General features: G+C 38.6%; 1 protein-coding gene and 2 long non-coding RNA genes across 7 annotated transcripts; 1 reads left to right on the forward strand and 2 right to left on the reverse strand.

The window, feature by feature from the left end:
- Nucleotides 1–22,832: 22,832 nt before the first annotated feature.
- LOC118491112 lies at nt 22,833–26,079 on the reverse strand. 5 transcript variants are annotated; one of them, XR_004890415.1, is made up of 4 exons: nt 25,801–26,079; nt 25,370–25,411; nt 25,118–25,291; nt 24,102–24,964 (listed from the first exon to the last, which is right to left on the reverse strand). It is a non-coding gene; the product is annotated as an uncharacterized LOC118491112 (long non-coding RNA). The 5 variants fall into 5 exon arrangements; XR_004890412.1 differs by lacking the exon at nt 24,102–24,964 and adding an exon at nt 22,833–22,895 and having other exon boundaries at nt 25,118–25,411; XR_004890414.1 differs by lacking the exon at nt 24,102–24,964 and adding an exon at nt 22,848–22,895 and having other exon boundaries at nt 25,122–25,411.
- Nucleotides 26,080–27,135: 1,056 nt separating this feature from the next.
- Nucleotides 27,136–31,261, reverse strand: LOC110936940 (integrin-linked protein kinase 1). Its single transcript, XM_022179346.2, has 12 exons — nt 30,653–31,261; nt 30,003–30,077; nt 29,645–29,740; nt 29,481–29,566; nt 29,264–29,384; nt 28,613–28,692; nt 28,432–28,494; nt 28,231–28,352; nt 28,061–28,146; nt 27,834–27,955; nt 27,617–27,728; nt 27,136–27,492 (listed from the first exon to the last, which is right to left on the reverse strand). The coding sequence occupies exons 1-12, from the start codon at nt 30,980–30,982 to the stop codon at nt 27,400–27,402; spliced, it is 1,386 nt and encodes a 461-aa protein (XP_022035038.1). The 5' UTR covers nt 30,983–31,261; the 3' UTR covers nt 27,136–27,399.
- A 20,888-nt stretch (nt 31,262–52,149) lies between these two features.
- On the forward strand, nt 52,150–56,814 carry LOC118491113. The gene is made up of 3 exons (XR_004890416.1): nt 52,150–52,588; nt 52,712–52,841; nt 56,267–56,814. It is a non-coding gene; the product is annotated as an uncharacterized LOC118491113 (long non-coding RNA).
- The last annotated feature ends 15,275 nt before the right edge of the window (nt 56,815–72,089 follow it).

The following is a 72,089-nucleotide window of genomic DNA, read 5'->3' on the forward strand; positions in this document are numbered from 1 at the left end:
TGCTTCTGCTATGGCCGCGTTCTCGCGCCTTTCTTCCAGAAGATCCAAATCCAGCCTTCGTTCTTGTTCATTGTTCTGTTTCTCCATAGCCAACATGCGTGGTGAAGGTAGGCCTACTTCAGCTGGAATGACGGCCTCTGACCCATAGACTAGACTGAACGGAGTTTCTCCGGTACTAGTCTTTGGCATTGTTCGATGCGCCCAGAGGATGCTGGGAAGTTCGTCAACCCACCCTCTGCGCGCTGTCCCAAGTCGCGCTTTTATACCGTCAACGATTTGTTTGTTTATGCTTTCTACCTGGCCATTTGCTTGAGGATGCGCGACGGAAGCGAAGCTGTGCTCAATGTTAATTTCTTTGAACCATTTTTTGAAGGTCTTCCGCGGCAAAGTTTGTACCATTGTCAGAAATAATGCGCAATGGTAACCCGAATCTGCAAATGATATGTTCCCATATAAATTTGCGGATTACCATTGCTGTTGTTGAGGCCAAAGCTTTAGCTTCCACCCATTTTGTGAAGTAATCCACCGCAACGATGATGAATTTTACTGCACCTGGCGCATCGGGAAATGGGCCAACGAGATCGATGCCCCACTGTTGGAATGGCCAGGCGGAAGTAACGGGAATTAGCGGATTTTTGGGTCGAAGTGTCTTTGGTGCATGGCGTTGACATGCCTCGCATCTTCGTAATAGATCAACTGCGTCCATGTGCATTCCTGGCCAGTAGTATCCGGCGCTCATTATTTTTGCTACGACCATGCGCGGTCCTGCGTGTATCCCGCATAATCCTTCGTGGATTTCTCTAACCAGATACTGAGCGTCCGTTTTATCAACACAACGTAGTAACAGACCCATGAATGATTTCCGATAAAGGATGCCATCCGCCATCTCGTAGTTTATTGCTTTGTGTTGTATTTTTCGGGCTTCTGCCTTTCCTTCCGGGAGTTTTCCGTGTTGAAGGTACAAAATAATTGGAGACATCCAGGACGGATTTCCCATCTCTATGACACTTACTTGTTTTAGGTGAATGGAAGGATTGGATAGTACCTCTATGCGCACTTCCTTTGCTAAGTGTTTAAAGCTGGTTGCAGCTAACTTGCTTAGCGCGTCAGCATGTTTGTTCTCACTTCTGTTTATGTGATTGACTTTGAATGTCTGAAATTGATTGATTAACATCTGTGCTTGTTCAAGGTACAACGCCATAGCCTCGCCCTTCGCGTCATAACGACCGTTAACTTGTTCAGCTACTAGTTTTGAGTCGACGTTGGCTTCAAGGTTTTTCGCCCCCATCTTGAGTGCTAAACGAAGACCTGCTAAAAATGCTTCGTATTCTGCTTCATTGTTGGTACTTTGGAAATCTAAGCGGATAGCATATGTGAGTTCGTGATTATCCGGGCTGACTAATCGGAGACCTGCTCCTGCTCCGTCGTCATTGGAAGCACCATCGGTGTGTAAGGTCCAGACTTTGTCGTCAAAAACAGGCGTCGGGTTCTGGATTGCCTCACATTCTTGTACTTTATCAACGGGAACTTCAGTGGCGAAGTCTGCTAGAACTTGCCCTTTGATTGCTGGTCTTGGTTTGTAAAAAATGTTGTAGCCTCCTAGCTCGATGGCCCATTTAGCTAATCTCCCCGCTATGTCGGGTTTTGACAAGATTTGGCCCAAATGATAATTTGTCAGTACTGTGATGACATGGCCTGAAAAATACCTGCGCAAACGTCTGGATGCGTGTACTAGCGCTAGAACCAGTTTTTCTATCATTGAGTAACGAGTTTCAGGGCCGGTGAGCATTTTGCTGATGTAGTAGATTGGAGTCTGGATATTTTCCCGCTCTACCATTAATACCGCGCCTACTGCTACCTCCGCGGCTGACAGATATAAGATTAATGGTTCCTTTTCTTTTGGCGCAGTCAGTGTTGGTAACTGGATTAAATATTCTTTCATTTGTTTGGATGCTGCTTCTGCTTCAGGTGTCCATTGAAAAGGAGTTTTCTTTCCGCAGTTTCGCAGCGTACTGATAAATGGATAAGATTTTGCCGCATGATTAGCCAAAAATCTATTCAGAGCTGCTAGTCGCCCGGTGAGCCTTTGCATTTCCTTGACTGTTGCCGGTGATGGCATTAGCTGAATGGTCTGCACTTTCTTTGGATTAACCTTAAAACCGTCTTTTGTAACTATGAAACCCAAAAACTTTCCTTCTTCCATGCCGAAGGAGCATTTTGTCGGGTTCAACTTTAAGTTTACGCTTCGTAAGGAATCGAATGTGCGCTGGATATTGTTGAGTATTGTCTCTTCCTCATGGCTCATGATGAAGAGGTCATCCATGTATACTTCGACAGTTTTGCCAATATCTTCGCTAAAAATTGTGTCCATTAGGCGTTGATACGTTGCGCCTGCGTTGCGCAACCCAAACGGCATTTTTGTGTAGCAGTAGATGCCTTTGTCTGTGCGGAATGCTGTTTTTTCCTCGTCTTCTTCTTTCATCTGGACCTGGTGATAACCCTTATAACAGTTGAGAAAACATTTCCATCTGAATGATGCTAAAGAATCGACTTTCTTGTCTATCTCTGGGAGTGCGTAGGAGTCTCTGAGGCATGCTTTATTGAGGTCTTTGAAGTCGACACACATTCTCCACCCGCCGTTCTGTTTTTGTACCATGACTGGATTGGCAACCCATGTGTGGTATTTTATTTTGCGCAAGATTCCCGCATTGAGTAACTATGTTACTTGCTCATCCATCGCTTTTGCTTTTTCTTCACTGAAGCTGCGCCTCCCCTGAACAACCGGATCAACTGATGGTTTGATGTTTAAACAATGTTGCGCGATATCGCGTGGAACTCCAGTCATGTCTGCTGGGCACCAGGCAAATATATCTTTGTTGTTAGACAACAACCTTTTCAGCTGTATTCGTATTGTTGGTGACATGGCTTGTCCTAGCAGAATGGTTTGCTCTGGGTATTCGCCGTTCAGAACCCATTTCTCTGGTTCGTTTGGTGCTGAAGCTTTGACTGCCTTTGCTGGTGGTTCATCATCTACGGACATGACTTCTTTGCTTGAATAGAGAATTGCAACTCCGGTTTCTGTCGGAAATCCACAAGCTGCGTGTGGAATGGAAGTGATCATGCTGAATTCTCTTTGTGACCTTCCCCCGAGTAAAATGTCATGTCGTGATATTGCTGGTATGACCATGAAATTTACTGTAACTGTTCGTGAATGTTTGCCATCTGATAAGGTCACCGGAAAAGCGATTTGTCCTAACGGGAAAACAGCTTCATTACACAATCCGGTGAGGGGAAAATCGACCGGTTCTAACCGTGCTTTATCCTCCGGATCGAGCTGTTTAAAGCACTGCTCGTATATGATGTCAATCGAGCTACCTGGATCTATGAACATATAGTCCGTTCGGTAATGACCAAAAATACCAGTGATAATCACCGGTCGTTCTTCCTGAGGGCCCCCAGGAACAACAGGGAACACGACTTGCTGTTCTCTCCAGTGTTGATCATAGCTTCGCTTATTTGATCTTCGTGACGGTCCTCCTTGAACCATGTGTATTTGTTTCTGATGACTGCTATCTTTGTACTGGCTGGATTGGACGTTTCCCCAAGGTGAGGCTACTAGGTCCAATTCTGTAGTGTTGATTCTTTCTCCAGATCTGATGTTTGGGGAGTCAGATCTGGTGATTGCGTTTAAAGCAGTTTGGCATCTGCTAACCCCATGTTTTGGGGATCCTGCTATTTGGAAATTGTTTCCAATGTTTGGTCGAGGACCAGGCTGTCGGTGAGTAGATGAATTTTCTGCCATGTGCAAAAACAGAAAAATGAGATGAACTGAATCGAAACGAGATAGAGACTAGAAAAACTGAGAAAACGGTGGGCGCCAATGAAGAAACACTAGATAAATGGTCGGAACCGAGATATCTAGGGGGTTTGAATCCGCATAAAAGGTTAGTTCTCTCTCAATTGATTCAGTTGCAGCCGAGTTCCTTCTCCGGTGATTCTGCAAAACAGAGCACCGTTAGCCTCGTCAAGGGGAGAAGAGGGTTCTCTCCTTGACCCGACTCCGGTGTGAGAATAAGTATTTGTAATGGAGAAGATAAAGTATTTCGGTAGTGAATGTGATCTGGGTTTATACCTGAAGAGTTCTCCTATTTATAACCGGGAGTATGGGAGGGAAAATCTGTTATTGAAAAGATAACGGAAGATGCTAACGTCGTAGCGGTTATATTTCCTTCCGTTAAGTCCTTTTAATCTTCGTTAAGTTGTTTTGATCTTGATGTGAATGCACACGGATCATGACTTGATCAACGGTTGGGGAATTGCCACGTGGAAAGTGATTCAAGTGGAGATCATTCTTCAATTACATGCTATCGTTGTGATTTCAGGAATGTTTGTGATAGTGACACGTGTCCAGACGGTTACAACCGTCTGGGTGGTGCACGATCATATTCTTTCTAGAAGATTACTGCTGTAATCTGGTGTGATACCTTACTGTGTGTACACAGCTGAGTAAATTCCAAGTCTGGGTAAAATGATATCCAAGTTTGGATATTTGGGTGGAAGTATTATTCCTAGGGTTTTTAACCCCTTGCCAATGGAAGGCGGTGTAAGGATTTTATGCTTTCCTTTAGGCGCGCGACTATTGCTTGTTGATCTCTTTCTTCCTTTTGTAAGACCAATGCGCGGCCGCGCATGGTTGAAGGGTTGAAAGGCCAGTTGGTGGTATGGTCTCATATCCTTTTTATGAGGTTTTTGGGACCTTACCCCTTCAGGTAGGGTCGGGTTCGGGTATAAAAAACCTGGGTTTTATAATACCCGGTTCCGGATTTTATAATACCCGGTTCCGGGTTTTATTTTCGGGTTCAGGTTCGAGTTTTTTGTGCACCAGAGACCCCTGCCCGACCCCCTAGCAGCATGCCATTAACTCATTACGGATTTTTTTTTCTTTTAAAAAACTTATTATACTCAAAGAAAATTGGAAAACTGGAAGATTTGAGTAACCCGACCGGGTTTAAAAAAGAGCATGATTCACCAAGAAGCAGAGAGGTAGATTTTAAGGGACGGGGTGCACCAGCCTCGTGAATGTTTCGGTTAGAAGTGTAATATTTTTTATTTTTGTCTGAAAAATTTAAAATTATATAGGTTCGCCCCCGTCAATTTTTTGCCTAAAATCCCCTGCCCCTACCAAGTTTATTGTCCAAAATATATTTATATATATTTTCGTATTGAGTTAAAAAAATATAAAGAACGGGCTATTAGTACTTTTTTATAATTTTTAATAACTTTAAGTAAATTTTGTTACTACTTTATATATAAATCAAAGTTGAGGGTTCTTTTTTATCTTAAAGGTCCTAAAGTTACTTACCATTTATTTTAAAGATCGTCGGGCTGAGTTGTAATTTTTCGTCTAAGTACTTACAATTTATCTCGCATCATTATAAATATTTTGGTCTTTATTTTTGTTAAACAATATTTAGCTTTTTTAGTTTTATGTGTAAGAATGCGTAATTTGAATGAATGAAGATTATGTAGTTTTATTTGGAGTTATTATTGTTTGACCCGAATCGAACATCCGACCCCAACATACAACCCAAAACATGGCAATAGGAAAAAGGATTTCGTCCCATGACTTTCCACCCCCTCGGAACTTTTGGTCAATCTCCGCCAATGCCAAGAAGAATACCATGCGTTGCTAGACCCATTAGTTAATTATATCATCTAGCTAACAACCAATTTAGCGTTACCCATGCGACACAACGTTTCGAATGATGAATATGAGTAGGCATATGGCATTATAACCATCGTTACGTTGTTGCCTTTCAAATCTACATATTTGTGCTTCCCCTAAAGCATCATGAAATCAATTATGACCATCTTCACAACACAGATATCTCAAGAAAACACATTTATAAAAAATCCCCCTAAAAAGATTATAATAAAACGCTTTTTGATATATGTCACAAGCCATACACTTCATTATTTAAAGATAATTTAGATAAAAAAAAACCTAATAATGAGATATCATGAATCATCACGTAACCAATAGAAAAACTGAAATTACTTTGGGTTTGATTAACCTGACTAAAAGATAAATAACACTAAAAATGTCGCAACCCCCGTCCCCTTATTACCCGGGAACGGGCGGATGCGGCCAGTTTCAGTGGTATCAGTGTTTATCAATTTGGCAGCGAAAATTACATCAGGACCGTAGTTAGAAAATATGTTATCAGAGTAAAACACCACATTTTATATTAATAAATATAATGGGATAAAACCCAAGTTTTTATTACAAACATATTTATAGAGATAAACCCTATTTTATTGAAATAAAACATCTTCTTTATTTAGGTAACTTTTATAGCCACTTTTCCAAGACTTCAGTGCTGTCCAGTTGCCTTCTATTTGGATTTCACATTTTGTTACATAAAACGCGTTTAAAAACATTTTGTCAGTGGAAAATACTGGTGAGTGAATCCCAGTTTAATCAAGAAGAGTTTTATCAATTTACAGTATTGAGAGCGATTACAATGTTTACATCTACACAATTACTCATTCAGTACTGTCAATCCTGACTGGTGGGTCATATTACACATTGGCAGGGGCAGATTTACATTCAAACACCGGGTTCCCAGGAACCCATTCGGTTTGTAATTTTTAGTGAAAAACCTATAAGAAAATACGGTAGGAACCCATAAATAAATTGTAGGTGAACCCATAGCATGAAAACGTCTGCTGTTACACTGGTAAAGGGGGTGGTTTCAAACCTTAACACCCGAGTTCGATTCCTGCATTAAGTCGTTTTTTTCATATTTTTCTAGCGCACAGCCACCTTAGTTCAACCACTTCAAATCTAAGTAATCTCCCTCAGTCTCTAAGATTGTCTTGTAATTTGTTGATGTATATCTAAACCCAAGCATCAGACAACTACTGAATATATGAAGCTAAAGCAAAGTCACCATTTTGCCTAATATTGTTTGAAGTTATGATGTCTGTGTCTTCATATTATTATGTATCATTACAAGGTAAAAGATTATCTTATAAAAGAAAACAATATGCTAGAATCGTATTCCCCCCAAAAATCCAAAATCAATTGGTTAGTAACAGAAGAAAAGTTGGTTGATGATGGTAATATTATAAAACCAACTTCGTTGTCACCATTTTCTCTGTTGTCACTTACATAGTTCACTGCAAAAAAAATGTATATAGTACTTTCAGTATACCCACAGATTCGATTACACATGTTGTGTTCACTCTAAGCGATTTCAAGTTCTTGAATTCTTCAAGTTTCCATCTCGGCTATTAGGTTTTAAGGCAATGTTGGCATAAGTGTAGTTTGATTCATTAAGCATGTTTGGCATAAGTTTTTAACTCAAATACTCAATATTTGATTAAATTTATTAACTCGTTAGTTGTGATTTTTTGTTTTTATAGGAAGGTTATTTCATATGAACTAAATCTTAGGAAATTTTAGTTTTATAGGGCTAATGCTAATAGAAATTTAGGTCTTTATTATGTTCTGTGAGTTGCGACCCGACCCGACCCAACCAAAAAATTGTAACCTATGGTTGTGAAAATCTGACCACTCAAAAAAGTGAACCCATAGGAAAAAAATCCTAGATCCGCCACTGCACACTGGCTAACTCTTTGTCCAATGGTAACGTGTTCCACATTTTATATACAAAACCCCAACACACCGGCAGTAATTGAAGAATTACAAAGACTCAATCACTGCTAATCACATTGTAAAATATTTAAGGTTTTGTAAAAACAGTTTATAAAAAGGAGATTACTCACATTGCTAGTTTAGACTTTTTCATGTGGTTTCTGTTTATAATCAAATAAATTAAGCAATGCACATGCGTTAGTATAATAACCCAATATTTACATTAGTAATACCCTACCCGAGACAGAATTCCAACGACTACATCGGGCAGAGCCTCGACAGCCGTTACGGAATCCTAAATCAATCGGGCAGCGTATCTAATACGTAACTGGGGGTTAAAATACTTACAACAAGGCAGAGCTTCGTTAATTAGGGGGGTATTATGCCCAGAAATTATGTTTACTATGCAGAAATTCGAGAGAGAAAGAGAGAATGAACGATTTGGGACTGAAGGTCGATGGCCTCCATTTATAGGGCCTGATTCGGACTCCCTCGCGACCCGCGAAGAACACACAAGGGGCCTTCACGCCCCGCGACCTAGGGTCTGTAGGGCCTAGCTTTGATTTGTCACCGATCTAGCTTCGCCACGTGTTGACACGTGGCGGCTTACGGGTTTGCCGCATTTCTAGGCGCTTGCCGTAAGTCTTCGCGGCCCGCGACAGATCATAAAAATTGATTTTTATTTAATTTTTAATTGTATAAGGTATTTTGGGCTCGGTTTTCGTATACGGGTTGTATTTTAGGACGTATTGAGGTGTTCTAAATACATTAGGGGTATCGAAAAATAATTTTGGAGAGTTATATCCTCCCCACCTTGTTTTAGAACTCGTCCTTGAGGTCTACTGAAATAAGTGTGGATATTTCTTTTGCATTTCTGATTCAAGCTCCCATGTGTATTATGGTCCTCTTTTGGAGTCCCATTTTACTTTGACCAGAACTAATCTCTTGTGTTTGAGATTCTTGACTTTCCTGTCTTCAATCTGTAGCGGCTTCTCTACAAACTTTAGTTTTTCATTTACCTCTATATCCTTAAGAGGACTATTAATGATTCATTGGCTAAACACTTTTTGAGATTACATACATGAAATACATCATGTATTTGTTGGTGCATTCATGTGTCGTCTTCGTCTTATGTCGAGTCTCGGGTTCGTTGCGGTACAGAACAAGAGTGATGTCATCATTCTTGATGATGACATCATCCTTGTGACATCATCTATTACATCAACTTATGAAGACAAAATACAATATGTGTGAAAAGTCAGAATGTATATCTAACTTTGAAGCATGTTCGTTTGAATTGAAGCATGACCGTTTGAAGCTAGTGTTCGTTTGAAATGGGTTCCGTTTGAAAGGTGGCATGTCACTTTCAAACAGAAGGGTCTTTACTATATATAGCTTTCAAACTGTCATCATTTGTAACGAACGGTCAAGAACTTTCCGGCTTGTGCAACGAAGTGCTGCCGAAGTGTTGTCAGGTTGTAAAACGTCTTTATATCAATCATACAACAGTTTATAGTGTGAATCTTGCTGAATTGAACTCTACACGTCTGTTTCCGCCTTTCGTTTAGAGATAAACTCTTCTGATCGACTCATTCGGGTCTGAAAACGATCCTACAAGTGGTATCAGAGCTCAGGAAGAAGAGTTCTAACAATTCAGCTGCGATTTCTGTTTCTACACCTTTCTTTTTCAAAAATTAAAATTTTTCACGGTTAAAGTCGGTTAAAACTCTCAAAATGTGTGCGTAATTGTGTTTTGTCAAACCCTCGAAAATATCAGTTCATAATTCGAAGTAAAAGTGGTAAAAATGGCTTGAAAACTGGTGTCCGTTTGAACGAAGCAGCTGCATTCCGTTTGAAATCTGATCCATCTCGTTTGAAAGAGGCCATTTCTTTTGAACTGTCGTTTGAATCTATCCATTCCGTTTGAAATCTGCACCTTACCGTTTGAAAATGCATGTGTCCGTTTGAAAATGTTGGGTTAACCATTTGAAGCAAGCACCTTTCCGTTTGAAAATATTAAGCTGTTCGTTTGAAGGTGACATGACCGTTTGAAACATGGTTCCCGTTTGAAAAGTGTGAACCATTTGAAAAGTGCATCGAGTTGTGTATAACATTTTACGAGGTTTGTCAGGTCATTTATAGTTGGAAAAGAAATCATGTTTGTGTCAGCTTGTATGTGACTCTCGAAAATTGTCCACGCGTTTTGTCAGTTTGCATGTGAAAGTTGGTAAAGGTGTGTAAGTTGGTCACATGAGTGTTTTGGTCAAAGTTGCATGTGAGTTGGTCAGTTTTGCATGAGAACAAGAAGTGAGGCCCAATCAGATTTTGAGTAATATCAAATTAATCAGCCTAAGATTCATATTGTCAGCTCATTATTTGAAATCAGTGCATGTGATCATAAACTGAATTGTCGGCTCATTAAAGTTGGCATGTGATTCTAGTGAATTGATAGATTCTAGTAAATCGGTCCAATCAACCGATTAGTGGGGTGTGCATATCAACCGATTAGTGGGGTGCATGTGAAATAACATAAGTCCATTAATTCAATCGATCATATTTTGTGTTAAAAAGTAACGGTCCAATCAAGTGTCAGTTTAGTGGGGTGTGCATAATTTGTCGTGATAGTGGATTTGTATCAGCCCATGTGATTGTTGTCAGTTAATTGAGTAAAAGGTATCAAAGGTGCGGCCCAATCATATCGATTACATGAATTGATCGGTCCAATTATCTAATTGAAGTCCACTACATTTGAGGTCCTATCAAAGTGATTTGTTACTTGAAATTGTCAGTTTAGTGGAGGTCCAATCAGAATTTAGTTGAAAAATTAAAGTGTGGTGAGTTCATTATGTGTATTGTCAGCCCAAGTATGTGATCGGCTCAATCACATTGGTTGTTAATTGTGATGTGAAGTCCACTTAGTTATTCGGCCCAAATTATAAGTCGACTAAAGTGATTCAGCCCATGTTAGTTCATATCATTTGCAGCCCAAAGTGTTGTCGGATTATTGAAATTTAAGGCCCAATTATCATTGTTTATTGTCTGCCCAAGTGAACTTCATTGTTTTCGATCCATTGGAAGTCCATATTTCGTGGCCCATTCATTCAGCGATCTTATTTCATCAATATTGAAACGAGTCCACAAATCTTAGACACGAGTCTTAGATTGTTTTCATCAATACTTTTACATATTCTATCCATTTAAATTGATCATTTTGTTTGATTGTTGTTGTCAGGTTTTTCACGAGGAGAACCAGTTCGTTTGAAAAAGTTTGTTTGTGAATTTTGAAAAAACGAAACATGGAGAACGAGTTTTATAACGCTTTTGCTAGTCCAATATCAATTACTCAGAGTACATTGCTTGAGAATGAAACGGGGACAGCACAGAAACCACCAAAGCTCATGGATATTGATGATTACAATGCATGGTCCGAACGATTTGGAAATTGGGTTGAAGCTTATCACTTGGATGCGTGGGAACACACTGAAGAACCATATGTTAGACCCACAACAAATGGTGTGCAGCAAACAATTAGAGAAATGAGTACGGAAGATAAAAAGAAATATCGAGACGAGAAACTGATGGTGAGTCTGCTTCAGCAAGCAATCAAGGAGGACATCTTGATATTGCTTCAACATGATGGAACTGCTTATTCAATCTGGACAGAATTGGAAGCAAAATTTGTTGGAAGTGATGATATGCTCAAAAACAAAATGTCGCTTATGAAGAAAGAATTTGATTTATTACGTGGTTTGAAATCTGAAAACACCAAGCAAATAATTGATAGATATTGTAACTTGGTGAGAAATATGACAAAACTTGGTATTAAAAAGGATACTGATGAATCGATTGAAAAACTTGCAGATGCGCTACCTCATGAAACTTGGGGAACATTTCTGATGATGCTAAGATCCAACAGAAAAGATTATAAAAATATGACACTGGGAGATTTCATCAAACACCTGGAAGCTCAAGAGATGGAGCAGAGGAAGATTGCCAGGATGAAGAACTATGATGGAGAACAAGATATCAGCTTGTATTACAAAGGTGGTGTCAACGAAAAGTCAAATTTTTCTCCAAAAGTCGAAACTGCTTACAGTGCAAAAGATTCTTCTGAAAAGAAATCATCCCAGGGATCAAGCAGCACAAGATTTTCATCATTCGATCCAAACATTTCTGCAACAAAGAATGGAAGAAGACTTCAATGTAATATTGTACTAAATCTTGAGAGTGATCAAGATTATTCTGAAGAAGTTGCCAAAAATCAAATGTCTTTGTTGGGAATGGTTCTTGAGTCTTATAGTAGTTTTGTGGCCGGAAAGATCGGTAATCCAATGCTCACGAAAGAGGATTACGATCAAATTGATGCTGAAGAAATGGAATTAATGGACATTAAATGGTGCATAGCTAGTGTGATGAGATGAGCTGAGAAGTTTAAACAGATTACAGGCCGAGATGATTTTCGTGATGCAAATGTTTCAACTTTAGGATTTGATAAATCTAAAGTTATGTGTTTTCGTTGCAGGGAAAAGGGGCATTTCAAGAGGGAGTGCAAAAACCGTGAAGCTACTGGAGCCCAAAATCCTTTTGGAAACAACGATTATCACAAAAAGGCAATTTATCATCAAGTCACACCACCAGCACAGCATCAGGCACCTGCACATGGGAGAGATGTGATTGTCGGGTCAAAAAGAGCATGTCTAAACAAATATGAAAATTTTTCATGGGATAAATATATTCCAACAAACAGCAAAGTGTGTTTGGCAGAACAAGATGATGAAAAGTTGGCTGAAGGTTTCTGTTGGGACGATTTTTGCCCAGATCATGATCTCATGGCCAAAGAGATGTCCAAAAACACTTCAAATGTTAATGCTTTCATTGCTAATGCTTATGATTTGAAATGTGCAGAAAGAAGCAGAAAAGTCATAGAAGCTGCTGAAGCAAGACGGAGAAAGCTTGAAGAAGAGGAAGAAGAGGAGGAGAGATTAAAAGCTGAAGTTGACGCTGAAAGAAAGAGAAGAGCTGAATTTTTACGATCAAACAGAACAGTCAAAGATGTTCCTGAATTTGAAGTTAAAGTTGATGCAGAACCTGTCAAAATTCCTGAAAAGTGCATGAATTGTGATTCTTTAATCAAACAGAACAATGAATTGCTGCATAATATAAACAGATTGAAAGAATCCTATGATACAATGAACAGAGAAATCAACAAGTATACTGATTCGAGTGGTGAACAAGCTGTGGCAATGAATACACTGAAGATAGCATATCTGAGACAGCTTGATGATGCTAATTTTCATATAAAGAAATGTGCTGATCTGGAGTTGGAGTTAGCAACACAAAAGATAGAAACTGAGAAAGTTAAAAAATTATTAGAAAGTTACTAATGTTCAACTTTTGTTGTTGACAGGATTTATCCGGTTGTGGAGAATTTTAAGACGTTTGAAGAAGTGAAGATGTTCGAAGAAAAGAAATCCGTGACAAAAGATGAAGTGAAGACTTCTGGTAAGAAACCAAGTGTGGTTTACAATAGATGTCCGCCCCTGGTCGAAAATGGATATTCACCTCGAAATCCAAATTCCGAAAGAGTCGAAAAGGCAATAAACTTACAATGGGAGTCTGGGCCGTCGGATAATTTGCCAGAAAATATTTATGTTACATACACGTCGTCCGACACTGATCATGAGTCAAAGTTGATAAAAAGTGTGGTCGATCAGGTGTTAGATAAAGATGACAGTGAGGAGTCAAACATGGAGTCCAAACCCGAGTCAAAGTCTGAGTCAGATGCGTCAAAGCCAACAATAAAAAAGGACAAACGGGTTTATGACAAACAATTTTTGTTATCAAAATCTAATTTGAATGAGGAATCGGTCAAAGTAGCATATACTTTGAAAGGTTCTGACAAATTATATTCTGATGAAAGTTTTCCAATAAGAAGTGTCAAATTTGAAATGATTCAAAAGGTTTTCAAAATCACAGAAATTAATATTTCTGAAATAAAAGATTTACATCTTTCCGGAAAACCTAAACAATACACTTCAAGAGATCAACAAAGAATTAACAAGAAAATAGGTTACAATTGAGGTTATAATTTCCAAAAGAAACCAAACCATAATCGTAATTTCAAAAAGAAAGGTCTTGGTTTTGGTCCACTGAAAAACTATAAAAATGAAAAAGTTTATAAACCAAAAACTGTGTTTGTTTCAGGGAAAACAACAGAAGCTGAGAAAGAACAATCATTCAGAAAGCAGACAAATCAGGAATTCCTTGCCAAGAAGCAAGAAGAGTTAAAGAAGAATGTTGTTCAGGAGAAGATTGAAAAGAGAACCTGTTTTCAGTGTAAAACTGTTGGTCATGTTGCTAGGAATTGTCCGAAGACATTCAAACCAAAACAGGAAGTCTCTGGTAAAATGAAAGAGAAAGTTGTTGAGAAAACTGAACTTTCAACCCGAAAGTTTACAGGCTTTGAAAATTCAACTTTTGAAAAAGGAGAATGTTCAAAGAATGTTTTTAAAAGAAAAAAAATTGTAATAAATCAAAAATGGGTTGTGAAAGATTCAGGTAACAAGTCTGGTGATGAATCTGATTCCACAAAATCAGAGGAGCCACGTGTTGAGAAAAGGTTGAAAAATTAGTTCCAACTATGAATGATGAAAATTTTCCACCGTTGCGTGCTGAAAATTTTATGAAGAAAGTTGGTAAAGTTGAAATTTCAAATCAATTTTGTTCTGACAAGAAGAAATTTGATGTTGAAAAGGATTTCAACGGAAATGTGAAACACATTTTTGGCAAAATGGTCAATGGTAAGGCCAAAGGTGTTAAAGAATTTTACGCTGCCAAAAGAAGAGTTCACAGATCCGTTGAAAGAAAAGATGAAGAAGTTGTTGTTACACCCAAGGAAGGTCAGGCTTGGGTGGATATATTTTTCAAAGAATAAAAACCTGACTTGCCGGAGATCCCAAGTTGGTAATCGTGGATCATGAATCGGCATCATTCTTTAAAGTGCTTATAAAAGTTGTTTTGAAAAGCAGGAATTGCCGGAACTCCCAGGTTTGTAAGCGTGGAGTAGGAATCGGCACCTTGAGAATTCAACCAACAGATGGTAATTGGTTGAAAAACAGGTTTGAGTTGTATGTTTGTGATTGTTATAAGTGGTTCAGAATTTGAACTAGGTTGATCTTACAAGTGGTTAAATCAAGGTCATTAATTTGAACTTGAGTTAACTATCATTCATAAAATTGGCAAACAATGTTATGATTTGATCCCCAATTTTACAAGTGGTAAAATCAATAAAACTTATTTTCCGGAAAAACCATTCTGATTAAAACAAACTTGAGTGTTTTGAAATCATTATGGGAAAATAGTTTGTTGTGAGGGGGAGTTCTGATTGTTTAAGCCAAACGGATGGAGAATTGTAGCGATTCGATATCAGTTGTCATGTTCTTGTATAGTTTGTTTTCAATATTCTTTAGATGTATTTGAATTTTAGGGGGAGTAAGAATTTTTAGAAAATCCAAAAACATCAGAAAATTTGAAAAAGCCAAAAAATGATAAACTGAAAAATGAGTTTTTGTTGCATAAAAGAGGAAATGATAGTACATCAGTGGACTATTACAACACGCTAAAGAAAGGTAATGTAAAAATGTGATAAACAATCTCATTGCGGATGTGTCAGTAGGTTTTTACACATTTAGTAAACTGTAACGAGATATAAACCTAAGCAAGTTTGAATGAAGCTTATTTTGTGGGGAACAACTTCTTGGATATATAGGTAACCCCTGAAATCTTGTTTGAAAGGTCCCGTATTCTGAGATACTAGGTCTTTATGCTCAGTGATATCTGGGGTATTATCCCGGGACTTCTGCTGTATGGAAATACTGACCTAGTCCCCGGATAATGCTTTCTGCAAAAAGCTTGTATAAGCATCGCCCTCAGCAAGCTGATGAAACAATAAAATTGATAGTCGTTGCTGTTGTAACAAAAGATCCTCTAAAGGGAACCCACCAAAAGTCAAAGCCGTCATCTCTCTGCGTATACGGAAGTATCGACCTGAGCTCTCATGGCCCTCGCATTTAACCCCTTTACAAATATCATCTGTGGTATACTCACCTGTAAGACTGAATATTGGGATCTGGATACGGGAGTATATTCAAGTAGTGGGACACACGGATAAGTTTAAGTAATTAAGATACTAATTGCGTATCTCGGAACAGTTGATTTTTGTGTGAAAATTTAAGTGGACCAATATACTGACAATCTAGGTAAATTGTTTAGAACTTAAAATGTAATCAAGCTTAACGGTGTTGGTGATATGTCTCAAATACTGATATGATCCTCTTGCACGAACTCACAAAAATATTGTCTGTAAATATTTCGTTTCTTCATTTACTTTTATTCAAAAATTCAAAAAGATTTTTGGTGTGTTTTAGCATAAATTTTGAAAAATCCAAAAAGATTTTCGACAACTGGTATTGAAGAGCTAAATTTCAAATTCTGAGTGCTAAACATGATGAACAACAGGTTTGGGAGAAATAATCTTTGAAATGAAGAATATTATTTTTACAAAGTAAGTCATCAGAGTTTAAAAATGGTGTTGTTGAAAGAAATCTACCAGTAATTTCTAAATTTGTCAGGATAAAAATTTTGGAAATTTACTTTTGAGTAGAGTTTATGCAGGTTGGCCAGATTTCGATCCAGAGCAGGATGCGAGCCAGGACACGATCATGATTTTAAGAATTCCAGACTACGATCCTGGTTTAGCGAAAGGGGGAGTCTGAAGACATCGAGAGGGAGTCTGAAGATAGTAGAGCCAGATTCAGATTCTGAAGATTTCGAGAAAGAGTAAGAGATTGATTGAGGATGCTTACAATGGAGAATCTTTGGAGAGTTCAAAAAGAGTGATAAAGATTGAAGATGCGAAGACTCGACACTTAAGACTCGTCAACATCTGAGGGGGAGTCTGTTGGTGCATTCATCTGTCGTCTTCGTCTTATGTCGAGTCTCGGGTTCGTTGTGGTACGGAACAAGAGTGATGTCATCAGTCTTGATGATGACATCATCCTTGTGACATCATCTATTACATCAACTTATGAAGACAAAATACAATATGCATGAAAAGTCAGAATGTATATCTAACTTTAAAGCATGTTCGTTTGAATTGAAGCATGACCGTTTGAAGCTAGTGTTCGTTTGAAATGGGTTCCGCTTGAAAGGTGGCATGTCACTTTCAAACGGAAGGGTCTTTACTATATATAGCTTTCAAACTGTCATCATTTGTAACGAACGGTCAAGAACTTTCCGGCTTGTGCAACGAAGTGCTGCTGAAGTGTTGTCAGGTTGTAAAACATCTTTATATCAATCATACAACAGTTTATAGTGTGAATCTTGCTGAATTGAACTCTACACGTCTGTTTCCGCCTTTCGTTTAGAGATAAACTCTTCTGATCGACTCGTTCGGGTCTGAAAACGATCCTACAGTATTCCTGCCATTTCTTCTGGCAGTCGTAGCTTATAGGCTACAGGTTCTATTCTTCTAATAATCTCAAAAAGTCCAACATACCTGGGGCTTAGCTTTCCCCTTTTTATGAATCTTACCACTCCTTTCCAAGGAGATACCTTTAATAACACCTTGTCTCCTACTTGAAATTCCAATGGCTTTCGTCTGTTATTAGCATAACTCTTTTGTCGATCACGTGCTGCTTTTAATCATTCCTTGACTTGAATGATTTTGTTGGTTATTTCTTGCACTATTTCAGGTCCGGATAGTTGCTTTTCTCCAATTTCTGCCCAACAGACTGGAGTTCGGCACTTTTGTCTATAAAGTGCTTCGAATGGTGCAGCATTGATACTTGTGTGATAGGTGTTATTGTAAGAAAACTCTATTAATGGTAAATGATCATCCCAATTTCCTCCGAAATCAATTACACAAGCTCTAAGCATATCTTCCATTGTCTGAATTGTCCTTTCGCTTTGTCCGTCCGTTTGAGGATGATAAGTTGTGCTTAGATTCAACTTGGTTCCCATGGCTTTTTGGAAACTTGTCCAAAAATGAGAAGTAAAACGTATATCTCTATCAGAAACAATTGATAAAGGAATTACATGCAATGAAACTATTTCATTTATATACAACTTAGCTAACTGTTACATACTGAAGGTTTCCTTCATCGGTAGAAAATGAGCTGACTTAGTTAGCCTATCTACAATCACCCAGATTGTATCATTACCTTTTCTTGTTTTGGGTAATTTGGTAACAAAATCCATTGTTATCAATTCCCACTTCCACACCGGCATTTCTAACTGCTGCAATAAACCTGAGGGTTTCTAATGTTCAGCTTTAACTTGTGAACAGGTTAAACACTTAGAAACATAAGCTGCTATATCTTTCTTCATTCCTATCCACCAAATTTTTTTCCTTAAATCCTGATACATCTTATCACTTCTAGGATGCATCGTATATTTAGACTTATGGGCTTCTTCTAATATACAGTGGCGTAGGTTTCCTAATTTAGGTATCCACATCCTTTTCTTATGGAATCTCCAAATTCCATCTGTTCCTTGATCTAATTCCTTAATCATTCCTTTCAATTTTTCAGTATAATCCTTGATTACTGATTCTTGTGCTTTTCTAATCTATTCATTTAAATCGACTTGTAGATTTAATTTAAGAGAACGTACTATTTTTGGCTTTTCGTGATACTTTCGACTTAAAGCATCGGCTACTACATTAGCTTTTCCCGCATGATACTGGATATTACAATCATAATCACTAAGTATTTCCATCCAGCGTCTTTGTCTCATATTCAACTCCTTTTGCCCGAAAATATTCCTTAAACTCTTATGATCGGTAAAAATGGTAAACTTACTACCATAAAGGTAATGTCTCCAAATCTTAAGAGCAAAAATTATAGCTCCTAATTCTAGATCATGGGTTGAATAATTCTCTTCATGATTCTTAAGTTGTCTAGATGCATAGGCTATAACCTTTTGGCGTTGCATCAACACACATCCATAACCTAACTTAGAAGCATCACAATAGACTACAAAGTCTTATGTTCCTTCTGGTAATGCTAATACGGGTGCGTTGGTTAATCTTTGCTTAAGAATTCTAAATGCTTCTTCTTGTTTTGGTCCCCATTCAAACTTAACGGATTTACAGGTTAGCTTAGTTAAGGAAATGGCTATTCTAGAAAAATCTCGAATAAATCTTCTATAATAACCAGCCAATCCTAAGAAACTTCTAACCTCGGTTGGTGACTCAGGGGTTTTCCATTTGGTGATCGCTTCAATCTTTGTGGGATCCACATGAATTCCTCCATGATTTACTAAATGTCCAAGAAATTGCACTTCTTCTAACCAAAACTTCGAAAATTCTGCATAAAGCTTTTCTTTTCTCAATAAACTTAGAAGTGCATGCAGATGTGCTGCATGTTCCTCTTTACTCTTGGAGTAAATGAGAATATCATCTATAAAGACAATTATGAATTTATCCAAATATGACTTACATATTCGGTTCATCATATCCATGCAGCTGGGGCATTGGTTAAACCAAATGGCATGACAGTAAATTCATAATGGCCATACCTTGTCCTAAAAGCGGTCTTAGGAATGTCCTCTTCCTGTACCTTTAATTGATGATATCCTGAGTGTAAATCGATCTTAGAGAAAAATCGAGCTCCTTGCAGTTGATCAAACAGATCATCGATTCTTGGTAATGGATACCGATTTTTAATCGTGACCTTGTTCAATGCACATACGCATCAACCCGTCTTTCTTCTTAACGAATAAAATCGGTGCTCCCCACGACGATGAACTTGGCTGTATGAATCCTTTCTTCAACAATTCGTCTAACTGTTTCTTCAGTTCTTACGTTTCTGTGGGTGCCAAACGGTAAGGTGCTTTGGCAATTGGGGCTGTCCCTGGTAGCAGGTGGATTCTGAATTCAACTTCCCTGTCTGTTGGTAGTCCTAGTAATTCTTCTGGAAATACATTTGGAAACTGAGATACTACTGGAATATCTTTCAGTTCCTTTCCTTTAGTGTTAATGATTATAGAAATCAAATACACTAATGATCCTTTTCTTACATAATTAGCCGTTTTCATTACAGAGATGAATATCTCCTTTAATTGTGATCTTTTCACCCTTTGGTGAATTTACTTGGATTGACTTTTGATCACATAAGATACTGGCTTTATTGGCTATTAACCAATCCATTCCTAATACAATATCAAATCCTGCCAGTTTCATTGGATAAAAGTTTGCAATAAACTTTTGATTTAAAAATTCTATTCTTGCTCCCTGCAAGATTTCGGTAATCTTAATGGTTTCTCCATTTGCTGTCTCTACTAAACATTTTTGTTGGAGTTTAGTTAATTATTGATTGATAAGTTTGCAAAACGAAGTATTAATAAAACTTTGGTTTGCACCAGAGTCAAATAATACTTTAGCAAAAACATCATTAACTAAAAACGTACCGGCGATCACATACGGGATCATCTTTGCTTCTTCTGCAGTCAAAACAAATGCTCTAGCATTTTTAGTAGTCTTGTTGTTTGTGGCTGGAGCTAGTTTCGGACGGTTTGGCTTGATATGGCCTTGTTCTCCACAGTTGTAGCATATCCTATTGTTAGGTTTCTTCCTGCAGACTTCTTCCTTGTGCCCAGATATTTTGCAAAAATTGCAATATATAGAGCATCTTCCAGAATGCTTTCTTTTGCAATATTTGCAGTAAGGAGCAGAAGTAGAACCTACATTTTTCCCACGATTGGAATTTTCATAACGAAATTCTTGGGTAAGTTTTTGAGCTAGGTTTCTCCTCTGGTCCTCTTCTCGGGTACGCACTAATTCATCAGTCAAGGTGTTTGCTAGTTCTACAACTTCTTCTATAGTTTGAGGTCTAGCTGCCTTGACTACATGCCTAATCTCACTGATTAATCTCCATATGTAACGGGAGATTAATACTGGTTCTGGTGATGCAAGGGTCGGCACTATTCTAGCATATTCAAAGAATGTAGTAGTATAGCCCATACTATCCACTCCGGTCATTCTAAGGTTTAAGAACTTGTTTGCTATCTGTTCTTTTTCATTGGGAGGACATAATTTTCTTTCCACCATGTTCTTAAATTCCTCCCATTCCATATTATAAATCCTGTCACTTCCCCTGGATTGGAGGATAGTGTTCCACCATTCTAAAGCTGAGTTCTTAAACAGATTGGAGGCAAACATTATCTTGTCCTCTTCCACGCACTTGCTTATTTTTAAGACTACCTCAGTCTTTTCTATCCAGCGTAGAGATGCAACGGCCCCTTCATTGCCCGAGAATTCCATTGGTTTACAAGACCAGAATTCTTTATAAGAACAACCATAAGACATGGTTCTTCTTCTTTTGGGAATGGGCACTTGAAGTATGGGTCCATTGTTTACGCTGTGTTCTGGTTCAGTAGGTCATTTACTGCCATTATTACTTTTATTATCCGCTTCCTTAACCGTTTTGATAATATATGGCATCGCGTCTATAATTCCTTGTGCCACTATATGTTGGATGGCACTGTTATCCACTTGGTTTCCATTGTTATTGTTATTAAGGTTATCGTTATTCTGGTTTCCCTGGTTCACTTCGTTGTCCATCTGGATTTTAAACATTTGCCACATATTAATATTACAAAATAAGGTTTAATGCAAACAATCACACAACACGCATATTGATCAAAATCGTTGAACATTGCGACCTTTTACTCTATTTTATATATATTATGCATCTAGTACAAACTGGAACTGAAATATAAAATTGCAATACTATTATGTGTCCGTAACTATATATATATATATATATATATATATATATATATATATATATGTATTTCAAACATACACACATATTATATATTATTTTATTATTATTATTATTATTATTATTATTATTATTATTATTATTGGTATGGGTTCATCCAGAACTCCATATTACGCTCATCATACTTCCAGACGAGTCGTTCTCCTATCTGCCTCATCCTCTCGCTTCCTTCTAAAATCTCCTCACCAAAGGTTCGGAGTTCTTGCACATTTTCAGTTCATGGGTGGTGCAGGTGCTGGTATTGGGTTTGGGAACTGGGGCATGGGTTCTTCGTAAGGGTAAGGATTCTCTAGAATTTCCCTGATGTATTGGTCATTATCATAATAGGGGTCTAGAGGGTCAAGATCTGGGTAGGCTGCTAGGTTTGGTATGGTTTCGTCTGGTATTGGGTAGCGTTGTTGGTAATCCCTATGGTCGTCAAACCAAGGGTTATAGTCTGGGTCTGAGGGATGGGGTGCTGGTACTCTAGGTATTTCGGCTGGGTCAAAAGCAGGCATTGGGATTTGGTTTTCTGGGTTGGCTTCAATTTCCATTGGTTGTGTGGGAAACAGTGGTAAGGGCTGGGGTGCTATGAGTTGCTCTAGATTAGGGTCTGCAGCTGTGGTTGCTAAGATATGAAAATTTGCTAGACTCCTATTGAGCATATCCTGGGTGTGAGCATCCGTTTCTCTCTTAGCGGCTGCTTAAGCTCGCTGTTGTTGTAACGTTTTCATCCTTTTTCTACGTTCATGAGCTCCTCTGCTGAACCATCCTCTCTTCTTAGGAGGGAATGGCTCTTCAGATTGGGCCTTGAACACGAATATCCCATCTTCGTTGTCAGCCGAATACCCTGAGAGGGTAGGTTGTGAAGAGGTGCCTTCGTCCCTAGGTGAGCTGGACAACTGACGGTAAGCGTCGGAAGGTCCTTGGTCGCTCATACTGTAAACTAACAAATAGTCAAATAACACATAACAATAATATACAGATATGCACGTAGTTCCGTAAATAATTTCCTAACATATTGAATAATATTTTGGTGTCAGCAGAACACTTCTGTGACTGAATCAGTGGCTTAGCTCTGATACCACCTTCTGTCGCAACCCCCGTCCCCTGATTACCCGGGAACGGGCGGTCGCAAGACCAGTTTCAGTGGTATCGGTGTTTATCAATTTGGCAGCGAAAATTACATCAGGACCATAGGTAGGAAATATGTTATCAGAGTAAAACACCACATTTTATATTAATAAATATAATGGGATAAAACCCAAGTTTTTATTACAAACTGATTTATAGGGATAAACCCTATTTTATTGAAATAAAACATCTTCTTTATTTAGTTAACTTTTATAGCCACTTTTCCAAGCCTTCAGTGCTGTCCAGCTGGCTTCTATTTGGCTTTCACATTTTGTTACCTGAAATGCGTTTAAAAACATTTTGTCAGTGGAAAATACTGGTGAGTGAATCCCAGTTTAATCAAGAAGAGTTTTATCAATTTACAGTAATGAGAGCGATTACAATGTTTACATCTACACAATTACTCATTCAGTACTGTCAATCCTGACTGGTGAGTCATATTACCCATTGGCTAACTCTTTGTCCAATGGTAACGTGTTCCACATTTTGTGTACAAAACCCCAACATACCGGCAGTAATTGAAGAATTACAAATACTCAATCACTGCTAATCATATTTTAAAATATTTAAGGTTTTGTAAAAACAGTTTATAAAAAGAAGATTACTCACATTGCTAGTTTAGACTTTTTCCTGTAGTTTCCTGGTTATAATCTAATAAATTAAGCAATGCACATGCGTTAGTATAATAACCCAATATTTACATTAGTAATACCCTCCCCGAGACAGAATTCCAACGACTACGTCGGGCAGAGCCTCGACAGCCGTTACGGAATCCTAAATCAATCGGGCAGCGTATCTAATACGTAACCGGGGGTTAAAATACTTACAACGAGGCAGAGCTTCGTTAATTAGGGGGTATTACGCCCGGAAATTATGTTTACTATGCAGAAATTCGAGAGAGAAAGAGAGAATGAACGATTTGGGACTTAAGGCCGATGGCCTCCATTTATAGGGCATGATTTGGACTCCCTCGCGGCCCGCGAAGAACACACAAGGGGCCTTCGCGCCCCGCGACCTAGGGTCCGTAGGGCCTAGCTTTGATTTGTCACCGATCTAGCTTCGCCACGTGTTGACACGTGGCGGCTTCGGGGTTATGCCGCATGTCCAGGCGCTCGCGGCCCACGTAAGACGGAGGGTAAGTCTTCGCGGCCCGCGACAGATCATAAAAATTGATTTTTATTTAATTATTAATTGTATAAGGTATTTTGGGCTCGGTTTTCGTATACGGGGTGTATTTTAGGACGTATTGAGGTGTTCTAAATATATTAGGGGCATCGAAAAATAATTTTGGAGAGTTGTTATAAAAAACATTCTAAAAAATAACATTAAAGATAATTTAAATAAAAGTCGTCCCTCTCTCCTATCTCCTATCAATCTCAAACACTCAAAAATAAAATCCTGTATTGGGAATGCTTTTAATAATGTTATCTAGTGACATTGGCGAAGCTTGACCCCCCGTTTTTTTTCGAAACCGGGGGGGGGGGGGGGGGGCTCTCGCCCCAAGTAAGCTGCGCCCCTGTCTAGTCACATGTATGGAGCATAATCTAAGACTAGGTGTTGCTTAATGCCCCTAACCACATCACCTTGTTATCGTCCCAAACATCGCGGCGGACTAGTTAAAGGAAGGCGTTAACCAAAGGGGTGCCATGCCCTTCACAGGCATTAGCCATTGCAAGTGGGGGGGGGGGGGCACCAAGAATCAACCAATCACATGTATTTTTGTTTTGTTTTTTTAGCTAAACTACAACGTGATAGTTAAAAGGCGCGTTAAGTAAAGCCCATTGTTTACGTGACAGTGACTTGGTAGAGAGTTATGTTAAACTACAACAAATAGTCTTATGGCCTTAATCGGAGCACACGTAAGTAGCACATAGATAAGACCATGATCGTATTAATTAACAGCTGTTCGTCTTCAAATAACCAGACCGTAATCAATCAGTATTATAGCAAGTAGATATCCTACTAGTCCTAGTTAATTAATCATTATAATTATAAGTCTTTGTGTAGTGGGGCACTATATGCCCTCATAAAGCCCTTATAAAGCCCCAAACACCACTACGGGGGGCTTTATGAGACAAAAAACTTGGGTGGCGCCATATATATAACGCCGGTGATAGGGGTTGTTTTCAAAGTTTGGACCAATCAAAATAAAGCAAGGTTTTTATAATTAATTAATAAAAACGAAAATTAATAATTAGGTATTGATGGGTAGGGGCTTTATGACTACGGGCTCTAGTGATATAACGCCCCACAAAGGGCTTTATGACTACGGATGGCCTAAGTCTATCACAGCTCCAGTTGAAATGGGTAATCCAGGAACACCACCTAATTCTGTCATCATTATTACCTACAAAAGGTAATTACAAATCAAGAAGATGCTACTAATCAAAAAACGCATTCAATTCATGCACCCAAGATAAAAAAATATATATATTAACAAAAGTGTGTTTTTATCATCAAGAAATAGTTAGTTTTGAGTTCCACACCTGAGTGTACTTACTTACACTAACTGGAGTGGCGTTTGGTCATGGCATGAGTAGTCGTTATTGGGTTGCATCTCATTCGTTTGAAGGAAGTTTCGACCATCAAAGGATTGGTGTGGTGCGAGCTCATAATCAGAACTTCCAGGCATCAAGCTCATGTGCTGCTGCTGAGCTCTTTTGTTTTCAACTATCTAATACAATAGTTTACCAATGTACAAATCAATTAAATGGACTACTGGTTCATTTTGTGATTGAAATAGATATTACACCTTTGCTCTAAGGAATTGGTTGTTGTTATATAGCTCAAGTTCCTGCATTACAAACTGAAAACATGAATGAACATATACTTACATATAGCATAAAAAGACAGCATAATATCTAGCTTGGTATCTTATCAAATCAGCGGTGGGACAAGAACTATTTAGTCAGGGGTCATCACGAGATTCTCTTTTATAGTTTTATTGGTTACAAGTAAGGGGTTGAACTCGTTTAAAAAAACAGATTTTATACATAAAAATCCAAGGTTTACGGAGAAATATAAAACTTTTATATACTTCATGATGATTTGTCACAATCAGATAATTAAGAATGCATGAACCGCAACACTTTTTTTCAACGTTGAAGGCCATACTCTACGAGTGGGATTTTACTAGGTGCTTTTGTTTGTATGTTTGTTTTCGCACAAGATATGAAAGGGTACCTGAGCATTGGCTTCAGCAACCGAACCATTGTTAGGTGGATCTAGACATGCTTTTTTGTACCTATGGATCGTCCCTTTAACACTTCAATAACAAGAAAACAAATACCAGCAACGTAGATTCGTGTGATAACAGTAAAAAATCCATCCCCAACCCTCACAGTACTGAAGGGTTTATTAAAGTTGGTGGTATTATACATGTTATGAACTTTAGGTGAAGATAAACAAAAGACTTATTGGTGGAATCTTGAATTCAAGCAAGATGAAAAGCCTGCTTCATGGAAGTAGGGGAACATCTTAACTATACCCCTTATTTCTGGCTTTAAAGCTTTCAGAAACACTCAAAAGTATTCTAACTTGACATTGACATTACAAGTCGTTAGGATATTACAATTGAGTCCCTAAAGTATTCTAATTTTTCAAAACTAGCTCTGAAATACTAACAAACATAGTAACAATATAACACTCAAAATAGACCTGGAGTCAGAAAATCGAGTAAACAGAGGGAGTAGATCTAAAACATTCTCTCGCACATGTCACGGAGATGTTGGTGGCCAGAAAAGTCGTAGATGGTGGTGTCCTGCGATTTTGGTGAGGAGGGTGAGAGAAGAAGTAATATTTTAGTATTAATAAAGTGGGTTTTATATTTTTTTAATTGTTTTTTCTTTTAGCGCAAGGGCAAAATTGGCATTTTACATGGACTTAATGGAAAAAATTAAACACCCATCCACGTTATGACCGCCATAGTTATAAAGTACATGCCAACATCTGTGTAATTTTGAAAAGTTGAGAACCAAAGTTGCAATATGTGCAATGAACAGGGACCGCCCAAGTAATTAAGTCATCTCTAATTGGTGTTGTTGAATTCCAATTAGGTCATCAAACTAATCAGCGAAAATATGTTGTTAAATGTTGGTTGTACTGAGCACAAGTTATGTGAGAAAAATCAGATTAAATTAAATATTACACCAAAAAACTATAAAAAAAATGCACGTATAGAAGAAGCATTGCATTAGCTAGATATCATTCGCAAACTTTGGCTTTCCTCCCACGCTCGTAAACCTGGTCACGCCCCTCTCACGGGTAAGGTACACAGTGTTTTTTTGAAAGTGAGCTGATGCGACACGCAAAGGGACCATTACACATGGTCTAAATGACTGACAATAGTCTGCGGTTAATTAGTTCTTGATTCCAATTTGATCACGAGATTCAACGAATTAGTCATGATAGAGTTGTATGTGGGAAAAGTTTGTAGGTTTTTCCTGGTGTCCCATTCATGATAGGTATTACTTTTTACATGTATAGTCACAAAAGTAAATGATAATAAAACAGAGTATAAGACATCTAAAGGCATTCAACCATGAACCTCATGTATTTTGAAAAAAAAAAACAATTTGTGACATCTTTGTGCAGTATAGCAGCATAAAGTTTTGTAACAAATCATAAGTGGAAGATGACACTAGAAATTAACAACAAGAAATCTAATTGTACATAATAAAATGAGTTTGCACAACAATTTTTGAACAAGAAACTGCCTTCTCCAGCTACTTTAGCATCTGTGAAGGTTACTTCAAGAGCCGAAAAAGGCAACCGTTGACCATCTTATATGTGAGATGATCGGTCACGGCTGCTTCTTTCAGAATCTTCTTTCTTCCACATCGTCTCCATTTTCTGAAACCACTTCAATGGCTTAACCTGAACCACAAAATTACATTATGATTGTGTGTTCTACTGATAAACGAGTTTAATAAAAAAACAATTAATTATAATTTTTAACTAGTGATCTTTATGGAAATGAAACGAAAAGGAAAAGTGATACCTTCCAACGCCTCCTACGATTAATAGAGTTATAGATTGATTCCAACCGAGAGATTATCTTTCGGAATGTCGGTCTCTCAGCTGGATTCTCATGCCAACACTCTTCAATCAACCTGTGAGATAAATCGATTATAAAGTTAGGGGTCACATAACTTATTAACATATATGACTTGAAAGACACATTTAGTAAACAAAAAATAAATAAACAAAGCACATACTCTTTAAGCCCATGGGCGTAACTCTTTGCTGGGGCATTAAACGGAGGGCGTTCTTTTGAAACATATGCTTTCGGAACATCATCTTCCTTCTTATTATAAAATGGTTGTTGGCCTTCAATCATCTAACAAAACGAAAATAGATAACATGGGCCGGCCTTACATGTGTGTATAATATTAATATAATAATATATATGGCAAAAAAAAAAAAGAAAATTATAAAGTCATACCTCTTGCAAAATCAAGGCAAATGAGAAAACATCCACTTTAGTGTCATAGTCTTCATTTCTAAACACCTCAGGAGCAACATATCTCCCTGTTATATCCGATAACATATGTAGCTTTGTGAGTTTTAAGGATACAGAGACCGTTTAGTGATATGAAACATTATAATGCTTACATGTAGTGTCATGATAAGACAGGAGTTTCTCTTGTTTGGCTGTCTTATTAGCCACTTTAAGCAGCTCACTAATTCCGAAGTCTGCAACTTTTAGATGTCCAGAATCAGCCCGCAAAACATTCCTGTTTTCTTACTCGCGTGGTTAATAATTACGATGGAATAAACAGAGTTCACAACTTTAAATTTTGTAGAAGAACTTACGAAGGCTCTAGATCCCTGTGAATAATCGGTTCTGGTTTATTCTCGTGCAAATAGTTCATCCCCCTATCAAAATAACAGCAAAAAGTTTTGAAAACTATACTAATATATTGACGGAAACAAAACGCATATAGGATTAAGATAATCGGTATTTGAAATAGCAAATGTGGAAATTTATAAGTACCTTGCTATATCCATGGCGAATTTCAAAGCGGTTATTGGCTTTAGTGCTCCTTTCCGCTTTAAAAATAGACGAAGATCGCCCTGAAATATACACAAAACTTATACGAATGAAGATTATGCGTATTACTACTTTTTTCATATAAAAACCTTAAATGAAAAGAATGTCAAATTAAGAAGAGTAAACTGCCAAAATGGTCCCTGAGGTTTGATCACTTTTGCCACTTTAGTTCAAAACTCAAACCTTTTGAATTAGGGTCCCTGTGGTTTTCATTTTTGTTGCCATTTTCATCCAAAAGCAAAATCAGGTCATATTTTTCAGTTAACATCCAGTTTTATTTGTCTTTTTCCTTGCTTTTAATAAAGGGCAAAATGGTCAGATTTTTTAATTTATTATAATAAAACATTAAAAGACCATTTTGCCCTTCCATAAAAGAGAGGAAAAAGATAAAAAAAAAACTGGATGTTAACTGAAAAATCTGACCAGATTTTGATTTTGGATGAAAATGGCAACAAAATTGAAACCACAGGGACCCAGAATCAAAAGGTTTGAGTTTTGGACTAAAGTAGAAAAAGTGACCAAACCTTAGGGACCATTTTGGCAGTTTACTCAATTAAGAAAATAAACTGGAAAGTAATGGCCACGGTTTATGACCTTTGGTAAATACTCTGTCACTATCATCATTGGACTACTTTGAGTTACGGCACCAAGAAACTGAACCACATTTGGATGGCGTATCTTCTGAAGTAATTCAAGTTCATCCCTAAAAGCCCTCCTGTTAACAATAATAACCCGGGAATTAGAAAAGTAAACAATGTATCATATTTAGAAAAATATACGATAACATATTGTTGGGAATCAAACAACCCACACTTTTTCCTTATCGGTAAAAAGCTCATCTCCAAGTTTTTTAACTGCGACTTTCGTTCCACGCCATGAAGCTATGGTGAAGGTACCCTGCAACGTTCCAACAAAAATACAGAAATTTCTTTATCATCAGTTATAAAAATGTTTAAATATTTGTAGATGTTTTACCTTAGTAATGTCTACACTGTCTGTAAAATCAAGTTCTTTAGCATCAATTTCGTATTCTGGAACTTCACGCGCATTTTTGACATGCATGGGGGCCATCTAAATACATATAAAATAACAATTGAAACCATTGAAACAACAATCAAAAGTAAAAATAGTGTTTGCGTTACGATATCACAATTTCATGAATTACTTTTTAGTTTCATTTTCATCCTACCCCAACTATTTAAAAGCGTTCTTTTTGTCGAGAAACGTAAAATACAAACAAATTCAGTACATAGAAGCAGTATATATCAAGAAAAATTATAACCGAACCGACAATATGAAGTTCATATAATCCACATTAAACATAAAAAACTACCAGAGGTTTGGCTCCATGCTTCTCCAAAAGCTTGATCATATCATGATTCTTGTAATGTATTGCATCTGCAAGAGGCTGTTCAAGAAAAATAAACTTACATTATAAAGAAAATCATAATAAAACCCATAACAGGAATCATATATCACCAACAGAAAACACACAACAAGATTATGATATGCACTAGCAAATTCCTATTACCAACTTATAAGTTTAAAGATATTAAAGATTCATTAATTACTAAAATTTTATTTCAAGAAAATTAAGCAACTGGTAATCTGATAAACCAAACACCTAAAAGCAAATGGGAATCTTTTAAATACCAAATAAGCAGCAAGAAAAAAAACATTACAACATAATAAAAATCCTAATATTAATAAAACCCATAACAGAAATCATACATCACATTGTGACTTACAAATCTTTTTCTAAAATACAAACACCAACACACAATAAACTTATGATACACACTAGCAAATTCCTATAACCATCTTATAAAAAAATAAAAATAAAAATAAAAATTAAAGATTCATCAATTACTAAACTTTTATTTCAAGAAAATCAAACAACTAATAATCTGATTAATCAAACTAACACCCTAAAGAAAAGAAAAAATATTAAAAAAAAAAAAAAAAAAAAAAAAAAAAACTTACAGTGCTACCCCAACGATCTTTGGGATCAACATCAGCACCAGCATTCAACAACAACTCAGCAACATCACAAAACCCTTGACAAGCAGCCACATGTAACGCAGTCCGATTATCAATATCTTTAAAATTAACATCAGTTCCAGACTCCAATAGTTCTTTAATCCCATCTAAATCACCTTCACTCGAAAAAAACATCAACCTAACCCTCGGATCAATCAGATCCGACCCATCCACCTCCTCATCTTCCGATTCGGATCCGGATACCCGCTCCGGCGCCATTGATGATTGTCTCCCTAACGTGAACCTAACTTGAGGCGTTGAACTTGAATCCATTCAAACCCCCAAATTAACACACCGTTTTCGTCGCTAATTCGTCGCAAAAATTGTAAAGATATTTACTGGGTTTTTGAAGTGAATTTTTGGAAAAATGAAATGGGTTTTCAGCTCCAATGCAGGATATGATTTATTATGATTATTATTATTGGGCAGTTTTGTGTCGTGTGTGAAGAAGTCGAGAATGACGGAGTTGAACGAGAAGTTGTTGAGAAAGTGTCAGGAATAATTGCGCGTATATAGATATAAAACACACGAAAGGGTTGTGTTCAGTTTGGTCCCTTGAGTTTGGGTTTACTTTTCAACTTGTTTTATTTATTCACATTGAAGTGAATGTGCGACGACTTTTTAAGTTCAAACTTCAAACCATCTAGAATTTGTTGAAATATCTGTTGAAATAACTGAAATTTGTTTTGCAATAACTGAAATTGGTTTATGATTAGGGTTGAAAATAAGTTCAAACCATCTAGAATTTGTTGATGTCATGTGATTTTTTTAGGAAAATGGTAAGACGGTTAACGATTTGGTTAAAATAAATTGTGTGCACTAATATGATAAGGTTATATTATGACTGGTTTGTTAAGTTTATGTAAACTGGTATTTAGGACCTGTGTTTTGCGGTAGGAGTGTTCAACTGAACAATAAGTAGATGTAACAATGCTGAACCACACATGCGCATTGTGTCGTGTTAACTAGTAAAAAATAGAAAAAAAACGTAAAACAAAGAAAACAATAACTAAATCGACTTAGGACCCGAGCTTTGCAACGGGATGGTTTAAAACAGCAAAAAAAGAAGTAAAAACACTGAACCACACACGCACGTAGTGTGTTACCTTGCATTTGCACCGAAACGTAAAACATTATCGTAAAAAGTGTGTGTTAACTCGCAAAATTAGACCAAAGTGTAAAATATAGAAAAGAATAACTAAGTCGATGTAGGTCTTGTGCGTTGCGACAGGATTGTTAAACCGCAAAATAATACACGTAAAAACGTTTGACCAAACACGCGCATAGAGTGTTAGCTCGCAAATTTTTGACCGAAACGTTAAGCATTACCGTAAAAAAGAACTAAAAAGGTAAAAATAAAAAGCTTAAAGTTTAAATAATAAGATTATTGAAAGTGAAAGGGTTCATCTTGTAAGTTTTAAGGAGTATAATGTATAAGAAATGAAAGATAAGATGTTAAAATTTGAAAAAAAAAATAATAGTAAAAACCACTCACAAACATTTTTACAAATTAAAATTAATATATTGTAAAGTACTATTTATTTACCTTTGTTATTTATAAATTAAAAAAAATCTAGAAATACCCTAACGAAAAGCCTCTTTTTCACTTCTTATTCGTTAGTTTCCTTTTCTTGCACACAACACTAGTGGAAGGTCTTTGAGGTTTTTGAATCACACTTTATCTACCTTTACTTCCTGTATCTCGCTGTCCCTCCCCGAATGTCAGTCGACCTTGTGTTCACATCGCTATCATTCAAAGCAATGTGAGGAGCCATGTGGGTGTGTTTTATTTGCAACATTGAATTCAATAAAATTGAAATCTGAATTTCATTCCTAGCGTGTCTAGTTTGCATAACTTTTATAAGTTTTTAAGAAATACAATTGAACCCATAAGTTTGATTTAGCTACTTTTGAGTTACTAACTTTGTTAGTTCAACTTTTGACCCCTAATATCATATATTTTGACATTTTGTCCAAATGAGTGAAATGGTAAAGTAGTGATTCAATAAACAAATTAGAAGGTTTGTTTAATTTTTTTCTTATAAAACAAACTAGAAGGTTTGTTTAATTTTTTTTTTTTTATAAAATGAATCATACAAGGGGGTTTGAAAGTAAAGTGGTAACATGTGTTGGGGTAACAATGTTTTAGACCATGGGGTATGGTGGGGCTTGGGTTGGGGTTTGAGTTGGGCATTAGGTGACACGTGGATCTTGAATATTACAAACCCAAAGCCAAGTTTTTTAGAGGTATGGTGGGGCTTGGGTTGGGCGTGGTGGGGCGGCGTGGCCTAGCCACATCAACATTCTTTTTAATATATATTTATATTTATAATTATATAAAAAATAAACATACATATTTTTTTTAAAAAAAATACATAAACATACATAATAATTATCAAAATAAAAAACAGTCATTCTTCGTCGTCTTCGTCGGTTTCGAACCCAGGAATCGCTGAAACATGTTCCACCAAATCAGCTCGAAGGTTCCGATGTATATCCCTTGACTTTATTAAAAATTCATTTGCCGCTTTATCTTCGTCTGTTACGTTACTTGGTTGGGGGTCATCATCATCATAGTAGGTTACGACCGCTCTACCTTCATCCTCCAAAATCATGTTGTGAAGAATGATACATGTGTACATCACGTTTCCAATTTGATCCTTATCCCATAGTCGACAAGGCATTGCCAATATTCGCCACCTTTTCTTCAAAACACCGAATGCTCGCTCGACGTCTTTACGAGCAGCCATCTGGACCCTGTTAAACTTTAATCTCTTTGGATCTGAGGTACCGTGTCTTGTGAACGATTTTACGAAAACCCCCCACTCTGGGTAAATCCCATCAACTAGGTAGTACCCGTACACGTACTCAACCCCGTTTATAAAGAAAGTTCCTCTGGGTCCTATACCATTTACCCGATCATTGAAAAAAGGCGAGTGGTTTATGATGGTAATATCATTATATGAACCTGGCATACCGAAGAACGCATGCCATATCCAAAGATCTTGGGACGCAACCGCTTCAAGCATGATGGCTGGCACCCCGTGAAATCCACTAGTGTGAGCGCCTTGCCATTGGGTAGGACAAAGTTCCCAAGGCCATTTCATACAATCTAAACTACCTAGCATCCCGGGTAGCCCATGATAATATGCGTGATGTTCTAATATTTGTTGCATGTCACTTAAAGAGGGTTTTCTCAAATATCTTTTCCTATAAAGTTCTAGAATACACGAACAAAAGTTGTGAAGAGTTTCTCTAGCTACACGTGCAGACATTTTTAAATAGTCATCCATAATGTCCGAACTATTGTCGTACGCTAACTGCCTAAGTGCGGCCGTGACCTTTTGCCACGTACTAAATCCTAATTGCCCGGTTACATCGGGTTTTTGTTGGAAACAAACATATTTCTCCTCAAGATCTCTAGATATTCTTAAAAATAAGTTTCTACTCATACGAAAACGACGCCTAAACATTTTTTCATCATACTTAGGTTCCGCTGAGAAGTAATCGCTTACCAACAAATCGTTAGCGGTGTGCCGTTCACGAGCGATGTACCTTCTCCTCCGTTTAGGTTGTTGAGTCTCTTCCTCATTGTCTTCGTCTTCCACGATAGCTTTCACCACCGCCGCGATCGTTTGTAGAAATATTTCCGCACCATCGTCAGATGATGATGACGATTTACTATAACTTGAAGAACTCATGGCAATATTGTGTTTTATGTGTTTGATATTGTGTGAGAAAAATGTTAAATGTGGTAAGTATTTATAAAGGATTTTTTTTTTTAAAAAGTAGCCCCCAACGGCTAGTTTTAATGGGCCAATCACAAACCGCCATGTCACCTTGCTCCCCCGCCCCACGCCCGGCTTGAAACCCAAGCCCCAAGGGCCACGCCCCCAACCCAAGCCCACCCGGGGTGGTGCCTTGGGCGTTTTCTCCCAACCCACGCCCCAACCCAAGCCCCATACCCCATGGCCTTAGTATGGGTTATTAGGGTTGTGGGTCATATTAGTGTGAAAGATTACATAGTATGGGTGTATGGGGTGGGTGCGGTAAAGGGTGGGTTAAACTAGTTTACTTTGCGGGAAACCGTCGCCATCAACCAAGTCACCGCGAGCGGAGTTGGATTTCAGTGATTAATCACCGCACAAGGGGAGAGGAGGGAAGAGGAGAGAGATGAGTGTATAGTGGGTCCCACTTTCTTCCAACCAATCACACATATTTCCTTTTTTTTAAATGGTTTGGATGAACCACCCCTTGTGATTAAGGGCAAGATGATAGTTGACATGAGAGTTTACCTCTATCCAAGAGGTGACCACCCTTACACCCTAAGAAAAGGTTAAATTATATGTGAAAACATATTAAAAAGGAAACATGTCAAATGGTCGAAAATCACCTAAAGTATATTTTTAATGCATAAATTTGGTTATTAATAAAAGAGTAAATTACACTATCCCTAACTGTAACACCCCGTGTTTTCAAATGTCAAAGTCAAAGTCAAAGTCCAAGTCAAGTTTGATTTCTTTGACTGTAATTAGTCTATTTTATGTTTTATTATTTGTATTATGTGGAGTAAGTGTTGTTAATCAAAGGAATCGAAGTAATCGAATGTTTAATCGACGCGAAACGCTTTACGACTGTGAAAAGTAGGAAGTAACAATGCGATAAAGTCAATCAATCAATAATCAAGCTAATCGAATCATCAATCGAACTCAAAACTCAATTATGCGACTTTGGTGTTATTATAAGTGTGTGGGCGCCTTACGTGTTACCTGTGCGTGCTTACTTTATGTTATGTGTGGTGATCAATCGAATCGAAGCTCGAAACTCAATCGAACTCAATCGAAATCGAATTATGATGAATGGTAGCGAAAGGATAGTGTGAAATATAGATGCTTGTATGTAGATATAGTGGTTGGGATTAAAAGTAATTTGGATAGGAAACTCTATCGTATTCATATCGTCTTCAATCGAAATCGGAATATCAGAAATCGTCGCACCGAACACTCAAAGCAGGCTGTGAATTGATCAGGCTCCTAGCCGATCGAACCGCCCAGCCGATCGGACAGTCTGTCCGATCGAGCAAGCTGTCCGATCGGGATGCCTGGCCAATCGGCCAGCTCTTTCCCCTTTTGGAAACCTATAAATAGGCCTGTCATTGTCATTCTTTCCACTTTTGGAAACTCTCTGTCCGACTAGCTCGTGTTATTCACTATTTCTCAGATTTCTCTCGATTCAGGTAAGATTTCATCCTAAATCTTATACTTTCTTGATCAATACACACTCCTACACCTTTCTATCTTTCAAATCTGGAATTCTAACTGTGAAATCACCAAGATCTAAGTATTCTAGGATGATGTCATCATGGTGTTCTTCAAGAACTTCATGTTTTGGCCTCAATCCACCAAGAATCACTTGGATCTAACCGATTTCCACATAAACAAACTAAGATCTATCACAGATCTGAACATTTATATGGTGTGAAGGATTGAAAGGAGGAATTTCCAACTTTCTTTCAACTCTTTTACACTCAATGCCTTCAAACCGGTAGAAACGGAGCTTGAGCCAACTCACTAATTATTCTAATGGTTGTGTGGTTCAAGATTTGGATTCTATCTACGAGGTTCACCGATTTCGGGTTAAACGTTAAACTACCGTTCCGAAACGTTCACAGGTCGGACGTGGGTGATTCCTGTCCGAGCAGGGGAAACAAGTAAGAACGAAGGTGCCATGGTTCAGCTCATTGTCAAAATACCTCGATATAACGTCAAACAATCAGAACAGCCAAGTGTTAGACGAACAGGCCGACCAGGTCAGAATGCTGACCGATCGAACAGGCTGTTCGAACAAACAGCCCAACTGATCGGATATGTCAGCCGATCGACCAGGCCAGCCGATCGGCTAGCACATGGCCCCACTCTTTAACAATTTCATGAAGTATAGTATTGAACGAAGTGATGTTCAATCGAACGACTGTTTGGTAACATTACTCTTCGAATCATGAGATACTATGCTTCAACCCTTAATCGATTTTCAACTCGTTCGACGTATTGGAGTGCCACTCGATCGAACATGCCATCCGATCAGGTGACATCCCACTGAGGACCCATTTTGAAGTACCTAACCGATCGGTTAAGCCGGCCGATCGAACAGGCCGTTCGATCGATCGACCTGAAAGGTAAGGATACTTCAGTGTTCTCTAATACTACAACGAAAACTTCAAAAGGACAAGCCATCATACACAAACACATCCTACTCAAAGGAAGAAACAATCCACTCAAACAGTCCAACCGATCGAGCCTACCGACCGATCGAACAGGCTGTCCAAACGGAGTGTCTAACCTAACGAATAACCCGTTCGATCGAACCTACAGTTCGATCGACCAGGCTGTTCAACCCATCAACACTTGTTTCCATTTTACGCGTTACTCATCATTATTCCATCGAACTATTCAGGCTAACCCTACTCTCAAGCGCTCCCTTCAATCCATCAATCGCTGTGAGTATACTCGAACCCTTTTTGCTTTAGCACTTTTGGGTGTTACATACGTTACTTATCTAAATCACAATCGAACACACTACACAATTACTTTAACACTAACCATTCTGCATGTATTACGTGACTAAATGAATACTTGTTGTTATGTTTACACGTGGGATGCTGTCTACCTGCCTTAACGACGATAGTACTATACTTTGGACTCAGCACCCGTTCACACGGGGGTTGTTAAGGACAATTACTTGCATGGATTACGGTGGTAATCATGTATTGCGAACTGCCTCGGGCAGTCAACCCGCAGTCATTGGTATCGATAGATCCATGTCGATAATTAACATGCTTCGTTTTCCTCTGTGTACGTGCTGGTTATGCGTAAACTATTTCGAACTCTATATGCTATATCAAACTTGTATGCTCACCTTTACATTTTATGTATTGACTTTATTTTAACGTATGTGACAGGCAATTAGGATGCTTATCTGCTAGGAAGGCGAGCTTAGAATAAGCGTCTAGAGCATAGTTGTCTGTAGATCTTGCAGATCGAGTCTCTAGAGGCAATTGAACAATTATATTATTTATATTTGAATATGAGTTGTCGGAACAGAACATTTGACTAGTTGTTATCTGTAATAATTTGTTTTACTATTTGGGGTATGGTATGGGACGTATTAATTAAACTAAATAGTAATGATAGTTGTTGTGGAAACTTCTGAACAATCTGTTTCGCTCAGTGCCATGCCCCGATGATTCCGCCATCGGTTGGGGTGTGACAGATTGGTATCAGAGCCATAACTATAGGGAATTAGGCTAGACACGACCTAGTCCGGGTTGCTGTCCTAGAGACCTAGACTATAGTTAGGAACCAACAGACCAAAGCTTATGTGCTATACCCAGCTATTTCTCATTATCATTGCACTCGAATTTTCAAATAGAATCAAGCGATTTAGTCAGGATTAGGTGTGAAAACCGCAAACTCTCGGCTAAATTGCTTGGTCAATGCTGATTTTATCAATTCATCAATGATTTCTTCATTAATTTTTCAAAACCAATAAGGAGAATTATACCAAATCAGGAGTGACATCCATATTTTGATGAATAATCTCCTCAATTTTTACTAAAACAAGGAAGAAGTTGCTAAGCTAGGGGTGAAACCCTAACCTTGACAACTTGTTCCGAATTTTTATTTTTCTCACCAAGGCCTCGACGGACTCCAGCGACCTGAACTCACAGTATGACCTAGGGAATGCGTGCTGCATGCCCAAGAAACGAGGCAGAGACACGATCCCGAAAGTCGAAATGTGACGAAAAGTCTATTGTGAATAGTCGAATCGCTTTGGGGAGTCAACGTCTAATAGCCGCAGACAATCTATTTCTCGATTTTATGTGTTTCGATTCTGAGCCCGCAATTGCCTACTCTGATCATTCGTCAATTTTATATGTTTTATGTGTATATATCTGTTTATGTGTTTGAATTTTTGGAGGATTATTCGATTTTTGCTATCACTTCGATCACACGCACGACTCGCATTGCTATTCTATCTCAAGACGCTTACAAGTCGCTGCAGTTTTAGACAATATTATGCTATCATACACGATTATAATATACTACTCGACACGCTATACGACTATACGATGCTACTCGATATGCTAATCGCGACCGAACATACGAACGACACGTGAGCTTTGAATGATAGGTTTCTGTATTCTGACTGCATCTGTGATTAAATGCCTATGTACTTATGTGCTTCTGTGATTCTGTGCTCTATGTGCTTTTGTGCTTCTATGATTACGTGAATCTGTTGTTTTGTGCCTATGTGTTTATGTGATTCATTCCTTATCGTGTTCCTGAGCTTTAGTAAGTAGTAGACGTGTGAGGTGAGATTCGATTTGTTATGCCTGAGACCTACGACGATGTCTGTTGCAGACCATGTCGTCATCTGGACACCGAACCCCTCTTACCCGCCAAGAAAAGAGAGACAAGCGTCTCGCTGCTATCATCGCCAAGCAATTGGCAAAAGCTGTGAGCGAGGTGTATGAAAACGTCAGCAAATCGTCTAAGGAGTCGCGAACCGGAGCTCCTAAAGATGCTAACAAGACTGTTTTCAGCTTCAAACGGTTCAAGGCATGCGGACCAAAAGAATTCACCGGGGAAGATGGCCCTCGCTTCAAGCAGCTTAGCATTATCTGTCCCGATCAAGTCAAGACGCCATACATGGCCATCAAGAAGTACATTCGAGCTCTACCTGATTGTGTTGCCGACTTTGTTCACGCCGCCAAGACATCATCAATTGAGGAGACCTACTTGCTTGCCGCCGAGATCAATGACAAGCGGGTAAAGTCTGGTTTCTGGGATAAGCCATCCAAGTCTCTGCATCAAGCTACTACTGCACCAACCGCCGACTCCACTACTCAGCCATCCAAGTCATCACGCCGAAAGAAGAAGCACAACAACAGCAGCTCCAGCAACAAGAACTGTGCCGTCACAACAACTATAGCCCCTCTGCAAGCCGTACAGGCTCAGCAGCAGTCGCATCACCGACCAGCTCCAGTGACCAATGCACTGCCAGCAAAGCGTGCTTACACAGGTCCCCACCCGCTCTGCCCGACATGCTCATATCATCATCCGGTGGGAATCGCCTGTCGTTTTTGCGCTCACTGCAATCTCTATGGTCATTTCACTGCGAACTGTCGCTATGGTCCCCGAAACACCGCAGCTCCTGCCGCCGCTCATCAAGCTCTACTCCCAGCCCCTCAAGGCCAACCCGCAGCTCAAGCACCCGCGGTCAATGCTCGAGTCTGCTTTGCATGTGGTGATCCTAACCATTTTGCAAACATGTGCCCAAACAGGGTTGTGAAACAAGAACCCCAGCAGCAGCAGCCTCAGCAGCAGCAGCATGCAGCTCGTGCCAGAACCTTCAACATCAACGCCCGTTAAGCCCAGGCTGACAACAACGTGGTTAATGGTACGTTCCTTGTGAATGGTATTTATGCATCATGTTTGTTTGATACTGGAGCCGATAACTGCTTTGTGTCGTTTGAATTCGAGAAGCTCCTTAGTCGTAAGCGTTCTTATCTCCCCTCGTCATTCGAAGTTGAAGTTGCTACAGGAAGAACTGTCGCCGTTAACTCGGTTCTCTGTGATTGTACTCTCGAGCTCAACAATCACATCTTTCCAATCGACCTTATTCCGATGCAGCTCGGAAGTTTCGACGTCATAATAGGCATGGACTTTCTTCGCGAAAACCATGCTGAAGTTGTGTGTTTTGATAAAATGATTTGATTCTCGCTCGCGAATGGTGATCTATTATGTGTGTACGGTGTAACAGCTTCAAAAGGTCTCAAGCTCATGTCATGCATCCAAGCTAGCAAATATCTCCGCAAGGAATACAGAGCTTTCTTGGCCAACATTGTAGTAGCAGAGAAGGAAAAGAAAAGGAAGGCCGAAGTCAAAGACGTTCCAGTGGTTCGTGAATTTCCTCAGGTGTTCCCTGATGATCTTCCTGGACTACCGCCAAGTCGTGATATCGACTTTCATATCGACCTCATTCCTGGAGCTAATCCCGTAGCCAAAGCTCCTTATCGACTCGCTCCATCCGAAATGAGGGAACTTTCGAACCAACTCCAGGAATTACTTGAAAAAGGCTTTATTCGCCCGAGCCCCTATCCCTGGGGCGCGCCAGTCCTTTTCGTTAAAAAGAAGGATGGGTCGTTCAGGATGTGCATCGACTATCGGGAGTTGAATAAGTTAACCATCAAGAACCGATATCCTCTACCTCGAATCGATGACTTGTTTGATCAGCTGCAAGGTGCTAAGTGTTTCTCGAAGATCGATCTACGTTCAGGCTATCATCAATTGCGCATTCAAGAGGAAGACATAACTAAAACCGCTTTTCGCACTCGATGCAGCCACTATGAATTCGTTGTTATGCCATTTGGTTTAACCAACGCACCCGCGGTTTTCATGGATCTGTTGAATCGCGTGTATAAGCCATTTCTAGACCGTTTCGTTATCGTGTTCATCGATGATGTCTTGATCTATTCTAAGTCGAAAATCGGACACGCGTAACATCTACGTTTGGTTCTCGAGCTACTACAGGGGAATCAACTCTACGCCAAGTTCTCCAAGTGCGAATTCTGGCTGGAGGAGGTTCAGTTTCTGGGTCACATCGTTAATAGTCAAGGTATTCATGTCGATCCCGCGAAGATTGAAGCAGTTAAGAGCTGGATTACGCCTAAAAACCCGTCTGAAATTCGTTCTTTTTTCGGACTAGCGGGCTATTATCGACGATTTATCGAAGGATTCTCTAAAATCGCTGTGCCGCTTACCGCCCTTACCCATAAAGACAAGCCTTTTGTTTGGGGAACTGAACAAGAATCTGCTTTTCAAACCCTCAAGCATATGCTTTGCAATGCTCCTGTTCTCACGTTGCCCGACGGAAACAACGATTTCATTGTCTATTGTGATGCTTCCAACCTTGGTCTTGGCTGTGTTCTCATGCAACGGGACAAGGTTATAGCTTACGCATCTCGTCAACTAAAAATCCACGAGAAGAACTATACAACCCATGATCTCGAGCTAGGCGCAGTTGTTTTTGCATTGAAGATTTGGCGACATTACCTGTATTGTACTATTTGTACGATCTTCACCGATCACAGGAGTTTACAACACATCTTTAATCAGAAAGAACTTAACATGTGTCAACGCCGATGGGTAGAACTTCTTAACGATTATGACTGTGAGATTCGTTATCACCCAGGCAAGGCAAATGTTGTTGCCGACGTGCTCAGCAGACGGAGTTATTTGCTCAGTATTCGCAATACCCAAGCCCAGCATGATCTCGAAACCCTCATCCGCGAACCCAGCATGCTTATTTTAATGAACGCACTTTGAAGAAAGAGAGGATCTATCACGATGGAGCTCAGCTGGTAAGCAAAGCAAATGGGATTTTCTATTATCTGGACCGAATTTGGATCCCTAAGCGGACCGATTTGCGAAAGATTATAATGAACAAAGCCCACAAATCCTGATATTCTATTCATCCCGGTGCCGATAAAATGTACCAGGATCTTCGCTACAAGTACTGGTGGCCGGGCATGAAACGGGATATTGCTCTCTATGTTGGAAGTTGCCTAACTTGTGCGAGAGTTAAGGCCGAACATCAACGACCTTCTGGCTTACTCGAACAACCGCCGATCCCTATATGGAAGCGGGAGAGTATAGCTATGGATTTCATAACCAAACCTACGCCCACGCCATCAGGTCACGACAGCTTTTGGGTTATAGTTGATCGTCTGACCAAATCAGCCCACTTTTTGCCAATACGGGAAGACTACAATGTAGAACGACTAGCCCGAATCTACACCGACGAGATCATTTGTAATCATGGTACGCTTCGTGATATCATTTCAGACCGTGACGCTCGGTTTACTTCGCGATTGTGGGAAACGTTTCAAGCAGCTCTAGGAACGTCGCTTAACCTAAGTACCGCATTCCACCCTCAAACCGACGGACAGACTGAAAGAACAATCCGTACTCTTGAAGACATGCTCCGCGCATGTGTCATAGACTTCGGTGGTAGTTGGAACAAATACCTACCGTTAGTCGAATTCTCGTACAACAACAGCTATCATGCCAGCATACAAATGGCACCATTCGAGGCCTTATATGGACGAAGATGTCGTTCACCTATTGTGTGGCACGAGATCCGTCATCCGCAACTAACTGGTCCCGAGCTACTACAAGAGACGACTGACAAAATCCTCCAGATTTGAGACAACTTGTCGAAAGCCAGGGATAGACAGAAAACTTATGCCGATAGAAGACGCAAACCCCTTGAATTTGACGCTGGCGACTACGTACTCCTAAAGGTATCACCTTGGAAGGGTGTGGTCAGATTCGGCAAGAAAGGGAAACTAGCGCCTCGATATGTTGGACCTTTTAAGATTCTGGAAAGGATCGGCAAAGTCGCCTACAGACTCGAACTACTGGAGGAACTTAGTAACGTCCACCCGACTTTCCATGTGTCAAACCTCCGAAAATGCCTAGCTGATCATGATCTAATTGTACCTCTCGACGACCTTCAAGTCAATGAAACGCTGCATTTCGTAGAAAAGCCTGTCGAAATCATGGATCGCCAAACCAAGCAACTCAGACGCTCGCGCATCCCTATCGTGAAAGTCCGATGGAAAGGCAAACGAGGCGCGGAGTTTACTTGGGAACTCGAAAGCGACATGAAGGCTAAGTACCCGCAGTTGTTTAAATGAAGATCTGAAGCGAGAAATTGGTAAGATCATTCACGGTGCGGTGTAGCTTTCAGCCTAATTTCGGAACGAAATTCCTTAAACAAGGGGAGGCTGTAACACCCCGTGTTTTCAAATGTCAAAGTCAAAGTCAAAGTCCAAGTCAAGTTTGATTTCTTTGACTGTAATTAGTCTATTTTATGTTTTATTATTTGTATTATGTGGAGTAAGTGTTGTTAATCAAAGGAATCAAAGTAATCGAATGTTTAATCGACGCGAAACGCTTTACGACTGTGAAATGTTTAACCAACAGACCAAAGCTTATGTGCTATACCCAGCTATTTCTCGCTATCACTGCACTCGAATTTTCAAATAGAATCAAGCGATTTAGTCAGGATTAGGTGTGAAAACCGCAAACTCTTGGCTAAATTGCTTGGTCAATGCTGATTTTATCAATTCATCAATGATTTCTTCATTAATTTTTCAAAACCAACGAGGAGAATTATACCAAATCAGGAGTGAAATCCATATTTTGATGAATAATCTCCTCAAATTTTACTAAAACAAGGAAGAAGTTGCTAAGCTAGGGGTGAAACCCTAACCTTGACAACTTGTTCCGGATTTTTATTTTTCTCACCAAGGCCTCGACGGACTCTAAAGATCTGAACTCACGAGTATGACCTAGGGAATGCGTGCTGCATGCCCAAGAAACGAGGCAGAGACACGATCCCGAAAGTCAAAATGTGACGAAAAGTCTATTGTGAATAGTCGAATCGCTTTGGGTAGTCAACGTTTAATAGCCGCAGACAATCTATTTCTCGATTTTATGTGTTTCGATTCTGAGCCCGCAATTGCCTACTCTGATCATTCGTCAATTTTATATGTTTTATTGTATATATCTGTTTATGTATTTGAATTTTTTGAGGATTATTCGATTTTTGCTATCACTTCGATCGACACGCACGACTCCCATTGCTATTCTATCTCAAGACGCTTACAAGTCGCTGCAGTTTTAGACAATATTATGCTATGATACACGATTATACCATACTACTCGACACGCTATACGACTATACGATGCTACTCGATATGCTAATCGCGACCGAACATACGAACGACACGCGAGCTTTGAATGATAGGTTTCTGTATTCTGACTGCATCTGTGATTAAATGCCTATGTGCTTATGTGCTTCTGTGATTCTGTGCTCTATGTGCTTCTGTGCTTCTATGATTACGTGAATCTGTGGTTTTGTGCCTATGTGTTTATGTGATTCATGCCTTATCGTGTTCCTGAGCTTTAGTAAGTAGTAGACGTGTGAGGTGAGATTCGATTTGTTGTGTCTGAGACCTACGACGATGTCTGTTGCAGAGCATGTCGTCATCTGGACACCGAACCCCTCTTACCCGCCAAGAAAAGAGAGACAAGCGTCTCGCTGCTATCATCGCCAAGCAAGTGGCAAAAGCTGTGAGCGAGGTGCATGAAACGTCAGCAAATCGTCTGAGGAGTCGTGAACCGGAGCTCCTAAAGATGCTAACAAGACTGTTTTCAGCTTCAAACAGTTCAAGGCATGCGGACCAAAAGAATTCACCGGGGAAGATGGCCCTACCGCCATGTTTCAATGGTTTGATTCGGTTGAAGTCACTCTGCGCCAAAGCGGCTGTCCTGAAAATCTCCGTACCCTCAATGCGACCGGTGTCTTCCAGTCCCGAGCTCTAGACTGGTGGACGGCCGAACGAAACAAACGCGGGAATGATGCAGCTTATGAGCTGACTTGGGAAGAGCTGAAGGCCATCATGATGGACGAATTCTGCCTTCCCCATGAACGCCAAAAGCTGGAGGACGAGTTTTGGAACATCAAGCAGAAGGACAGAGACAACGCTGCCTTGACTGCTCGCTTCAAGCAGCTTAGCATTATCTGTCCCGATCAAGTCAAGACGCCATACATGGCCATCAAGAAGTACATTCGAGCTCTACCTGATTGTGTTGCCGACTTTGTTCACGCCGCCAAGACATCCATCAATTGAGGAGACCTACTTGCTTGCCTCCGAGATCAATGACAAGCGGGTTAAGTCCGGTTTCTGGGATAAGCCATCCAAGTCTCTGCATCAAGCTACTACTGCACCAACCGCCGACTCCACTACTCAGCCATCTAAGTCATCACGCCGAAAGAAAAAGCATAACAACAGCATCTCCAGCAACAAGAACTGTGCCGTCACAACAACTGCTGCCCCTCTGCAAGCCGTGCAGGCTCAGCAGCAGTCACATCACCGACCAGATCCAGTGACCAATGCACCGCCAGCAAAGCGTGCTTACACAGGTCCCCACCCGCTCTGCCCGACATGCTCGTATCATCATCCGGTGGGAATCGCCTGTCGTTTTTGCGCTTACTGCAATCTCTACGGTCATTTCAATTCGAACTGTCGCTATGGTCCCCGAAACACCGCAGCTCCTGCCGCCGCTCATCAACCGCCGATCCCTATATGGAAGTGGGAGAGTATAGCTATGGATTTCATAACCAAACTTCCACCCACGCCATCAGGTCACGACAGCATTTGGGTTATAGTTGATCGTCTGACCAAATCAGCCCACTTTTTTGCCAATAGGGGAAGACTACAAGGTAGAACGACTAGCCCGAATCTACACCGACGAGATCATTTGTAATCATGGTACGCCTCGTGACATCATTTCAGACCGTGACGCTCGGTTTACTTCGCGATTGTGGGAAACGTTTCAAGCACCTCTCGGTACGTCGCTTAACCTAAGTACCGCATTCCACCCTCAAACCGACGGACAGACTGAAAGAACAATCCGTACTCTTGAAGACATGCTCCGCGCATGTGTCATAGACTTCGGTGGTAGTTGGAACAGATACCTACCGTTAGTCGAATTCTCGTACAACAACAGCTATCATGCCAGCATACAAATGGCACCATTCGAGGCCTTATATGGAAGATGTCGTTCACCTATTGTGTGGCACGAGATCGGTCATTCGCAACTAACTGGTCCCGAGCTACTACAAGAGACGACTGACAAAATCCTCCAGATTCGAGACAACTTGTCGAAAGCCAGGGATAGACAGAAAAGTTACACCGATAGAAGACGCAAACCCCTTGAATTTGACGTTGGCGACTACGTACTCCTAAAGGTGTCACCTTGGAAGGGTGTGGTCAGATTCGGCAAGAAAGGGAAACTAGCGCCTCGATATGTTGGACCTTTTAAGATTCTGGAAAGGATCGACAAAGTCGCCTACAGACTCGAACTACTGGAGGAACTTAGTAACGTCCACCCGACTTTCCATGTGTCAAACCTCCGAAAATGCCTAGCTGATCATGATCTGATTGTACCTCTCAACGACCTTCAAGTCAATGAAACGCTGCATTTCGTAGAAAAGCCTGTCGAAATCATGGATCGCCAAACCAAGCATCTCAGACACTCGCGCATCCCTATCGTGAAAGTCCGATGGGAAGGCAAACGAGGTGCGGAGTTTACTTGGGAACTCGAAAGCGACATGAAGGCTAAGTACCCGCAGTTGTTTAAATGAAGATCTGAAGCGAGAAATTGGTAAGATCATTCACGGTGCTGTGCAGCTTTCAGCCTAATTTCGGGACGAAATTCCCTAAACAAGGGGAGAATGTAACACCCCGTGTTTTCAAATGTCAAAGTCAAAGTCAAAGTCCAAGTCAAGTTTGATTTCTTTGACTGTAATTAGTCTATTTTATGTTTTATTATTTGTATTATGTGGAGTAAGTGTTAGACGAACAGGCCGACCAGGTCAGAATGCTGACCGATCGAACAGGCGAACGAATAGCCCAACCGATCGGACATGTCAGCCGATCGACCAGGCCAGCCGATCGGCTAGAACATGGCCCCACTCTTTAACAATTTCATGAAGTATAGTATTGAACGAAGTGATGTTCGATCGAACGACTGTTTGGTAACATTACTCTTCGAGTCATGAGATACTATGCTTCAGCCCTTAATCGATTTTCAACTCGTTCGACGTATTGGAGTGCCACCCGATCGAACATGCCGTCCGATCAGGTGACATCCCACTGAGGACCCATTCTGAAGTACCTAACCGATCGGTTAAGCCGACCGATCGAACAGGCCGTTCGATCGATCGACCTGAAAGGTAAGGACACTTTAGTGTTCTCTAATACTACAACGAAAACTTCAAAAGGACAAGCCATCATACACAAACACATCCTACTCAAAGGAAGAAACAATCCACTCGAGCAGTCCAACCGATCGAGCCTACCGGCCGATCGAACAGGCTGTCCGAACGGACTGTCTAACCGAACGAACAACCCGTTCGATCGAACCTATAGTTCGATCGACCAGGCTGTTCGGCCCATCAACACTTGTTTCCATTTTACGCGTTACTCATCATTATGCTATCGAACTATTCAGGCTAACCCTACTCTCAAGCGCTCCCTTCAATCCATCAATCGCTGTGAGTATACTCGAACCCTTTTTGCTTTTGCACTTTTGGGTGTTACATACGTTACTTATCTAAATCACAATCGAACACACTACACAATTACTTTAACGCTAACTGTTCTGCATGTATTACGTGACTAAATGAATGCTTGTTGTTATGTTTACACGTGGAATGCTGTCTACCTGCCTTAACGACGATAGTACTATAGTTTGGACTCAGCACCCGTTCACACGGGGGTTGTTAAGGACAATTACTTGCATGGATTACGGTGGTAATCATGTATTGCGAACTGCCTCGGGCAGTCAACCCGCAGTCATTGGTATCGATAGATCCATGTCGATAATTAACATGCTTCGTTTTCCTCTATGTACGTGCTGGTTATACGTAAACTATTTCGAACTCTATATGCTATATCAAACTTGTATGCTCACCTTTATATTTTATGTATTGACTTTATTTTAACGTATGTGACATGCAATTAGGATGCTTATATGCTAGGAAGGCGAGCTTAGAATAAGCGTCTAGAGCATAGTTGTCTGTAGATCTTGCAGATCAAGTCTCTAGAGGCAATTGAACAATTATATTATTTATATTTGAATCTGAGTTGTCGGAACAGAACATTTGACTAGTTGTTATCTGTAATATTTTGTTTTACTATTTGGGGTACGGTATGGGACGTATTAATTAAACTAAATAGTAATGATAGTTGTTGTGGAAACTTCTGGACAATCTGTTTCGCTCAGTGCCATGCCCCGATGATTTCGCCATCGGTTGGGGTGTGACACTAACTTTTCAACTTTAATCGCCAGATGGGATCTAGGTACATCTCCCACTATGCGGTAATTTATGATTCATATGTGATATGTTGACACTTGGATTCTTGTTAATAAGACAACTTGTTTGTGGTTGAGGTGGAGGGTGTGGGGGAAGGTTGGTCCAAACGCAGAATACCAAAGAACCAAACTGATACTGGACCAAACCAACTATGTTGGGTACTTGGGTTCGGTTCTATGTCTTTCTTAAAAAATAATGGATTCTAGTTCAGTTTCAAATGTACAGAAGTTCCATGTAGTTTTATAATAACCTAAACACAAACATGAACCAGTTAAGATGTTGGAAAGCAAAAGTATCTTCTCATTGATGTTTTAAAATTCCACTTTGAGTCATTCAATGACACACTTGTGTAGTTTTTTTTTAATGGCAGCACAGAACTTTATTACTCAAAACAAAAAAGCCCATAGCAAGATGCTATAATAGCCAAATACAGTACATCAAGATTTAGCAAAAAAACAAACATCAAGACTTACACCAACATAAAACAATCAACTTAACTACACCATGAAAAATACACCCAACTCTCCCAAGAATTCAATTGTACCTTCGATTTATGCTTCATCCATTGATATGATTCTTCTTTTATTTCTTCAATCATTTTAAAAACTTCGCCATTTCTTCCTTGAAATACCTTTTCGTTCCGTTTTTTCCAAATGATCCAAGTTGTCAGCAGGAAAATAGCATGCACCGCCTTTTTTCTTTTCTTCGGCCAGCTTCGCTCCTCGAGTGCATTGAATATTTCCCCTAATATCTCCTGCTGTATGATTGTTGGTGCCTTAACCCATGAACCAATTTGTTCCCATACTCCTTTTGCCTCTTGAAGGGGTAAGGTCCCAAAAACCTCATAAAAAGGATTTGAGACCATACCACAAACTGGCCTTTCAACCTTTTAACCTTGCGCGGCCGCGCATTGGTCTTACAAAAGGGAGAAAGTAATCAACAATTTATAGTCGCGCGCCCAAAGGAAAGCATAAAATCCTTGCGCCTTCTTCCATTAGCAAAGGATTGAAATCCTAAAGATCAATACTTCCGCCCAAATATCCAAACTTGGTTATTATTTTGCCCAAACTTGGGATTTACATATCTGTGTCCACACAGTAAGGTGTCACACCAGATTACAGCAGTAATCTTCTAGAAAGAATATGATCGTACACCACCCAGACGGTTACAACCGTCTGGACACGTGTCATTACCACAGGCATCCCTGAAACCACAACGAAAGCATGCAATTGGAGAATAATCTCCACTTAATCACTTTCCACGTGGCAATCCCCCAGCCTTAGATCAAACCACGATCCGTGTGCATTCACATTGGATCAAGGCAACTTGACGTGGGATCAAAGAATTTAACGGAAGAAAATATAACCGCTACGGCGTTAGCATCTTCCGTCATCTTTTCAATAACAGATTTTCCCTCCCAAACTCCCGGTTATAAATACGAGAACTGTTCAGGTATAAACTCAGATCACACTCACTTATCAAATACTTTCTCTTCTCCATTACCAATACTTATTCTCACACCGGAGTCGGGTCAAGGAGAGAACCCTCTTCTCCCCTTGGCGAGGCTAACGGTGCTCTTTTTTGCAGAATCACCGGAGACGAAGCTCGGCAGCAACTGAATCAACCGAGAGAGAGCTAACCCTTTTATGCGGATTCAAACCCCCTAGATATTTCGGTTTCGACCATTTATCTAGTGCTTCTTCACCTCTCTACACTTAACAAGAACATGGTCCGGTGTCTCTTCTTCACGATCACATATTCTGCATATACCCAGTGGTATCGGTACCCCTTTTTCTCTTAATTGAGTTGTTGTCGGTATCCTCCCTTTCAGAGCTCTCCATACGAACATGCTACGTTTCTGTGCTGCCCAATTGTTCCAAAAATAATTGTCTGCTACTTCGTTTAAATTTATGTTCCTTTCCAACGTAGTTCGTACACTTTTAACCGAGAAACTTTGATCACTTCCTTCCGCCAACCTAAACAGGTTTAGGATACCCAATAATTCCTCAGCTTGTTGTCTTTCATCTTCTGTTGTAGGAATTCTCGACCAAGCCCAATCCCATATAATACCCCCATTAAATCGTCTGTAACATTCTTCTATTTTAGCTCTTTTAGTTTTTTACGAGATCATAAAGTAAAGGAAACCTTTCTCTCAATGGAACTTCTCCAATCCACACATCAATCCAGAACATCATTTTATCACCGACGCCTACTTTACTTGTGAGATTTTTTTCGATTACCGCTCCCCTCTTGATCATGTCTTTTCTAACTTCCACAATTGTTTTCCAGACCCCTGTGTAATCGGTTTTCAGTGGGACCGCTGTAATTCTTCTCTTATTTTTATGGATTGTACCTATTAATTTTGCCCAAAACTGTTGCGGTACCGTTTTTAACCGCCACCACCATTTAACCAATAACGCTAGGTTTAAGTCCCTAATACTTCCTATACCCAACCCCCCAAACTTCTTGGATGCTACAATTTTTTCTCATTTAATCCATCTCATCTTTCTCGTGTTATTTCCCCCCATAGAAATTTTCTCGAAATTCCTTTTAAAACTTTTATTATTGCAACCGGACATTTATACAAAGAAAGATAGTAATTAGGTAAGTTGAGTGGTAGATAGTGGGATGAAATGCTGACCACATCACATGTATAGGTTAACTTCTGTGTATATATATTTTTGTTAAATGACCATGTGTGCAAATTAAAATTTGTAATTTTGTTTGTCCTGGAACTCTGGCATGTCTAGCATGTGGTACAGTTGGCACAATAAATATCTTTTTTTCCACCATGTATTCCCTTAGTCAAAGGGATATATTATATTTTAATGACATTTCTTAGTAGTGATGTTTAGGGACCTACAACTTAGAAAATTGAAGTTATCCAGAAAAGGTAAGATGGATATGGTCTGGGAGGTTGGGTGAGATTAACGGTAATTAATAAAAAAATTTTTATAGTTTTTGTAGAATAATAGTTAAGTTATACGTAACATGTTTTGTTTTGTAAATGTACTGTTTAGCGTTTACAGATTGGGCTATGTGATTTAGGTATTTGGGTCACTATTCACCTGCTTGGAAGTTTTATCATTGGGAAATGAAAGGTGTTTCCGTGAGGATTGGAATTAGGACCAAAAGACCTCACTAATAACCAGATACGAGAATACTCATTCGACCCGTTTACTTATAAATGGGTCATGTTTAACTTGTTCACTTATAAGTCGGTCAATTTTGGCCTATTAACTTATAAATTGGTCAATCATTGACACACGTGAAACATCTTGGACGATTTGTAGTTTTATGTTCTCCCTTTACTTTTTATTTAGTTTTATGTAAATTTTTTTTCATCTTTGTTTTATATGATTGATTGACTTTCTTGGCAGTAATTACATATGGTCTTGGAGATCCCGTTTACTGAATTATCTCTGCGAGTTGATCTTGTTACCGCTTTGTGCACACCTTTTACGCATGCATATTAATACTTCTATTTTACAAGTTGTTGGAGGTATGTCAACCTATATTAGAAACCGCGTTAAAGTTTAGTATAATCTTTGGAGCCTGCCTTGAAGAAACCAACTTCCAACCCTATGACCACAAAACATATGGTGGAAAGGGAGCTTGAATCATTATCACACGTGGACCATCTTGGACAACAGGTATAAACTAATAAACCTATGTAGTTTTATGTTTTCTTTTTTAAATCTTTGTTTAGTTTTATGTTAGTTTTTTTCTTCTTTGTTTCATATAATTATCTTTTTTTTTTACATTTGATTATATATGGGCGTGAGCGGTGAGATCCTTTTTGCTGGATTATATGCGAGTTGATCCTGTTACCATTAAGTTGTGGCTGGGATATTCAACTTTGACTAGGTAATACCTCTGTGTACACACCTTTTACAAATATTACTACTACTTTAGAATTTACAAGTTTTTTGAGTTATGGCAACCTATATTAGGAACTACTTAATTGATAAGTTAGTATAAACTTTGAAGGTTGCGTTTCTCCCGACCCTACTATTACAACTTACTTGGCAGAAAAAGGATCTTAAATCATTGATACACATGGACCATATTGGAAGACATGGGCAAACTCATAAACCTATAACTACATCACCAATGCAAGGTACTAAATAGGGGTGTTCAAAACCGGATATACGAAAATTCGGATATCCGAATTTCGGATATCCGAAAATTTCGGATAGCTAATTTCACTATCCGAATCCGTATCCGAAAATTCGGATATCCGAATTTCGGATATCCGAATTTTCGGATACGGATTCGGATAGTGTAACGGATATCCAAACTTCTAAAAACAAAAACAAAAAAAAATTGTTTCAAGAATCAATCAACCATTTTCCAATATACCAGTACGTGTAAAATGAATATAAATCATCCAATTTGTTAAAATGAATATAAAAATCATACATATAAATCATTCAATCTATATATAAAGTGATTAAATATACAACAATACATGTAAATAGGCTTTAAATTAAAACTAAATACTTTGAAAGACGAAGAACAGAGGTTTAAAAGTGTGAAATCAGAAATTGATTCAGACATGGAATCAAAAAGAAATAAAACATAAATGATACACAAACAGATCATTGTAACAAAAGTCGAACAGAACAAGCAAATCGAGTCACTTTAAACTTTCTAATGAAAACAAATCAGAATTAGAAGGGACTTCGCGACCTCATAGAATTAGCTTCCAATGGAACCCTTCCACTTTGACCTTCGATTGAAACAAATCAGAATGAAACCTATCGACCTTCAATCTTTGATGTTCAACCTTCGACGTTCATTCGTCACTTCGAATCGATGGGAACCCCTTGTGAAATCATGAGGTGGGGCGACAAAGGAAGTAAAAAAGTGAAAATGAGAGCCATTCCTTCAAATGGAAGCCTTAGGGTTTTCAATTTTATTGTTATATATTTAGAATTTAAAAAATAACAAAATCCCAAATTTCGGATATCGGATATCCGAAATATCCGAAAATTTTCAAAATTACTATCCGAATCCGAATCCGAATTTTCGGATATCCGAGATTCGGATATCCGAAATTTCGGATATCCGAAAATTCGGATAATTCGGATTCGGATTTTCGGATAATTCGGATTCGGTTTCGGATTCGGATTGTTAATCAATTGTCACATTTTTCATAAATATACTAAAAAAGTCAATTTTCATTTCAACCCTACAAATATTACTAATACTTACATTTACACATCATCACCACCTTGAATCTACATTTTATTTCTAATACTCAAATTCTTTTTATAATTAATCGATTTTCTATTTTTCGTATTAAAAATATAAATTATTAATTAAATATAGTAAAAAATAATAAACATAGCTAAATTTGAAAATTAGACTTAAAGAATTAAAACTAGAAACAAAATTGAAAATTAAACTTAAAGAATTAAATTAAAATTAAAACTAGAAACAAAACGCAACGCAACGTAAACTAGGAAAAGTGATTTTTTCCTTCTTGCTGTTGAAAATGAATACGGAAAAATATAAAATTATTTTAGTATCCTTTTAGACCATCTACTATAATAAAAGAAACCAACTTTTATATACGTGTCATTTATTGAGGGTAGCCTTAAATCCATATTTATCTTATATTAACTAAATAAATAATAAACTAAGAGTTAATTGCCAACATCGTCCCTGAGGTTTGGGCACGTTTGTCATTTTCGTCCAAAATGACACTTTTGTACCATATTGCCCCCAACGTTTGTAACTTTTTGCCATTTTCATCCAAACCACTAACTTAGTTTATTTTTCTGTTAAATTGAGGATATTTGGATGAAACTGGCAAATATAAAACCACAGGGACGATTTTGGCAATTTACTCGAACCCTTTTTAATTTCTTTTATTTATTTATTTTTGTTATATATATAATAAAAAAGAATATACATGAAGTTTTTTGAAAAAAAAAATTATAGTTTTGTCACATAATTTTTATAAATTTTCATCCAAATCACTAACTCAGTTTATTTTTTCTGTTAAGGTGAAGGATGTTTTAAATTTTATAAATTAAGACAAAAATTAATTTACAGCTTCTTTATATAAATCAGTTTTATAAAGAGAAAACGTCATTGGTGTGCAACACTTAACAATCGATTACAACTTTTAGTATTTATCAGTTGTAGAGATAGAAAAAAATTGTAAAACGTTACATATTTTTTTAATTGTGTTAAGCACTTAGGAAATATGTTGGCACAAATAAAATATTTATTTAATTAAGATAATGAGGGTAACTAACTAATACTTATTCTGAGTGGCTTGAGTAAAGAAACTTTTGGTTCATAGCATTATAATTACAATTTGGTGGGTAATTTTAAGGTTTATAACGATACGTTGTTTGATTGGGGGGAGGGGGGCACTGGCTTCGAATTTAAAAGAGTAGAAGATGAATTACAAACTTGGTACATATGATAAGATTTTTTTGTTTGACATTTTTCAATAAGGTCACCAACATTTTAGTTTTATAAAATTTAGAGGTTTAAGTCGATTTTATTTTTATAAAACTGATCTATATAAAAAAGTAGAAATTAATTTCTGTCTTAGTTTATAAACATCCTTAGCCTTAATAGAAAAATTAACTTAGTTAGTGGTAGGATGAATATTTATAAAAATTATGTGACAAGGCTATTATTTTTTCATATAAAAATTGCATGTATATTCTTTTTATTATATATGTAACAAAATTAATTAAATAAAAGAAATTTAAAAGAGTTTGAGTAAATTGCCAAAATCATCCCTGTGGTTTTATATTTGCCAGTTTCATCCAAATATCCTCAACTTAACAGAAAAAATAAACTAAGTTAATGATTTGGATGAAAATGGCAAAAAGTTACAAACGTTAGGGGCAATTTGATACAAAAGGGTGATTTTGGACGAAAATGGCAAACCTGCCCAAACCTCAAGGACAATTTTGGCAATTAACTCATAAACTAATATTAAATCTTATCATACTTTAATAAAATATTATCCTCAAATCTAAATTGTTAATTTAATATATTTTCAAAACAAATACCTCTCTTTCCTACTTATCTTATATTAAATATATAAATAATAAATTAATATTAAATGTTATCCTAATTTATTAAAAGTATAACTTTTTTTATTATTTGGTATACAAAATTATATTTATTCAACTCGTGTAAACGTGAGGCTTTTAAAAATAATTTTTTTATTATTTACTATTCAAAGTTACATTTATATAACCAATATAATATACGAAGTTTTTAAAGATATAAGTTTTTATCATTTGTTATGTAAAATTAGATTTATTCAACACGTGTAATACACCGGGTTTTTTTAAGGATATAATTTTTTTTATTATTTGGTAGATTTTTCAACCCGACTATACACAGTTTTTTTTTAAGATACGACGTTTTTAGAATTTAATATACAAAATTACATTTATATACTTTGTGTAATACACATGCTTTTTAAAGGTATAACTCTTTTTTAAAGATATAACTTTTATTATTTAATATATAAAATTACATTTATTCAACCCGTGTAATACACAGGGTTCTAATCTAGTTATGGGATAAAGAAAACGTGGCGCACTTCTATCATATGGCCTTCACTTCTATCCTCAATTGTGGCGCATATACAGACGGGCTAAACTTCAAATACAATTCTACTCCAATGCTAATTTTTGTTTGTACATGCCATGTCACCCACCGCTAAGTTATCGGTGCAATGGGTTTGATCTAAAGTTTTATTTTCTCGTTTTACATCTTGGTTTAGTTTTATGTTTAATATTTTTCATCTTTAATATATAAAGGGGAATGCCTCTGCATTGCCATGGGTAGTGATGCGGCGGCAGAAACAATGTGCATCAATCCTTTTATGATATATACGAAAAAAAATCTCTTTTGTTAAGTGATGTCAAATATGATAACCAACATGATGAACAAAGTTTAACTCAAAATGCTTCTATTATGCGTCATGCCATCATGCACCTACAAATGTTAGTTACTTAAGGCTGCTCATTTAATATACATGTATGGTGTATGCTTTTAGGAAATGTTAGGTACTCATTTAAGTCTGCTAATATACATTGTATGGTGTACACTTTTAGGTAAAACACATCAAGTTGAAATGAAGAATTAGAACACCCCTGGATTGGATTTACACATTTATAAAATTATTTATGCATGCAAAATTTGAGGAACTTCTAAACCATGTTTTGACTTCAATCTACACCTTGCACTTTGTATTGTAATTCAGATTTGTAAACTCTTACAAGTCTTGCCACTATCCAATTTGAGAATATAAATGTTGGAAATTTTGTTAGAGGAAAATGATTTTTTCCTAATTTTGGACTAAAAACAAATATAATAAAATGAGCGGGTTTTATGTATTTATTTGTGGGTTTGTGTTCTACGTTGGAAAGGCTTCGCAACGAACTAAACCACGTCCAAAACGGAGCTAAGATGAATGAGATGTCGATGCTCAAAGTTTGGTGTTTGAAACTTGAATGCTGAAATAAGTAGGAAAGTGGCACCTTGTCCCACATAGGATGAGAGATGAAACTTAAAGGGGTATTTAAGTAGGATCTCTCCATCCTTTTTGTTTCATGGAAGCACACACTAGTGTCCTCGCGAAGGGTGCGGAGCACCCTAACTCGCACTCGCACTCGCAGACGCTCGCGCGCGTGGCGTGGGCGATGAGGCGCTTTGATGGCGCACTTTGCACGCTCGCATCGCCGCGAGCCGCTTGAGAGCCGCCTTTGAATTTTTGACCACGCGCGCGTGGTGGAGCATAAGGGTTGCAAGGACCAAGTGGTAGGTGATGCGGCGCATGACGTGAGTGGACGCACCGCGCATGCGGGTGCAAACCTGCGCGCGCACCAGTGTGTCTTGCGCGTGCTCATGCGCGCATGGACCTGAGTGAGTATGGCGCACGCGCGCATGGCAGTGAGCCAAGAGGACGCACCGCGCGTGAGGTTGCAGACCTGCGCGCGCGGCAGTGTGTCTTGCGCGCGCGCGCGGAAGCTTCCTGCTGCAGTTAATGCTAGTGCAGTTATATTCAGCATTTGAAACTGACGAAGTTAATGCGTTTGACTGAGAATTAAATGACGAATTAAAGTGCATTAAAGACGTTTAATGCAGTTTAATTCACCCATTTAATTCGTTTTTCAGTTTCTTCAAGACCTGCAGTATAAATAGGAGGTTCCTATGACAGATTCTACACACCGAAATTCACAAGCTCTCTACAATCTTCTAACTGCAGATTTCTTCTCTTTCTTTCAAGCTTTCGAGGTACACCTTCGGGTTGGAGTCAAGACCGGCACTGCAACTGCTTGCGGCTGTTGTATCCTGGAAACAAACGTGTTCTCCTGGGAGACACGAAATTTGTTTTAAGGGACCCGTGTCTAACACGATCCTCAGCCAAGAACAGTTTCGTCTGTTTGAGTTTTCTGATCTAGTTTTTCCCTTTTTAGTTGTAATTGTATTTATTTTTCAGTTGTAATTCTGTTTTTATTCTAGTATTTCAAGTTAATAAATTATTTTATTTATTTTACACGAACAGATTCCTACAATCTTAAAACAAATTTTAAAACACCGTTCGTGTAGAATCACAAACTTCTCTGCTGTGAATTCAAATTTTTTTCTCACAGCAGGTTGTGTTTTAAAAAGGTTTTTCTCTGTTTTGATTCAAAGTAGCGACTTTGTCAAAACAGAACTCTGTTCTTCTACTCCTTCTTCGTCTTTGGGTTCTAAGATCTTCTCTTGTAGTCTTCAAAGTTGGACTTAGAAGCTACGAGACTGATTTTGTTACTCATCGATCTTGTTAGTAAAATAATAAATCAGCATATTTATTATTCTAACAGTTTTATTAACTTGGTTTTGTGGAATTTTTCAGAATGTCGACTGAAAATACCAACGTTAATGTTGTTGTCGGTACCCCAGCCAACACTGTGGGAGCGTCCACAGTGGCGAATCATGCTGAACGACCCGAGAAGTTCTCGAGTCTCCACTTCAAAAGATGGCAACAGAAGATGTTCTTCTACTTGACCACCATGAACCTTGCGAGGTTCTTGACGGAGACCGTTCCCCAACCTGCGGAAGGGGAGACCGATGCTCAGGCTCTGAGCGCGGTAGAGGCGTGGAAGCACTCGGACTTTATATGTCGAGGCTATGTACTCAACGGTCTCTCGGATGCGCTGTATAATGTGTACTATAATATCAAGACTTCCAAAGAATTATGGGAGTCTTTGGAGAAAAAGTACAAAACGGAGGATGCGGGAACAAAGAAATTTGTTGTCGCCCGTTTCTTGGACTTCAAAATGGATGATAACAAGAGTGTTATGAACCAAGTCCAAGAGTTGCAAATTATACTAAATGACATCCACGCTGAGGGAATGGTACTTAGCGAAACATTTCAAGTGGCAGCCATGATCGAAAAATTACCTCCAGCTTGGTTGGATTTTAAGAATTATCTTAAACACAAGCGAAAGGAAATGATCTTGTTCTTCGTCTTCGTATAGAAGAAGAAAACAGGGTGGCCCAAAAAGGCACCATTTTGCAAGCTTCGGCTAAGGCAAACATGGTGGAAGTTAGGGAGTCCTCAAAGGGCAAGAAAGGCAAGGGTAAAAAGGACAACAAAGGGAAAGCAAAGGTTAACAACCTTGGACCGAAAAAGGGGGGCTGTGAAAAAGAAGCCTGCGCCTTTCCAAGGTACTTGTTACAATTGTAACGAGACGGGGCACCGTGCTAACCAATGCAAGAAACCTAAGCGTGAGCGTGCACATATGGTTGATGAGGATGGTATGCCTCTAATCGCAATGATAACCGAGGAAGCGGCTATGATTGAAGAAGTCAACGCAATGGGTGAAAACCCAAAAGGATGGTTCGTTGACACGGGTGCAACCCGACATGTTTGTGGAGACAAGGCTCTTTTCTCTACATTCAAGGAAGCTTCAGGCGAAGAAAAGCTTTATATGGGAAATAAAGCTACCGCAAGCATCAAGGGGGAAGGCACGGTCGTCTTGAAGATGACTTCGGGCAAGGAGCTTACCTTGACAAATGTGCTTTATGTCCCAGAGATACGGAAGAATCTCGTGTCGGGATGGATGCTCAACAAGTTTGGATTTCGTCTAGTGTTTGAATCGGACAATTTTGTTCTTTCTAGACGTGGAATGTTTGTTGGAAAGGGCTATGCCCTTAATGGTATGTTTAAAATGAATGTAATGGTTGTAAACCAAAACAAAAGTTTGAATGAAACTTCTACTTCTACTTACATGGTTGAGTCTTCTAATGTTTGGCATGGTAGACTAGGACATGTAAATTTTAATTCATTACGACGTTTAATTAAATTAAACTTAATACCAACATTCCATATCGAGTTCAATCACAAATGCGAGACATGTGTTGAATCCAAACTTACGAGATCATCGTTTAAATCGGTTGAACGAATAACCGAACCCCTTGATTTAATTCATACCGATGTGTGTGATTTAAAAACGGTTCCCACGCGTGGAGGAAATAAGTACTTCATCACGTTTATTGATGATTGTACTAAATATTGCTACGTGTATTTACTTAAGAGTAAAGACGAAGCAATAGAGAAGTTTAACTTGTACAAAAATGAAGTTGAGAATCAACTTAAAAAGAAGATAAAAGCTTTGAGAAGCGATCGAGGAGGTGAATATGTTGCACCTTTTGCCGATTTGTGCGCAAAAAGTGGCATTATACATGAGTGTACACCTCCTTATTCTCCACAATCAAATGGCGTGGCGGAACGAAAGAACCGCACATTGAAAGAAATGATGAACGCCATGTTGATAAGCTCGGGAGTGAACCGAGAAATGTGGGGGGACGCCATTCTCTCAGCAAACTATCTTTTGAACAAGATACCCTTGAAAAATAGGGACGAAACTCCATATGAGTTATGGAGGAAAAAGAAGCCATCGTACAAATACTTGAAAGTGTGGGGGTGCCTAGCTAAGGTGATTGTACCACCTCCTAAGGCTCTTAGGATAGGACCCAAAACTGTTGATTGCATTTTCATTGGATATGCACATCAAAGTAGTGCACATCGTTTTCTTGTATATGAATCCAAGAATCCCGATGTACACAAACACACTATCATGGAGGCAAATTCTAATATCGTCTCATATTTTGAGAATGTGTTTCCTATGTTAGGACAAACACATGCACCTTTATCAAGAGCGGTTGATGAAGCCGGTCCAAATTCGTCTACATGGTTAGATGAACCAGGACCAAGTTCATTTACTAGGATAGATTGTCACACCCCGAATTTCCACGTGTCACCGGTGGGCCCGGTGGGGGTAACGTGACGTAGTTGATAACATCATAGTCAAACAACACAATATATAAATGCACAGCGGAAGCAGAAATAGATTCATTTCAACTTTACATAAACGTAATATTTAATATCACAAGTAGTTGAAACGGATCCACAGGCGGATCAAATAAAATAAGATAAATGTTCAACAGACTTTAGACGCCTAGAACTTGCAAGATTCCTTACTAACGCCCTGAGCAGCTTCCAGCCTATTACGTACTTGTACCTGTCACTTAGACTTTGGAAAATACGTCAGTTTTCACTGGTAAATACACTCAACTGACTCATTTGAAAAGAGTTTATGAAAATTGGTTTAGGCGCACAAGGCACAAAACTATTTTGACACTTGATTAAAATGCACAAGGCAATATTAATCTTTTATACTTGGGACAAACTATATCTCATGTTATCAGTTTTACATAACTTGCTCTACATACGGGGCCCGGTCCTATGCCGGTTCAAGATTAACCGACACACCACTATTCCCTTATTGGGAATCCCATATTGGGTATAATCAAATAATAAGCATGAAGCATCTGTCAGGTGTATGCCTACACCCCGTGCTTAGGTCGTGGCCATTGCAATTTAATGAGTCAAGGATATCCAGGACACGGTCGCATTAACCCCCAATGTTTCAGTCAAGCAATACGAATTAAAACAGGTTATTTGAATTTCCCGACACATTGGTCTTCGAATCCCATACCTGACCATGCGGTATTTATATTACCGTATCCCAAGCCCGTAATAGGGAAAATAAGTTAAGAGTATTTACCTGAGCTAGCTCCTGTCTTAAATTGCAAGAATTATAATAACTCAGCCGTATTCACTTAAGTAAGCGTAGGTACAATTTACCGGAAGGCTCTAGTCTGGAACGATGGTATAAATAACCAATTAGAATACTAACGGGTCTTTAATTAAGCATAAGCTTAGACCGGTTAGTTTTAAGGAAATATACGGTTCAAGCGCACGATTAAGCGAAGACCGGATAGAACGTTATTTAGATCCGACAAGTTTGAATACTTGTATAATATGGTTATACAAAATACATTCTGGATTTTGAGACAAAAATGATAACGTTTGACCCGTTTCGGTCAATTTACACAAACTAGTTACGTAAACCGACCGAACGCGAAAAGGGCGATACGGGTAGACAAATGATTCAAATGCAAGTTCCCTGATATAATATGCTTTAAATATGATATAACATCAGTAAGTTATGTTCTATATTGCCCGGAATAATTTTAAACTCAATTTATGCCTTAGAAGGGCATTTTGGTCATTTAAAAGATAATAAAAGAGTAAAATTAGAAATCTGAGTTTCGGGTCTGGTTCATACAGTAAATATACTTAATATAACATATTATATCAGTAGGGTATGACCCATATATCAAATTTATCATTTAAAATCAAACTATGCACCGTAGGGGTATTTTAGTAATTTCACAAGGGCTAAAAACGCCAAAACTGGAAATCTGAGTTCATATACTTATACTTACTGTTATTATATGAAAATATGCAAATTACATCAGTAGGTATAAGTCTTATATGTTTAAAATGAGTATAACGCTTACTATGCGCTTAAAATGCTAAAAATGCGATTTAAGGGCGTTTTCGGGTTTTCAAATTAAATCTGAGATTTTTATATTTCCAGAATACTTAAAATAATTTATTCATCATATAAAATCAGTAGAAAAAGGTTTCGGGTCAAAAGGATGTGAAAAACTCATTTTATGGCTAAAACGGTCAAAACCGACTTAAGCCGAAATGACTAGGCGATCTAGGATCCGTTCAGCCAAAAATTAATTAAAAATCATCAAAATTCCCAGAATATTATATTACTTTTGTTGGTAAAGAGTTTCGTATCAAAACGTGGCCAGAAACGGGTTCTACGCGAAAAGGACCGTTTATGTAAATTTATAATATAGTTTTACGCTAATGGCCATAACTCAAAATCTGGACCACCAACTGATCCGAAATTTTCGGTGCAAGTTTATATATTAGAAATAAAGATTTCTACTCTTTCACTTTTCCAAAAATCACGTTTTATATCAAAAAGGGCAAAATAGTCAACTTTATGCATAAATCGGAATCATGCATTCGAATCGGCTAAGCATAGACTTATGACATAAAATTTCCAGAAAGTTTGACTAAAATGCCAATGGTAAAAATGCTCTAAAATACAGATCTCACACATGCATGTACGGATCCGAACCGATAGTTTACGAAAAAGTCGTTTATTAAGACTTTCGGTTCCAATCCGGGTTTACACTAAAGATCGTCGAGTTGATCGTGGTAAAATACATTCTTATATTCATAATAAAGCTTTCTATGAAGATCAAACAGATTGCATGTCATCCATATCATTATTCATGTCATTTTTCACAAAAATCGCTTCTGTTGACTTTTTAGAAATAGGTTTGACTCGACATTTAGCATGCATGTAGTGGGAATCAGAGAGTACCCTTTAGAGGGTTTGTTTCCCATAATATTACCAACATGAATCAGGTTTCAATTCGAGAAATGACTGATTGAAACCCGTTTAATCAGAAAGTCAAAGCTTATGAACACCCAGTTTGACTTTTAGCAATAATCAAGGTAATAACGGATTAAAGATTGAATTGGGAGCTTACAAGAGTCCTATAGGTGTTTAGTGAACACTAGAAGTCGGCCATGATGATCTGATTAACTCCAGAAAGTCTTGAGAGTTCTTGAGAGTGCTAGTGCTCTTTGCTTGCAACAAGTGCTTCAAGAAAATGAATGAATTGATCTGATTTATGGAGGATACAGAGGTTATAGTGAGATCTCAGTAGGCTAGGCATGCAAGAGCATCTATTGGAGCAATTTAGAGGTGATCCCAGCTGTTTACCACTTCAAAAATGGACCAAAAATGCAATTTTCGTGAAATTCTGATACTGGTGGTCTCACGCGGCCCGCCTGGGCATGTCCAGGCGGGTCGCCTGACCCTCTGATCAGCCCAACAAGTTTCAAACTTGGCAGAATTGGTCCCTGAACTTGTATACGATGTTTCGGCTGCTTTTCTCGACCCGTAAACCCCCAAACTTGGTTTTTAAGAACCTTAGGACATTTACCAACATGGTAATGTCCTTGGATAACTTTGCGCTCAACCGAAAAGCCATGAAATTCGACGTTGACGCTTTTAGTCCCTCAAGTACGGTTTTGGCCATAACTTTCTCATACGTTGACGAAACTTCATGAAATTTTTACCACATATTCTAGTGAGTATATTTTAGCTTTACAAAGCTTCGGGTCTGCCAAAAAGTTCACTCAGAGGTATAAATTAAACATGTTGACACTTTTGGCCCCTATAGTTTGCAATACTTCACTTTTGTGCCATTTCCTCGTCGTATGATCCATGAACCATCCGTTTAAGGTTATAAACATTATGTAGGGTTATCATAGAGTCTACTTATCCATTGTTGACACTTTGGACCCTTACGTTCCATAGTTTTCACTGTTTGTCACTTTTAGTCCCTCTAAAGTATGTTTCCACATAACGGAACCTTATGACACGTGTCAAGACATTATTGGACGAAATTTTTCGAGGTGTTACATCCTCACCCCCTTAAAAGAAATCTCGACCCCGAGATTTATTCAAACAAATGGGGATATTTCTCTTGCATCGTGGATTCCACTTCCCACGTGTATTCGGGACCTCTACGGGCATCCCACTTGACCTTAACAATAGGCACGTGCTTCCTTCGAAGCTTCTTTACCTGTCGATCCTCAATCGACAAAGGTTTTTCTACAAATTTTAGACTCTCGTCTATGTGTATATCCGTATGCGGTATAACCAGTGAATCGTCAGCGAAACACTTCTTCAAATTACAGATATGGAACACATTATGAATAGCATTAAGTTCTTCAGGCAAGTTTAACTTATAAGCAACTGCCCTGACACGTTCGATGATCTCGAAGGGTCTTATGTACCTCGGGCTTAGCTTTGCCTTTCTTACCAAATCGCATCACCCCCTCCCAGGGTGATACCTTAAGTAACACTTTATCACTTACATCGAAGTGAATATCTTTGCGCTTTGGATCCGCATAACTTTTCTGCCTATCCCTGGCAGCTTTCAAACGATCGCGAATCTGAACGATCTTGTCTGTCGTCTCAAAGACGATATCTGGTCCTGACAATTGGACATCTCCAACTTCTGCCCAACAAATGGGCGATCTATACTTTCTACCGTATAAGGCCTCCAAAGGCGCGGCCCTAATACTAGTATGGTAGCTATTGTTATAGGAGAATTCTATCAAGGGTAGGCGGTTATCCCAACTGCCACCTAAATTAATCACACATGCTCGAAGCATGTCTTCCAATGTTTGGATGGTACGCTCACTCTGTCCGTCCGTCTGCCAACCGTTATGTGATGATGCTCCTTGACTCATTGGGGAAACATATCCTTAAATCCTTAGGGTGTAATACATTGCGAGCTCCACCAAGCTCCTTCAACAGGTTTTAGCTCATAAGTTATTTGATCTTGATATATTCGATTACTTCGAATGATTTCATATATTCAGAGCTTACTAGCCTGCCAATTAACAGATTGGCACACCTTTCCAGGGTGATATCTTTTGTTGAACCTTATTGCTTAACAAGAACTTAGGAGGTTTGCTAATTCCATGAATCCTTGATTCTCTGCCGAATACTGGCAACTTATAGATGGTTATGGATTTGCTCAATCTTATTCGTTGTTCCCAAGGCAACTTTTAGATCCTGATAATTGGACTTACCAATTCTCTGCCTAGCAATAGATGTTTAACATCTTATCTTTACAAGGTCTCCCAAAGGAGCAGCCTTGATACTTATATAACAACTGTTATAGACAAGCTAATCTTAAGGTGAGATGGTTATTCCAATCACTGCTTGACTCATCTCAAGAATAGTTGTTCCTTACAGCTAGTCGAATAAATCGACGATCCTGGCAGAAATCTGGGGATTCCTAGTTATTGCCTAAATAGGGTTGCGGTAATCAATGCATAAGCAAGATGAACCGTCTCTCTTATTTACTAAAAAAAATCGGAGTTCTTAGAACCTTGAGTTTTGGCATTACGAAACCTTATCCAAAACTTATTTATTTAGCTCTTAGTTCTTCCTATTTCGTTGGCAATAATAGATATAAGATTCTTACATTAACTGCAGCCCTAAGCGGGATGTTTGTCCTAACATCCTCTTGCCTCTCAGAAGGTAACCATGGCAAATCTTTATAAAGAAGCTAATTATGATACATAGAGATGTCAGAGATTTACGAAATCTCAGGCTTAAGCTTATCTATCGCTTTCGGTGTCAGATAAATGACCTATTCCCTTTACCATTACAAGGATGCCCTAAGTAGAGATACTTATAAGGACATTTTTATATTGGATATCTCCTTTGAATACTACTAGTCGACTTTAGTACAATATGACCATTAGGATATCTTCGGGGATCCCATGCATTAAACCTCCATACTGATCAGGCATGGAAGCAATCTATGGGACACACTAGGATACGCAAATCCTCATATGGTACTCTTATCAAACATAGTTTGGCATTCGCAGACGATAGAAAACAATGAGGAAAAATAATAAAATAAAATAATTAGTATATATTGTCGTACTCTTTCTGGGGAAGAGTACTCCAGATTCTTATGAAAGGATTATCTCCGAGGATGGGAGAGAGGTCATTAAAGATTCCATTGGTAAATTATACCTCATATTTAATATATGAAGTCCTTATGAATGAAGTCCAGAGTTTGCTAAGCTTATGGTCTGCTAAAGGTTTATTATCCCTTGCATCAATGCAAAAATACTTGGCAGTCATTATCAATGTTGAATGGTAAAGGACGTACCTAATGCTATTATCGATGTGCACTGTCTCAGGTATTCAACCGGTAGTCTAGGCGGTTCCTTTCTTATTCTTTCCAGACCTAGCTGCTCCTTTCTTGGCAGCCTTAGGGCAATTAGTACTGATGTGTCCCTTTTCACCACAACTGAAACAGTTTGCATTCTTCATGTCCCTACATTCGTGGGACTGGTGGCCAGTTCTTTTACAGATGCCACATTGCCTTATCTTTTGGTTTAATCGACACTGCCCCCAATGTCTTCTCTTGCAGGCTTTGCATGTAGGCTTTTTGTTGGAATCCTGTTGGTTATTGTTGAGCTTGGATTTGCTCTTCTTAGGATTCTGAGAGTCATCCTCCTCCCTTTGTCTTTTGTCATTAATTTCCTCCATGAATGACTTTTGCCTCACTACATCTAGAGTGAGAGACAAGGATAGATCTACAGCTGATCTGTAGTTGGTTGGCCTCGAAGCCTTAACATCCCCTTTTATTTCTGGTGCCAAACCACCGATGAAACGCGCAATGCGTTTTGGTTCCGGGGTGATTAAATAGGGTACTAGTCTAGATAGGGAGTTGAAGTCGGTAACATATTGCTGACAATTTAGGTTTTTCATTGTGAGATTCAGAAAATCTGACTCCACTTTTTCCACTTCATGCTGTGGACAGTAGTTCTCTTTGACAAGGTCCGCAAACTTGGACCATCCCATAAGGTATAGGGGAATTTTCCCCGTGGACTGCATCATGGCCTTCCACCATACAAGAGCCTCTCCTTTAAAAGATTGTGAAACAAATTTTACTACGTCCTTATCAGCACAATCGCTGATGTCCACAACCGTTTCCATTTCCTCAAGCCATTCCATAGCATCAATTGCTCCTTTTTCGCCATTAAAATCTCTGGGTTTGCATGAGACGAAATATTTGTAGGTGCACCCGCCCTCAGTTGAACGGGGCTTATCATAGAGTGCTAACTCCTGAGGTTCACTCTTTTCATCTGAAGAGTAGACGGAGCTCTCCTTACGAGCTGGTGTATTCGTTTCCGTATGGATCTTTGAGTGAGTGACACTCGGTTCCTTTTTGTTCTCAAGCACCTTATCCACAACTTCACTAATTGCTGCGCTAATCAAGGCCTGAAGAGTAGTGCCATTAACATTTATATTTATATTTGCACCCTTGTTTTTAGCCGCTGCACTGCTGTGCGCTTCGTCGGAAACCTCCATTCTGGAGCTTTGGTACTAACACCAAAAATAACGTATGCTTAGATGCAACTTATTATGAGATCATCGTAATAGATGATTTATAAAGTCATAGTATTACTAAACCATAATGGCTGTTTGGTTTATAACTTCCTTATAGTATGCTACTAGAAAGTTTGTCAATTATATTTAGACTAGGTCAAAAAGGACCATCAATTGTGTTTATGGTTTGGACCGAGTCCATTACCTATTGACTGGGGGTCACAATGTCACAACTATCCTTGTCATAACGACAATCTTTAGATAGTTGGAAGGCTTGCCATGAAGGACATTAATAATCATAGGCCCGAAGGCCTTGTCACAAAGGACATACAAAATATGGCACTTAAGGAATTAATATATAAGCTGTAATCTTATTGGATCAGAGATCTTAAGGTTCGAACATAGTTCTTCACCTTTGGACAGAGAGTCAAAGACTACAACCGTCATCTTGTGGAAGATAATTTATTTTGCCACAAAGGCTAGTCAATGTACATCATTCTGACTAACTAGATGATTGTGAGCCCCAGAGGAGTCAGCCATGGTGAAGCTTGAAGGCCAACTAACCATGAAGTAATAGCTTACTAAATTATAGGGAATTGTCGAACTTGATAATTTAAATAGCCATGGTGCAAACAAACCATATAGGCTACTAGATAGTATTTAGTTTATTTGATCATGTTTTGCCTAGATTTTTAAATAAACCATCTTTGGCGTTTAAATGGAATAAATCCTTTATACTTACTAGACAGGGGACATAAGTCACGACTGTCAATGTCATAGCGACATCTTATATAGCACAACGGCTTGTTCCATAGGACTTTTCGATGGCACAGAAGCCTTGTCACTAGGGAAATTTTTAATACATAATCAATGATTCCTCTGGATCGGAAAATTTCATAATTCATTGTCTTGACAAGAAGTTATGAAATAATACTATCGTTTTCATGTATGCATCTTTGCCCGTAGGTATACATCCCAGTGGATGTTTAGATGTGTACATCATGTTCGACGTTTATTAGCCATGATTCCTATCGATCATATAGGCTAATTAAGGGGTTTGGAAGTTCCTAATATAAAGGTGACAATCGCGATTTTATCGCATCACTGCTGTCGGGAGTGTTAACACGTTTTCAAGTGTTAATCAGGATCTGAATCTCTTCTAATCAGGTTTTACCGTCTTAGCAAGGTCTTCAATGACATTCAAGCTAGGTCAAACCTTTTAAGATTCTCCTTTAATATATACACTTAACAGAAAAGGAATAATGTTTATTTTATTCAGGATTTTTATCATGAATCCTAATTTATAAGTGAGTAATAGCACAAATGGCCTAGTCGAGTAGACAAGTTTAATTTATAAGCCATGATCGTCTGGGATCAAGGCATTTAGTAATAGCACAAAAGGCTTAGTCACGTGGACAAGTTTAATTTATAAGTCATGATTTCTGAGAATCGAGGCATTACAATTTATCCTAGTTATAAAACATTACGGATATTGAGGTGGCACCAAGGCCTAGTCACAAGGACATTTATAAATTATAAGCTAGGATTTCAGATAATCAAAGCCTTGAGGTTTGAACCTAGTTCATTACCTTTTTCTGACAGGGAGTCATAGGTTACGACTGTCTTTATTAAAATTTCTGGCCCGTGGGCCTATCAATTAACATTTCGTAAGATGTTAAGACATATAGTCATTGCACTGATGATACGTTCAGCGGTCACAGTAATAACATGACGCCATGATCAGTGTCATTAATTTAATCAACTGTCGTTCAGTGGTCATAATGATGACATGACGGCAGGATTAGTACTTAATTTAAATCAAATGTCATTCAGCGGTCATAATAATGACATGACGACCAGATTATTGTCTAGAGGGCTTTTGAGCATAGCTCACCCCCTTAGGACAGGGAATCTCAAAAGATTCACAACTGTCTATGTCGCAATCGGACAGTGTATTATAGCTCGTGGCACTTCATCCTTAAGGGATGATTATTTTACTTACAGGGAATTTTAAATAAATCCCAATTTTCAAATTTATTACCCGTAGGCACTTCATCCTTAATGGATGGCTATTTTACTTGCAGGGAATTTTAAATAAATCCCAATTTTCGAATTTATTACCCGTAGGCATCAAGTCATTATCAGACTTGTATACAGATATAATCTGTAGATAATTTATAAAAAGAGTGGCTTGTGTGATTTTACAGGTCACGCTTAGCCAGGGGTGTTAACATGTTTACAGATGTTAACAGAGATTTGAATCTTTTCAACCAGGTTTTTACCATATTGGCCAGGCCTTTATTAAGACATTCAAGCTAGGTTTTACCTTACTAAGATTCTTGTTAAATGGCAAATCAAATAAAATTGATATTTTCCATTTATTTAATATTTCTTATTTAGAATGAAAGTCCAAACGTAATCATTCCATTATATAAAAGTAAAAGTATAAAGTTGCCCTAAGCGGGACTTGAAAGGAATAATGTTGTCCTCGCAGGGACTGAAAGATAAATATGTCCTTATAAGGACTAATAAGGAAACGATCTTCAGTAAAAGGAGCTTCTTCTTCATTTTATTTCTGAATGCTTTCTCCTTGGATGTTCATTTCACTTTAGCCGTGGTACGAAGCTCAGCATCTCGGGACTCCGGGTGTGGAGAACTCCTATTACGGCTCCTTCGCTTGGCGACGTATCCAATATATAAAATAATTGGAAGCAGTAAATTCCAGATTAGAATCGGGAGTATTCCTATGTTAAGTCTAGACTCAGAAGGTTAAGGAATGTGCTATTGTGTCATTGAGATTAAACACAAAAGCTAGTGTTTAATTCACTCAATGTTGGCTCTGATACCAACCTGTCACACCCCGAATTTCCACGTGTCACCGGTGGGCCCGGTGGGGGTAACGTGACGTAGTTGATAACATCATAGTCAAACAACACAATATATAAATGCACAGCGGAAGCAGAAATAGATTCATTTCAACTTTACATAAACGTAATATTTAATATCACAAGTAGTTGAAACGGATCCACAGGCGGATCAAATAAAATAAGATAAATGTTCAACAGACTTTAGACGCCTAGAACTTGCAAGATTCCTTACTAACGCCCTGAGCAGCTTCCAGCCTATTACGTACTTGTACCTGTCACTTAGACTTTGGAAAATACGTCAGTTTTCACTGGTAAATACACTCAACTGACTCATTTGAAAAGAGTTTATGAAAATTGGTTTAGGCGCACAAGGCACAAAACTATTTTGACACTTGATTAAAATGCACAAGGCAATATTAATCTTTTATACTTGGGACAAACTATATCTCATGTTATCAGTTTTACATAACTTGCTCTACATACGGGGCCCGGTCCTATGCCGGTTCAAGATTAACCGACACACCACTATTCCCTTATTGGGAATCCCATATTGGGTATAATCAAATAATAAGCATGAAGCATCTGTCAGGTGTATGCCTACACCCCGTGCTTAGGTCGTGGCCATTGCAATTTAATGAGTCAAGGATATCCAGGACACGGTCGCATTAACCCCCAATGTTTCAGTCAAGCAATACGAATTAAAACAGGTTATTTGAATTTCCCGACACATTGGTCTTCGAATCCCATACCTGACCATGCGGTATTTATATTACCGTATCCCAAGCCCGTAATAGGGAAAATAAGTTAAGAGTATTTACCTGAGCTAGCTCCTGTCTTAAATTGCAAGAATTATAATAACTCAGCCGTATTCACTTAAGTAAGCGTAGGTACAATTTACCGGAAGGCTCTAGTCTGGAACGATGGTATAAATAACCAATTAGAATACTAACGGGTCTTTAATTAAGCATAAGCTTAGACCGGTTAGTTTTAAGGAAATATACGGTTCAAGCGCACGATTAAGCGAAGACCGGATAGAACGTTATTTAGATCCGACAAGTTTGAATACTTGTATAATATGGTTATACAAAATAC

This window comes from Helianthus annuus, chromosome 4, assembly GCF_002127325.2.
Source record: "Helianthus annuus cultivar XRQ/B chromosome 4, HanXRQr2.0-SUNRISE, whole genome shotgun sequence".
NCBI classification, from domain to species: Eukaryota; Viridiplantae; Streptophyta; class Magnoliopsida; order Asterales; family Asteraceae; genus Helianthus; species Helianthus annuus.

Coding starts and splice junctions, on each gene's coding strand:
- LOC110936940 (XM_022179346.2), bottom strand. CDS start 30,982: ATGGATTCAAGTTCAACGCCTCAAGTTAGGTTCACGTTAGGGAGACAA. Junction 28,353..28,431: donor CACAGGGATCTAGAGCCTTC/GTAAGTTCTTCT, acceptor GTAAGAAAACAG/GAATGTTTTGCGGGCTGATT. Junction 27,729..27,833: donor TACGCCCATGGGCTTAAAGA/GTATGTGCTTTG, acceptor TTTATCTCACAG/GTTGATTGAAGAGTGTTGGC.